Below are 72,089 nucleotides of genomic sequence, written 5' to 3' on the forward strand. Positions count from 1 at the left end.
GTATTGGAATGGATGACCTTAGAGGAAGTCTCGTTTTTCACCTCTGCGAGCATTACCTAGATCCAATAAGTGCTAAGTGTTCCATTTATTCTCATGATAGATAAATTCATGTGTGAATCACTAATGAAACATAGATCAATAAACTTGAGTCACAAATATACAGAGATAATAATATCACAAGTTTATACATGTTAAAACCCATTTTTATTTTTTAACTTAAATTTTTTATTAAATTTTCATTAGTAGAGTTGCACTCATTGTTAAAAGTCCTACATATCAATTTAAAAATGTGTTAAGTTTCACCATCACTACGAAAGAAGCAAAAGATACACATGAAACCTGTGTAAATTGCATTTATTGTTGTATCTGTGGAAGAATCCTTGCAAAGAGTATTAAGGTATTTATGCACAAAACTCCCCAATATCAGACTTCAAAACATCCTGGTATCTAGGTGAGCATCACCTAGATCCAATGAGTGCTAAGTGTTTCATTTATTCTCATGAGAGATGGATTCATGTTGAAACACTACTCATGAAACATGAGTTGATGAGTTTGACTCAAAATCACAGTGTTAAATCCTGATAGCAATATGACAATTTGACATGGTTTAGAAATTATCTCCATTTATTACCTAATTTTTTCTAACCCTCTTTGAAGAACAGACATAAAGGCAACCCAAATTGCCAACCTAGGGTTTTCTCGCTTTTGGCAGAGCAGACTTCAATCCGTCACAGAGAAGGTGTTAGAATTTAAGGGATTAGAGCGAAATGTTAAATGTTTTACGCATACAGCTCAACACTGGAAAAGAGCGGAAAAATCCGTGGAGGAAATGGAGGATTCAAATGGAAAAACCATTGCCTCCATATATACGCAACAGTTGCAAGAGTGCATTGGCTCAAAATCTTTATCAAAAGGTAAGATAATTCATTCCCATATGATCAGAACTGGATTCAGAGCTGGCATATTTTTAAATAATCGGTTAATTGACATGTATTCTAAATGTGTGAGTGTTGTGGATGCACAACAAATGTTTGACAAAATGAATTTTCGAGACGTTTCTTCATGGAACAATATGATTGCGGGCTATGTGAAGAATGGGAATATTGAGGATGCACGCCAACTGTTTGATTACGGAGACGGGGTTTCATGGAATGCAATGATTGCAGGGTATACTCAACATGGGTGGGAAAAGGAGGCACTCACGGTCTTTGGGAAAATGCGAAGTGAAAGCGTTAAGCCGAGCGAGTTCACCTTTGGCAGCATTCTTCAGGCTTGTGCTAACTTACAAGTTGTTGAACACGGCAGGCAGATTCATGCCCATGCCGTCAAATTTGGATTTCAGGGCGAAGTCTTTACGGCTAGTTCTGTTGTCGACATGTACTCTAAATGTAAGAAAACAGGGGATGCACGAATAATGTTTGACAAAATGCCTGAACGAAATCTGGTTTCATGGAATGCGATGATTTCAGGATATTCCCAAAATGGTTGCAGTGAAGAAACTTTAAAGTTGTTTAGACAAATGTATTGTGCAGAGATGAGACCTGATCGTTCCACTTTTGCCTGTGTACTCAGTGCATGTGCTTGTTTAAGTGCACTTGAACTTGGGAAGCAAGTACATAGTTACATTTGCAAATATGGACTTGAGAATAATGTGTTTGTGAGTAGTGCTCTTGTTGACATTTATGCAAAATGTGGGAGTGTAGACAATGCACGCCAAGTTTTTGACAAAATGACTTTGCGAAGTACGGTATCCTGGAGTTCAATGATCTTAGGCTATGCCCAAAATGGGCGTGCAAAAGATTCAATTGAAGTCTTTGAAAAAATGCTTAGATCAGGCACAAAACCAGACCAGGTAACATTTATTGGTGTATTGACTGCATGTAGTCATGCAGGCCTTATTGAGGAAGGCCGCTATTACTTTAATTCTATGTCTAAAAATCACAATATTACGCTAGATTTGGAGCACTATGCTTGTATGGTTGATCTTTTTGGCCGAGCTGGTTATCTGGATGAGGCGGAAGCCTTCATCAATAACATGCCATTTGAACCTGATGCAGCTATATGGGGGGCATTGCTGGGTGCCTGCAGGATTCATGGGAATGCGAAAATAGGTGAAAGAGCAGCGAATCACCTTTTTGAGTTGGAACCACACAATGCTGGACCCTATATACTTCTCTCTCATATGTACGCTGAAGCTGAAAGTTGGGACAATGTTGCAAAAGTGAGGAAATTGATGAAGGAGAGAGGACTTAAAAAGGAACCAGGGTGCAGTTGGACTGAGATCCAAAACAGAGTTCATTCATTTATGGCAGATGATCTATCGCATCCACAGGCAAATGAGATATATCAGATATTGGAGACACTGATTGGTCAGATGGAGGTTCTAGGGTATGTGTCTCCCAAAAACACTGTGCTGAAAGACAATGACAATGCGTATCAATGGAAACATATCTACCATAGTGAGAAGCTAGCTATTGCTTTTGGGCTTAAAAATAGACCTCCTGGGACACCTATTCGAGTTGTGAAGAATCTTAGAGTGTGTGATGACTGCCATGTTGTTACAAAGTTCATTTCCCAAACTGTGGGACGCGAAATTGTATTAAGGGATGTCAGTCGATTTCATCATTTTAAAAATGGAAAGTGTTCTTGTGGGGATTACTGGTGACAGAATACTATGCAGTTAAGTAACTCTGACAAGGAAAAAAATTAGTAAAATATGATTCACATTAGATGCTTCGTGAAGAGTTGTCATTCTATGACACTTTCTTTCAATTGTCAAACATAGACATCAACTGTGTATATTGGATGAGCTAATTCTTCCTGCATACAACTTTTAACATTTCAAGGAAAATGGTAAAGATTGAAACACTACGCACTTTCCCCTTGCTTATGCTGTACAAGGCATGTAATTCAGAGTGCTACTTTCTTTTTACTGCTTGAGGGGGTTGTGACAGTGCATATGATGACTTACTGGAATCATCTTCAATTCTCTTACAGTCATGTTATTCTGTAACCAGTTTCTTTCACAAGTATTGCTCATCCATGACTGAAGACTTTATGTTGTTCTGTCCCAGATCAATGTTCCCCGAAGATGTCTGTGACATCCCACCATGGAGGGAAAGAAAACATGTAAATAAAATGACAGCCAATGCAAATTTAATGAAGCAGGGAGCTACGTTATGGGTCTGCTGGGCAGGCATTAATGGGAGTATGGTACAAAGCATGAGTATCACGTGAAGTTATGGGACTCCACAACCTTTACCAGCTTTCCTCTAGGTTACCCAATAATGAGAGGTTTGAGAAGGTTATGGACGATTACAAAAGGTTAAGGCTGTATAGATTCCTGAATTTAGAGAGGAGAGGGCGCCCAGATGAAGAGGGCATCAATGACCATTATCAACAGGGTAAAGGGATTGCAGATATGGAATGTGATGAATGCAGAACTAATGGTCTAGAAAGAGGAGAGCGTGGATAAAAAAAGTGGAGGAAATGCAAATGAAGGCATGAGAAAGAGAAAGAAAAACACAGAGAGATTGCCTAGGAGAGAAAAGGTGACTTGGAAGCAGCTTTGGAGCGGGAGAAACAAAGGAAACAGCGTTAACAGAGCGAGTGGATAAATAAAGGACTTGAAGGAATGCATCTGCGATTCCTCAAAGAAATGTGATATCATAGGATGCCATGATTGTAGGATATGCACAATCCGATTTGTTGAATAGGCTAAGAAATGTTAAAGAAGTGCAATTGGTGGGTTGTGGACTGTGAAGCCAGACTTGATGATCACTGCCCGACTTGGCTGTCTGTATTACCATGAGATCTTTTGAACGGGAAATTGACATCTCTGGAAGCATAAAGGGTAGATGATGTTCATAAGGCAAAGGGAGATGGAGAATTGAGGTGATTGTCTTGGGAGAGAGTAAAAAACCAGGAGTCAGAAACCGGAGAAGAAATACTATTCTATTTATTTCTTCCTTGCTCCACTATTATCATTTTCTTCCTCTGCCAAGCTTTAGGTTTCATCATGTGGGATACTGAAGAAGTAAAAGAGTCTTTGAGAGGGAATGCAAGCAATCCAGCTCCAGTAAGATATAAATAACTCTCTATATTTAATGTTGTCTAATTTTTCACCACAGTATGTTTTAATAGTGGATTGTTATGATATATATTCAAGCTATTTTTCTACAGAGTTACTTTTCTTATATACAATACATGTAGAGGCAGTATAAAATTCTTAAATGAAATTAGTAAATTTATTTATACTTATGGGAATTGGCAACATTGTTTTTGTGGTTCTTGATTTGGTCACATCGCTCAAAAAACTATCAAGTGGTCTCATCTTTGTTTTGAATTCTGGCATGATTACTTTTTCATTTATTTATGTAGAAAAATAGGACTCATTTTAAACTCAAAATATGGGGAAGAGATTGATTGAAATCCAACTGCCAAAAAATCTTATTGTGATTTATGTAGTCTTCTACGCATATAGTACTTGAGTTCTAGAGGACTAAGCTGATGGCATTCTGTACCCGAAACAAATTAAATTATCGATATAAATCACATTTCATTCTATTAGTTAAAAGAAGATATATGGATTGCACCCTATAATCAACTAGATGTAGATATGCGACTTCCCTAAACATGTATGAGAACAAAGCCTTAAGAGATGTTTGGATTCAAGGATGAAGTTTTACCGAGATAATATTGAGATTGTCATTGCATTTCATTCTTTGATTGTACATTTCAACAATGCTTAATCAAAAGCTTGAGTTACATAGAAGATAGATTGTGATAAAATCTATTATAGGTTATTATTATTTATGGATGGCATTAGGAAGCTTGCATGTGGTGATTTTGGTTACATAAACAATTATTTAAATATCGTCATGCGTTCATAAGTACAGATGGCTAGAATGAGACTTGAGTAAAGTTATAGCCATCATAAAATCCACAAGACCTTGATTATGGGTAAGTGCACCAAGTTGTGGTGCCAAAAAGGTGACACATTTTTAATTTTTTTTTCAATTTTCAATAGCGCGTATGCTGGGTAACCCGAGCCATAGCCCGTACGCACTTTTAAAAAAGAAAAAATATTATAAATGGCCTACATACCTGCAACCCATTCATTTTCATTTGTTTTTCCTACTTCTCCTTGTAGCAACGCGTACGCAAATTGCAACAAACCAAACTTTTCACCACTCGCCTTGCAAATATGCCTCCTCACCATCGAAGTTCAAGATCACGAGCACGTATGTTATCTAAATTCTTTTTTGCATTGTTTGACACGTTTTTTATATTGTTTTGTAGGTTTTTTATATTGTGTTGTAGGTTTTTTACAAATTTTCTTTAGATTTGTTTATTTATTTAGATTTCAATTGATTTCTTATCAAGAAATGTCAATAATGAACCGACAATTCTCCAAGAAGCTCAAAACCCTCAAGAAAATCAAAACCAAAACCCTCCACAAAAAGAACAACAAATTCCGTAGCCTGAACCAATTGCAAGACCTCCTCCTAGCACACAAGAAAATATAATAAATGAAATAAAAAGAGGCAAAACTGAATCAAGACTCATTGGTCAGTTGAAAGAATGTGGACAAACCAATCCAATGAAAGCTCAATTGGCATCATCCCTCGAATCCATTAAGACCCACATAGCTTCTGTTAGTGGTCAGTTAGATGTTTGGCAGGTTAAGAGAGATGAACAAAAAATATATTATGCAAATAAATTGTCATATCAAGATGTTAAAAAAAAAAAAATACCAAAAGGTAGAATATGTGCATTATTTAGAAAACCCGGTGAACAAAATATTGTTAGAGAGGGTACTAAACGGTTCCCCATCCATTGGTGCATACATGATGTTAGTAGAAATAATTTTTGGGATAGATGGTGGATGGTTTTTGATGCCCCTCCTTGCAACAATCACGAGCCCATTTATTTTTTAAAGAAATTGTATTGTGAGTTTGTCCTTAGGGAGATCTCCAATTATTTTAATATATTAGACTCCTAGGATAGAGGTGGGGGGTCATCATTTGAGAGGTCGGGGGCACGTTGTGACCCTAATGTAGTTAGGGCACCTATGGTCAAATCATAGGGTGAGCATGTGACTATTCCTTCAGTTGTGAAGGAACATGTAGAGGCCAGTGCTCTAAGGACCATTAATGCTTTGACACAGACCCTCATTTATTGCACGAGTCCATTAGTTGAGGGGGAGCCTTCTGTGCATCATAGTCACATGTGCACATCATGCGGATCCTTATGCATGTTTGACACTCATGCTGGAGATGGTGCGGATGATGGGCTCGTCACTGATCAGTTCCTGAGTGAGACATTTGGCATTGACACTCATGTAAATTACAATTATAATTTACTAATTTGATCACATTTCATATGTATAGTGAATGATTAATTAATTAGCATCTATTGACATTGTTCAAAATTCAGGGTCAGAGTGTTGGCAAGCCTAGTAGCGATCCCTCCACCCCATTTTTTGTCCTGTCCACGAGTCCAGAGGTATATATCGATTTAATCATTTAAATTAATACATATATTTATTAAGTAATCATATTAAGGATTGACAAAAAAAAAATGCATGTGCATCAGTTCTTTATAGGTTCGTCGACATTCGCTACAAACTCCGAACCTAGACACGACACAAGCTTTGTAGAGGTACATTTGTTTCATGTTAATTTAATTCATTTGATTATATTTGTTTCATGTTTCATGTTATATTTAACGTGTATTGTATGACATGCAACTCTTGAGATCAGAGACTCCTCTTCATCTCCAGTAGTCCGTTGATCATGGAGTGGCTGCAACTATGGCTAGTTCACAGCCATTGATTGAGGTATGAGAATTTTCTTGTTTTTATTTGTTGTTTATAATAGTTAGTATCGAAATTTCTAATGTTATTTATAAGTGATTATATTGATTCAATTGTTTTAGGGTCTTGTCACACCTGATCGTCCACGAGCCTTCGAGGTGAATTTGTAGAGCGACTATATGATGGCGGTAAGAGAATAATTAATTTTATGTGTACATATATTTGATTTCAATGTATAATAATTTTTCATTCATTTCTACTTTGTTTGTATCAACTCGAGTTAGAGAAGAGCCTCAATACGAGGACAAACAAGCGTGTGAGGAGGACCCCATCATCGCCACCGTCTCCCTCCACACGACAACTAAAGCCCTCTAGAGATTTGTTTCTTTCCCCTCGTGGGAAGAAGATATAGTTGATAGACATGTACATGTATAGGCATCAACAGACATATATGTTGAATTTTATGTCAATGGACATATTTGATATACATTTGATGTATATATGACATTTTATATTTGATGTATGACATTTATTTGATGCATGACATTATTAGATTTATGACATTATTGGTTATTATTTTATATTATATGTTTGTTCATGTATGACATTAAATTAGATATGTTCGTGTATGACATTAAATTAGATATGTTCATGTATGACATTAAATTCAATACCTAATCAATTCAAAACTTTGATAGAATATTGATTAACAATAAACTTTATCACTGTTTAAGCATAAGTTTATCATTTCCAATATGTCATCATCATATGATTTATGATCTTGTTCATGTTTAAAGTTCTCCTTCTCTGTCATTTGTTTATCAAGTTTAATTCAATACTTAATCAGTTTGAATTTTTTATACAATATTGATCAGCAATATAACTTTATCAGTGTTAAAATAGCTATTTTATCCCCTTGCTTATGTTTGAACTTGGTGTGGGGCCTTGTGTTATCTCCTAGCTTAGAGGAGTGGGGTAGTAAGGTTCCATGGTTGGGTGGAAAGTCTTTTATCCATTGAGTATTTTTCTAGAGTTTTTCAAGAGCCTTGGATGATCTTTCTTCACACATTCCAATTTTGCATCTTTTTTTGTGTGTGACTAGATGTTGCAACATCATATTTTTGTATCATGACTATGATATAATACTTGTGTATCCATTTTTTATAGAGATCATGTTGGAGGAGAAAAATGTTAGAACTATATGAAGACATGATATATAATGATTACTTGCTCCTTGTAATATGTATATGTACACATGCTTAGTTGCAATAAAGACGAATGGGTATATCAATATGATTGTCCTTGGTATACTTATGTGATTTTTACACTATCTAATTGTAATAATGGATTCAATTATTTATAATCAAATCTTGTTCATATATTTAGGATGGTTTTTACTTATGGGAACTTATGTATGCGTTTCTAGTAGTGATGTTTGGGAACCTATAAGAACTTGGTTGTTGAGTTAATATAGAATATTCATATATTTAATCAATGAGATACATCAAAATATTTAATGTTAGAAGAATTGAAAATGAAATGTATGTGCTTCAATTTTGTGTTAAAAATAGAATAAAATTTATTCCACTTTTACCCTTATTAGTTATGTGATCTCTTAGGTTCCCTACTAGGGGGATACAAGGAATAATTACTCTCTAGATTTCTTAGATTACTGGATGGATTTCTTGTAATATTGTGGTTATTGAAATTGAGACTAGTGATGCCTTTGATTCTTTAGGTGTAGATAGGACACAAAACTTACAAGCAAGTTAAATTTACTACTAGTCTATTTTACTTTTTAAATAACTCACATATATATATATATATATATATATATATATATATATATATATATATATATATATATATATATATAGCCAAAAATTTATCATTTGCAATTTCTGTCATTGTCATATTGATTTATGAGCTTCTTGTTCATGTTTAAAGCTTGCCTTCTATGTTATGCATCTAAGCATTTATCATAAATTATTATTACAAACATGTAACAAATCTGAAATTGAAAACAATACATTACATTAATTCCAAGGTTTAGTTATGATGTAGAGCTTAATAGGATTCTCAAGGTTTCATTAATTCCAAATGTCAGGTCTGCCACCATAGAATACTAATTGTAATGGGCACTCACATGTATTCCAATGCATATATTTCCTTATATGCACAATTGGTCAATGTTGTACCTTATAGAAGATATAATTTTACAAGTAGAATGATGCAGAGGTTAGGGTACAATAAGCACAATGCTGATGTCAATCCAACAAGACATATTATACACCCAAACTTCTACACCTTGACACAACAATAAAACTAAGGGATCATCATTAATCCATACAACTTTACACTAGCAAACTTGGCTTCACACCCATGAATGGTGGATTCTCACAAATAAGGTTGATCAGCATGTTAAGGGGTTCATCCCAACACTAAAACCAAGGAACCATGGCCAAACAACAAACACAAATTTCATAATTTTGTCCTTATAATGTAGCATCTAGGCTACTAGCCCTTCCAAAGACAAATTAGGCAACAAGTACCATATCTTCTAAAAGACCTCAAGAACTAATTAGCATTCCAAGTACTCTTTATTGAGTTTGTTATATCCCCAAAAGGGCAAGTGTTGAAGCCATTTACATGCCTTCCAAAACTAGACTGTTATATAGGCCTAATTGCCCCAATTAGATCACCTTAACAAAGGAAGTACCAAAAATCTAGTGAGAAAGACCAAACCAATGCATCCAATGATTAGGTTAGGGCAAGGGAAGGCAGATTCCAAAGTTTCACTTACTAGTTCAAACCCCGAGGCATGCAAATTAGCAAATTCCATAATGCAGCAGAGTTGTCACATGGTAATGCCAACTCATTTGTGCAAATTTTGTAAAGTAGATCAAATGCATAAGATAATCTTGTCAAAACTTAAGAGACAAGGAAACAATCAAACCCCAATAGACTTGAGTCCTTATCAATCCAAAATCATGACAAGATGAACACCATTAACAAAACAAAAAACAAAAAGAGGTATGATTTCCTTAGTAATATTTGTGTGTTTCAATATGAACTAGACAAAGGATATAATTGAATGGTTTATGAGGTTTGTTTGGCATGCTAGTCAATCCTATTAAAAAATGCTTTGCTTCTTCTCATAGATTTTCCTATTTGTGTATGTGTGCGCCTCATAAATCAATCAATCTATCACCATGGAGATTGGATATCTATGTATATGCTAGGATAGATCAAATGGTCTAGCAAATTGTGTTATTGATAAGTAGGCTTAGGTCTTTTTTCACAAGTCAAATTGTGATAGTACTAATGGAATTCAAGTGTGTAATTTTTTAGTCAATCTCATTATCCTATATTTCATGAGTAGTGGGACACAAGAACCCATATCTCATGAGAGTGAATAAAACACTTAGCACTCATTGGATCTAGGTGATTCTCATAGAGTTGAGGTACATGGACTTCCTAAGATGTCACCCACCCCAATACTACTCTCACTTGAGCACACTTAACTATAAAGTTTCCTCTATGGTTAACCCACTCTTCTTACAACACAATTTGCAAAACCTTCACCAAGTGTTGTGCCTTATGAACCATTCATTAGAATTGCCCTTAAGAAAATTGATTGATAAGTAGGAGACATTTCTACAAGAAGTCAAATTGTGATATTGCTATCAAAATTCAACTGTGTAGTATTTGAGACAAATTCATTGACCCATGTTTCATGAGTAGTGGTTTACACCAACTAATCTCTCATGATAATGAATAGAACACTTAACACTCATTGAATCTAATTGATGCTTAGAGAGGTGAAGTACCAATACTTCTTGGGAGGTCACCCATCCTAGTACTACTCCAACTCAAGTGCACTTAACTAGAAATTTCCCCCCATGGTTAAAACCACTCTTCTTGCAACTCCATTTGTAAAAGCTTCATCAAGTGTTGTGCCTTATGAACCACTCATTAGTAATCCCCTTAAGCTTGTTAATTGATAAGTAACATATATATTCCACAACATGTCAAATTTTGATATTTCTATCAAGATTCAACTATGTTATTTTTGAGTCAAATTCATTGACCCATGTTGCATGAGTAGTGGTCTACATGAACCCATCTCTCATGAGAATGAATAGAACACTTAGGACTCATTGGATTCCTACTTATCAATTAACAGTCGCTAATCCAAACAATACACTACACCATCCCGTTAGCTCCTAGAAGCCATAATCTGTATGCCACACGCTAGCGATCGTCACAACACAAACCAAACGAATTGCAAATCCCAAATCATGCACTATTCCAAGTCTTCTACCATGCTTTATGCTATGAGATATGCCTCGTCAAAGATCACAACTCTATGGCATTTAGTGACCCTTAGGGACGTTCTGGTTTGGCGTGCTCGAGAATGTTCAAGTGCTAAACGAGATGGGAGGAGGCTGGGGATAGGGTTTACCTGGCCACCTAGAGATAACAGAGCAGAAAATTTGATCCCATGATGAAAGGTGAGAGAGATTTGGTAGTTGGCAACTTTGTACTGACCAACACTACAAGTTTCAGCATCACCCGAGATGGCATCGCAAAATCAAAATAGAGTATGATCTCTAAAAAGTGAGAGAGGTTATTGTAGGTCTCCGCAACACGATCCTATAGGAATTGGAATCACATCCATACCTCGCACGAGCTCTAAGATATGCCCTGTCAAAGATCACAGCTCTATGGCATTTAGTGATCCTTAGGGACGTTCTAGTTTGGCATGCCTGAGAACATTCGAGCACTGAACGAGACAAGACAAGGTTGGAGATAGGGTTTTCCCAGCCACCCAAAGCTAATAGAGAAGACAGTTTGATCCCATGACAAAAGGTGAGAGAGATTTGGTAGCTAGCAACTTTGTACTAGCCAACACTACAAGTTTTAGCATCACCCAAGATGGCATCGCAAAATCAAAATAGAGTATGATCTCTCAAAAGTGAGAGAGGTTATTGTAGGTCTCTACAACACGGTCCTATAGGAACTAGAATCACATCCATACCTCACATGAACTCTAAGATATGCCTCGCCAAAGATTGCAACCCTATGGCATTTAGTGACCCTTAGAGACGTTTCGGTTTGGCATGCTCAAGAATGTTCGATCGCTGAACGGGATGGGATGAGGTTGGGGATAGGGTTTACCTAGCCACCTGGAGCTAATAGAGAAAACAGTTTGATCCCATGACGAAAGGTGAGGGAGATTTGGCAGTTGGCAACTTTGTACTGGCCAACACTACAAGTTTAGCATCACCTGAGATGGCATCACAAAATCAAAATGGAGTATGATCTCCAAAAAGTGAGAGAATTTATTGTAGGTCTCTGCAACACAGTCCTATAGGAACTAGAATCACATCCATACCTCACACGAGCTCTGAGATATGCCTCGTCAAATATCGCAACCCTATGGCATTTAGTGACCTTAGGGACGTTCTGGTTCAGCGTGCCTGAGAACGTTCGAGCACTCAATAGGACGGGATGAGGTTAGGGTCAGGGTTTACCTGGCCACCTGGAGCTAACGAAATAGACAGTTTGATCCCATAACCCTTTTTCTACTAAGTTGCAAATTTGAGCAACTTTTACAACTTTCAACAATGCAACTTTGCACAAAAGTGAAATTTTTACATTTTTCACTTGATTCCAATTCTATGACTTGGGAAAGGTTCAACAACAGTAAAATAACTTATTTCCAAATACTCAGCTCTTCACCAATTCCCAAACTCCTACAAAGTTGTCAGCATTTTTGCAATTTTGCTTTGACAACTTTTGCAATTTTTTGCAATTTTTCACATCTTAACTCCTAGATGCCTAAAACTTACCCTAATGACCCTAAGGACCTTTATAACTTTCTAAGAAACCCAACCACTCTTAGAAATCCCCAATCACAAGGAAAACCTATCACAAAGACAACTAATCACTAGTTGCTCTTAAGGGTATCACAAGGCTTATTTGACACAAAAGCTCACAAATATAAATAACAACCAAGGGTGACTTCCAAGCATTAAAAGGGTCTATTTAGTTCCAAACTAACATGAATCTAACATTAGATTCAAACTATGCAACTTTCATTGGCTAGTTGCTTCACAAACTCAAGACTAGGCTTGTAGCTTTGAACATGGAAAATCACAAACATCTCCTCACAACCCAAAGAAAAGAATCACTGATTTGGATACCCTTTTCAGTTTTATACAACATACTAAAGCCTTAGGATCTCAAGAGAAGTATGAAGCAACTAAGTTTTTTAAAGCTCACTTAGGAATGTAGGCAATTAGGCATCCATCAACAAAGGAAGTACCCTACCCCTTGAGAAAAACTTCAATCCAAAAATTGGAACATGAGGGGGATCATGTAAGATGATCACATACCAATTTTCAAGCTTTGAAACCTTTTGTATAGCAATTTTTGGAAGATGTTGCTACAAATTTCTAGCATGCACATGGATCTTGCATGCTTAGGGCATCAAGTTTTTCTCTCCAGCCTCATTCTTTTGAACTAAAACCAAAAGGAACATAAAAAACATTGTCTTACCTCAGATTCTGCCAAGGGTCATTAATTTCCCATGGTGGAATCTCAAGATATGAGGGAAAATAGATGAAACCCTAGGTAATGGCACAAAATGGGTACGACAGTTAGTAAAATGGGAATATCTTGAGTTGTAGAGAAAATTAGAACCTCATTCCAAGTGCAATAGAAATAAGATTCACAAAGCTATCCAACCATACTAGATATTTGTAATTATATGTGATCAACTCGACCAATGAGCTAGTGTTTTTCATGAGTTTGAGTATAATAATATATCTTTTGTTATGATTGAGTTCAATATTTTAGTGTTCTTGTTGATTAGTGTTGAAAATTATTAGTGTTAGTGTTGATAAGTGGTTGTGACCATTGGAGGACATCTATTTAAGGTTTCTGAAAGAGGAGAAACCCATTTTACAGATGGGTGAACAACAAACATTGAATAAAACTTAGAATTTTTGCCTTTTTCTCTGTTGTTTCAATACTATACAACCTATATAGATTGGTAGGAGTGAAATTTTGGTATGATTGAATGGAGGATTGAGTTAGTTTTCCATTGCATTTGGTTTGAATTCTTTATCTTATCTACAACAAAAGTTACATAAGTGTTTGTAGAGGTTGGTACAATTTACCCTAAATCTGGAGGTTTCTTCAAGATGGCCTCCTAACTTGCAATTCCACTGTGGGATTTCAATGCCACTTTGGGGAATGCAAGTTAGTAGAGGGTACTTCAAGATGGTAGAGATTCAAAACTGTAGGTGTAGCTTACCTATTTTTACCAACAAGCCCTAGACTGAACATTGCTATATGTCTAGTCTAGATTTGGAGAAGACAGAAGGTTCAGGCTTCCAAACTGATTGATTTGACCAAGGTGAAGGGTGTAGGAGGATTAATTAGATGTGAAGAAGAGTTCCAAGGGGTGGAGTTAGGTCTGTGAACCCATTTACTCATACTTCCTTTGTAACCCAGCCTAATCTGGCCAATTAGGTATGTGACTCAAAGTGGGTGTTAGTTGGTGCTAGAATAGAGTTAGAGTTTGATCTTTTGGAATCTCTAAGAGGTGGTTAAAGGGTGTCTAAAGAGGTGAAAAGATAGTGTGGCCCTTTGCAAAGTTTGGGATTTTGACCGAGAAAGCTAGGATTAGCCCTATTAGAAATGTTGATAACAATTATGCAAATCAATTGTTGGGGGTTTGAGAACTTCAAAGTTGGGTGTTTTTGAGAGATTAGGTCCATAGAAACCTTTTCTATCAAGAAAGTTGAGTTCTAAACCTATCTAGGGAGAGTTTTCCTTTTTAGGCCTATTGGAGAAGGGGAGTCCCTAAGAAGTTGTGATTGATCTAAGTCAGTTGAGAACCCTAGTGGTGTAGGGAACCTAAGGCTCTTAAGAATGAATTCAAGGTGTTTAGTAGGTTAGAATCATTAGGAAAGAAGCTTGATCCATACTTGTAATAAAAGACTCAATTGTAAGGTACAATGGCACATTGGTGTGGTTATAAGCCAAGTGACCATTTGTAACCAAGGAGTCATAATAGGTGTGATTTTGAGTATTTTCATATTTTTAGGATGTTTTAGGTGGATTTGAGTCATTAAGACACCTTTGGATTAAAGGTTTGTAAACAAGTGCAAAAGTGCAAGAAAGTTGCAAAATGCAAAGAGTTGCTAAAGAGCATTTTTTGCATTTTTTGTTCTTAAACTAAAAAAAGGAAGTTGTATGATCTTCCAACCATCGAAATGGAAGTTTTAACCATTGGAAGGCACTTATTTAAGGTCTCTACATGTGGGGAAGGTCATTGTATGGACGAGTGGACAACATTTGGTGAATAAAACTCAAAATTTCTACCTTTTTTTACTGTTTTTTCAATTTTGTATAGCCTGTATGGATTGGGAGTGGCATAAGTTGTATATATTTGGATAGAGGTTTGAGTCAATATTTCATTGAATTTTTTTTGAAGTGTTTATCTTATCTAGAACAGAAGTTATAGCAGATTTTGTGAAGGTTACCCGGATTTACCCTAAATCTAAGGGTTCCAGCAAGATGGCCTCCTAACTTGCAAACCCATTGTGGGATTTCAATGCCACTTTGTGGAATGAAAGTTAGGAGAGGGGTCTTTAATATGGAAAATTTTTATGGTTGTAGGAGTAGGGCACCTATTTTTACTAGCAAGCCCTAGACTGAATATAGTCTTATGTCTAGTATAGTTTTGAAGGAAAAAGAAGGATCATACTCCCAAGTTGATTGATTTGACCTAGGTGAAGGGTGTAGAAGGAAAAATTAAAGGTGCAGAAGATATCCAAGGGGTTGAACCAAATATTTGAACCCATTTGTTTATGTTTTCCTTGTAACCCAACCTAAACTGGCCATTTAGGACTATGACACAAAGTGGGCATAACTTGATGTTGGAGCAGAGTTTGTGATTGATCTTTTGGAATCTCTTAGGAGTGGTTGAAGGGTGTTTAGTGATGTAAAAACATTGGATGGTCCTTTGTATGGTTTGGGATTTTGACCATTGAAACTAGGAATTGTCCTAATAAGAAGTGTTGGTAATAGTTTTTGCGATTTGATTGTTGAGTGTGAGAAACTTCAAAGTTGGGGTTTTCTTTTTGGTTTGAGTCTATAAAAAACCATTTCCATCAGAAAAGTTGAGTGTTGGAACCATTTAAGAAGTATTTGTCATTTTAAGCCTATTGGTGATAGGGAGTCCCTAAGTGTTGTGGTTGGTCCAAGTTGTTTGAGCACCCTAGATTTGAGGGTTGGGCTTGTGAAGTGGAGTCCACTTAGAGGTAGAGTCTACCTATGTTAGAGGTCCAGTGGATCAGTCATTAACCTTTGAAGAAGGCCTAGTTATTTTTTGGAGGTTGAAATCAAGTTAAGGTGCTGATTGGAGTTTGGAAGGGTAGTTTGGTGCTTTTTCTACATACTCTACACTAATAAACATTGAGGATTTTGGTGTCTCACCCTTTATCACTGGTGCTTCAACTTTATTAGCCCTCTTCTTTGGTGACCTACAAATGAAGAATTAGCACAGTTTATGTAGAGAGTGAATGATATAGTTTGTTCAATTATAAGTAGAGATGACACCTTAAGTGATGCAGAGGTCAGTGGTCAACCAATGATTTGATGTAGAAACAACTAACTATCCCTTTGCTTTGAAATAATGGTCTTATATCTTCCTCAAGTGTAACTAAAATAATGACCCAACCCACTCAATCTTTTATCAGATTATAATCATTCAAAAGGCTTAACCCATTGAACTCCACACCTTTGGATCCACAAGACTAACTCCACTTCCAAACTTCTTCAAGCAAGCAAGTTATCCAAGTTTCCAAAAACACCTACAAACTCCATATGACTCAAAATAACTCCAAATATGCAAAGGCCTTAACCAAGGGTTAAATAAGACTTTTATGAGTTATATAATGTGTATTCAATTGGATTTAACCATCCACTTGGCTAGACCCAACTCCCAATGCATAATTCTTCCAAGGTGTCTTAAGAGACCTAATTGACAAATTAGTAGCTCTCCAGCAACACAAAAGTCATCATGGGGCATTCCACAAGGATCCTGCACTACACCACCTTCCTAAAGGATTCATGAGCAAGATAATAAGGTTTTAGGATGTTAGGAATAATTTCATGATGTTATAAGCTGATGCAAAGGTCAGGGTATGTTAAGCACAATGTTGGTTTCAATCCAAAAGGACAGACATACACCCAAAACTTCTACACCGTAACACAAAGGCAATACTAATGGATCAATGCTAATCCATATAACTTGACACTTAGCAACTTGACTCAACATCCAAGAGTGGTGGATTCTCACCAATAAGGTTAATCAACATGTTTAAAGGGTTCACCATGACACTAATACCAAGGAACCATGGCCAAACAACAACCAAAACTCAGATTTCTTAACTTTGTCCAGATAATGCAGCATTTTAGGCTACTAGCCCTTCCAAAGAAAAAATGTGCAACAAATACAATATCTTCCAAAGGACCTTAGGAACTAATTGGCATTTCAAATATCCTTTATGGAATTTGTTAAATCCCCAAAAGGACAAGTGCTGACACCAATTACAAGCCTTCCAAAATTGGATTGTTCTTGTCATGTCACTAATTTGGGTAATATAAGTAAATTATTATGAATAAATAAATATATTATTTCTTAATATATTAAAAGAAATATTGATATATTATTTATAGTATAATATATTATTAAACAATAAATAATAATATATTATTGATATAATAATAATACATTACTAAGGTAATGAGGTAATATTAAAGGTCAATCATTATTAATAAATAAAATAAGAATAATAATGTTATTAATAAATTATGCACACTATTATTAAATAAATATTGAATATATAAATATTAATAGTAGTGAATCAAGCACTATTATATAATATTGATATATAATTATTATTATGATAGTATAAAAATATATAAATAAATGATTAATGATATTAGATTATGAAATGGAATTAAAGATGTTATATTTCAGTAGTTAGTTGAAGTATATTACTTTCATATCTATTTGAAATTAGATTCTAGCTCTGATCTTTTTAGTTAAGAAAATTCATTTTTTACAATTTGATCTTGCACTACATTGATTTGATATGCAATGTTGTCAACATAGATGCATCTATCTATGGCATGCCATCATATACCTATGCGTAACGTATTTATCTTACATACATACATACATACATGATGGATGCATATTCACATCATACATGGATACATCCATCTTGATATGATTGCATCATCATCATAACAATATCATAGCATCAACCTTTATTACTACATCTAGCCTTAAACATAATAGCTTGCATCATGCTTGCATTTGGATATCATTTGAACATTATTGGCTGATCCAACTTGTATTGCTAATGCATACTAAGATGATATGTGTCTTCAGGCTAGGTAACATAATTAACGTTAATTATCACAAGACTCAGCCAATATATGAATTGGGTTCAATAGATTAATTAAATTAATTGCCATTTGTCATAATGAGACATGTAATCAGGTTTGGCAGAAATATTGTTCTTAATCACTTATTATTATGTTGACTACAATAATCATAGATGATTATCATGATGAATCAAAATAAATTATATTATTTGTTATGAAGGGTGGCAACTATTGCATTTCACCCTTTCATGATAGATGGAGAATATAAATATAAGTCTCATGACACAAATAGAAGGCATATATTTTTGCCTTGTGGAGCACTGGATTGAGCAGACTTGATAGTGAAAACAACTGAACATGCAAGTTATTCATTTCTATATTTGAGATGGTATCATTAGAAGCATATTCTCCCAAGTAAAGATCAATGAAAACCTTTTTATCTGAGAGTCAATGTATACAAGAAAAAAATATAAGCCACAACCTATATCTATATAGTTATACATAATTCTTCAGCTTGTATATGCAGTGTGGATAACATATTGTATGTTAGAGGCAGCCAATCAGAGAGAAATATTATAAAAGGGATACAAATTAAAGAAAGGTTGCACATAAACAATGACCCCCAAAAAGGGTTCATTACAAGTGGTATCAGAGCAGGTTTTCCTGCCAGCCTATGATGTTTCATGAGTAATGAATTTACAATTCTAAAGTTTAATAAAAAATTAGAACAATAAATCCTACCATTCATCGACATTAGAACAATAAACCCTACCATTCATTGACAATTTGATGACGCAATTCTGTCATCATATGGATGTTCCCAGGAGTTGTCCTTCCACGTTGAAGATGAAATATGAAATACTTATAATTATCTTTATGTTTTTTTTGAAGGCACATTAAGAAGTTTTGTTTTGAGTTTTCTATAATATTTAATTTAAATCTTAGTGAGATGTATAAAATTCTTGAAACAAAGGGAGAGTAAAGTAATCTGGGTTGCCTACCTAAATATTCTAGTCAATACCATTCTATTCTTAACGAAAGATCAAGATTACCGATTGACAAAAACATACAACAAACTGGAACCATTATCTGGGCCAACTATTCACTGTAATATGGGAAATATGAATTTTGAATTTTTACAAATGCAAATTAAATTCATTCTTAATTCTTCCTCTGCACATTCACGCTGAAGCATATGTGGAAGCAATCAAGGTTAGTCATTGTATCCAAACAAAAAAAAAAGTGATTGTGAGTTACTATTATGAGTCAGAATTATGGGTGAACCCACAATAATGGGTTCCACTTTAGTGGGACGAAGAAACTTGAAAAAGTTGACAATTTTTTGCATCTCTATTTGCCACATATTCGTGCGAACACATTAGACATGTTCGCGCAAACACATTAGACATGTTTGCGCGAACATGTACCTAGCGCATGTTCGCGTGAACATGTCAAGCTATGTTTGCGCGAACACGCGCTAGGTACATGTTTGCGCGAACGTATAGTGAGCCGATTTTTGACGCTTAAAAATGTTTTTTCCACTTTTCCAACCTCATTTTTACGGCGAGTACTGTTGATTGAGCATTCGGGCAAACGTGTGGCTTGAGCAACTTCTGTCAATGTCATCTTCTTATTTTCGTTCTCCTCTTCATTATTGGGTATGTCAAAATAATATTAATTTAATATTTTCAACGTTTTTAAAGTATTTTTTTATATTATCAAAGTATATTTTAATGTTTTGAATGCATTTTTTTTTTGTGTTTTTAAAACATATTTGAATGTTATTTACATTTTTAATAGTTTTGAAAACATATTTGAATGTTATTTACGTTTTTAATAGTTTTGAAAACATATCTAAATGTTAATTTAATATTTTTATTGTTTATTTATATTAATTTAGAAAACAGAAAAATATTATATAGAAAACATTAGAAAACATTAGAAAAAATAGTAAAAAATATATAATATAAAATTTAGGAAAAGCATTAGAAAACAAATTTAGAAAAAACATTACGAAAACATTAGAGAATTTATAATTTAATATAAAATTTATAAAAAAAATTATAAAAAACATTACAAAATTTATTATTATTTTTATTTTATTTTTTATCGATAAACGGCCAAGGCCTTGGATCATATAATAAATAAAGGAATAAAAGATACATAGAGTCTCTCCGTTCAAATGGGCACTGGTAGGAAAGAACAGAGAAGAAAACCTCCAGTCTTGCCTGGGACTCATGTCTTATCTTATTACATTACCCTAGGGGCATACCCTGGTTCTCAAAGCTACATGAGTTAACAAATTACATAAGCTTACATATGGGCATTCCCATGGAAATTTGACTCAGCAGCTTCCTTTCAACTAAATGTAAAGAATCTGAAATAAGATACCTATCAAGAAATTCTTTCTTCAAGACATAAAAATTGTTAGTAGCCTAATGAATTACTCTTACAAAATCCAATCCAAATATATATATTCCTTATAAGACCAGAAAAATTAATAAACTGACAAATTGTTACATCTAATTTGGACCATAAATCAATTTAAACCTAAAATTAAACCTATAGTAATGCTAAGTTGGGGATATTCAACTAAAGAACACATAATATAACGAAATAAACAAAGGCCATAACTTATCTAAAAAACAATACTGAGAGTCAACAATATCTAAAATGCCTATCCCATAGATATGATAATTCAATCTATATTACGATTCATAACCAAGGCATCATAGATTTTACATGCTGAATTTCCCAACTGATAAAAAGAATTCAATATCTGGACCTAAGAGAGATCTTACTACATATCCCCTGTTATGTGAAATTAGGATTAACCATTTAAAGACCCGAAATATCTATACTGACCGAGAAAGAAGTCCAAGAATTCATAATATTTAGGCTAAAATTGTAAAACATCTGAATGACTATGTACTTTATTCTAGGTATGAATGGGGAAAACAACTAAATCTTGACTAAGAAAGCATAGACATACTGAATAAATTTAGAAACATACCCTAGATTTTCGTTCAATCAAATGAGCCCAATTGCATAATTTATTAAAGGAAACAATATCATCATTTGACAAAATAGTCACCAGCAATGCCAAAATTTAATCAACAGTCACAAAAATCTAAAATCGTAACCTAAAAAAAAGGCGTATCTAAAATGTTTATCCCATAGATCTGTTAATTCATTCTAACTTGCGAATCATAAACAAGGCATCATAAATTCTACATGCTGAATTTCTGGACTGATAAAAAGAAGATCTTACTAGAGATCCCATGTTCTGTGAAATAAGGATTAACCATTTAAAGACCCAAAAAATCTATACAGACTGAGAAAGAAGCCCAAGAATTCATAATATTAAGACTAAAAATGCAAACCATCCAAATGACTATGAACTTTATTCTAGACATGAATAGATAACTTTATAATCTTTGACCCTACAACCCCACACTGATTTCAACTTAGAAATAAGGATCTCTAAATTGGGGGAGGAATAAATAGGAGGTAGTCCATTCCATGAATCTTCCCAGAACAAAGCTTTTTTCCCAACCCCAACATCCCAAGAAAGAAATTTACTAATAATACCCCGACAATTTGATATGAAATCCCAACATTCTGACCCTTTCGGTAACCTTTCCATCTTGAACAATGCATCCGGATCCGATGGATCTAGGTATTTAAAATATAGAATTTTGGCCCATTTGTGTTCATTTTCTTGATATAATCTCCACACAAGTTTAGCTCCCAAAGCCTCGTTCTGCCATTGTGGCTTCTTTATTCCTAAACCCCCACATTCCTTGGGTTTGCATAAGTTATCCCATTTAATAAGAGCAAGTTTCTTGTCGTGTTCCTTATCCTTCCACAAGAAATTTCTAAGTTTGGTCTCAAATTTCTTGGACATCCAGTTAGTAAGGGGAAGACATGCCATGGGAAAAATTGGAGTAGCTAAAAGGACTGCTTGAATCTTGGTAATCTTCCCAGCCTTAGAGAGCCACTTATTTTTCCAACTCTCAATCCTCTTATCCACCTTTTCGATCGTGTCCATCCAAATTTTGGTGTACTTTGATTTCTTTTCTAGGGCGATGCCTAGATATTTGCAAGGGAACTTTCCTTTTTTGTATCCCATAATTCCACATATTCTATTTTCCATTTCAAGAGATGTATTTAAGAGGAAAATATCCAATTTTTCTTTATTAACCTTCTGGCCTCAAGTATCCATATATTGCTGAATTATGCTTTTAAACCCTTTGGCCTCTTGAATGGAACTCTTACCAGATAGAATGGTATCATCTGCATACTGTTGGTGTGTAATATTAGGAAAATTCTTGGTGACAGCAATACCAACGATCTTTCTTTCTTGATAAGAATAGGAGACTGCTCTCCCAAAGGCTTCAGCCATTAGAATAAAGAGGGAGGGAGATAGTGGGTCTCCCTGCCTAATAGCCCTAGATATCTCAAAAAATCCCTTAGGCATCCCATTTATGAGAACTGAAATGTTCGGAGTAGAAATGAACTTAAATATTAGATTTACCCATTGATGAGAAAAACCAAATGCTTCTAAAACTTTATAGAGAAAATGCCAGTCAACCATATCGTAAGCCTTCTGTATGTCTAACTTCATAAACATACAAGCTTCTTTATCTATGGTAGCAGAGTGAATAACTCCCTGAATTATGAGTATGCCATCCAAAATTGATCTTCCTGAGACAAAACCTCTCTGCTCTTCTAAGATCAATTTTGGCATGATTACCTTGAGTCTATTAGCTATGAATTTTGAAAATATTTTGTAAATAGTGTTGCATAGAGCAATAGGGTAGAAGTCTCTAGGATGTTCTGGACAATCCTTTTTAGGGATAAGTGTAAAGAAAGAATAGTTGATTTTAGCTAACAGAGATCCACCATTCCTTGAGGCTTCAATTTCTTTCCATAAGTCTTCCCCAAGTATATCCCAACATTTTTGAAAAAAGAAGGCTTGAAACCCATCAGGGCTTGGGGATTTATCTGGGCTCATATTAAAGACTATTGATCTGACCTCTTCCAAAGATATTGGTCTGTTTAGATTTTTATTATCTTTTGCAGAGACTAATTTTGGGATAAATTTGAGCATTCGGGACTGTGCCTCCCTATCAGACCCTTCATAATTATTCAGTAGATTATTAAAATGAGATACTATCGTGTCTGCTATTTCTAGTGGATTTTCTGTATGTTAACCCTATGGAGTCGAGATGCTAGTAATTTTCTTGAAAGCTCGGTTCTGGATTGTAGAATTGTGAAAAAACTTAGTGTTCCGATCTCCCTCATCCAACTATTTCTCTCTGGATTTTTGTCTCCAGTAGGTTTCTTCTTTGGATAAAATATCTTCCTGTTTCATAAGGAGTTCTTTTTCTAAGATATATTTCTCATAATTCATACCAAATTTTATGATTTCCTGATTCAAGTTTTCCAATTTTTCTTCAATTTCCATTTTTTCTTTAAAAATATTGTTGAAGTGTTCTCTGTTCCACCTCAAAATATTTTCTTTCAGCAATTTAAGTTTGGAAATGAAAATGAACATTTTTGACCCAACAAAATTTGCTTGAGTCCACCATGTTTTAATCAATTCAAGAAATCACAGATCTTGAAACCACATCTTTTCACACTTAAAAGGATTTCTGGGAGGTTTAGATGGTTCTGAAATCTCCAAACAAACAGGGAAATGATCCAATCTTGCGAAGGGCATAATGGAGGATTGAAAATCCTTATTATTGGAGAAAATATTACCTCCCATGAAGAATCTATCTAATTTCTCCGCGATATAATCATTATCCTTTCTTCTATTATTCCATGTAAATATGCCGTTATTTGATGGAATTTCTACTAAACTGAGTTTGTCTATCCATAATTTGAATTCTATAGACGAAAGCGACAGATGTTGAATTCCTCCTACTTTCTCATCTAAGCTTAGAATCGTATTAAAATCTCCTCCTAATATAATCAGGCTTTCTTTGTGCTTAATAATAACTAAACTTAATTCATCCCAAACTATTTTTTCCCCTATTATACTGTTAGGACCATACACATTTATAAGAATGAATTTTATATCTGATTTTATGCTCTGTATATTCAAACACAACCAGTTTTTATTATTTATTAGATAAGTTAGATTTACTTTCCTAGGGTTCAAAATAATTCCTAAGCCTCTCGAGGCACCTATTGCCTCAATAAAGATTGAATCCCATAACCCTAACATCTTACTAAGTTTAGCGCCTTCTCCTTTATTAGGTTTGGTTTCTTGAATTAATATTATATCTGATTTAAAAAATTTTAAGTATTTTTTAAATAACCTTTTTTTGCTAGGGGCATTAAGTCCCCTAGCATTCCAAGATGTTATCCTCATTTTTCCTTAGGAAGGCTCTTCCCCTTCCTCATGATAAGCAGCTCATCAATTTTCCTCTGTTCTCTGGCTAGACCTTCAGTTTCACATAATTCCTTCAATGATCTCCTACCTCTTTTTCCTTTAAGCTTGCCATAATTTGGAGAAATTAAACCTTCCTGATTCGTTTTATACCAAGGTCTTGCTGAAATATATCCAGTTCTTGATCTGATGATGCAGATCCTTTCTCTAATCCTACAAACTCCTCCATTTGCAATTCCTTGCAGATCTGAAGCCCGAGACTGTCCTCCTCAAGTTTTTTATTTTCTATTTCTATCAACTCTTCAAAGTTTGTCCTGTTATTTTTCTGATTTCCTTTTGGTATACTTCCACTCTATTTGTCCCGTTTCCTTACACTGTCCTCCATCTGGATCTCTATGATATCCCATTGGACATCCTCAGCTGTATAATCTTTTCCTACCAATTTGGTTATTATTTTTTGTAACAGCTCCTCTTTTTGAGAGATAGTGCTCTTATCTAGGTTCTCAAAGTCAAAGACCTGAATGAGCTCCTCTATTAACTGTTCCAAACCGTTATCTTCAATCTCTAACAAATCAGTATCTTGTGTAAATTCTAGATCCTCATTAAAAAAATTCTGAAGGACTTTTACAATTGGGACTTCTGGACTCTTGCCATCAATCCAAATTTGTCACTCTACTGGGCTGAAAGGCGAGAGAGGATGCCCATCCGGAGTTTGCCAAAATTTTGAACCTCTTCTAGTTCCATCAAATATCGGAGTGGTTAATTCTACTTCAGGGAGTATATCCATATTCAAATGTTGAGGTTCCTGTGGTTCTGATCTTGAAACTGCTATTTCCAACCTATCCTTGGGTGAAGAGAAAAGCATATTATTTTCTGCTTCATCTATATCTTGATAATTCACTATATCTGTAGTTCTATTTTGTATCTCTCCTTGTCGTGCCTTTTCCTTATTCTCTTCAAGCTCCTTCTGATACCTGTGTGCCGAGGAACCCTCTAGAGTTTTTGTTTCCCAATGAGTCTCTACTTTTTCATCTACCATAAAACTGCTTCCTTTATGCTCTACAGGAACCTCATGTATTTCTGTGTCTTGTTCTAGATCTTGATTTATGACTGTTGTGGGCATTGTTACACTCCTTTTAGGGTCATCTTTGTCTCTGTTAACAAACTATTTTGATGAGGGACTGGACTTACAATTCTCCTTGTCATGTTCCACTGTAGCTTTTTTCTTTTTTCTACTCTGTCTTTTAGAATGACTATCATCCAACCCCAGGTTTGTATCCTTTTGAGGAATAGCAACTATAACTAATTTAAGTCTTCTTTTATTAGGTAAAACCTTGTCTGATGCTTCATCAATTGTCCTTTCTTTCTGATTGACCTAACTTTGGAATCATGTTGGAGAGATCTGATCTTCCCGCCTTTTACTCTTTATTGCCTTCAACCAAGAAAATTGACTGCTGATATCTGAGGTAAGGGGGATAATCTTGGGCATGATTTTATGAAATTCATCAAATCTTAAAATATCAACTATTCTCTTTTTATATGTTTGATACTTTATATCATAAGATGCTTTATTAGTTATAAATTTTTGGTTAAATTCTGGTGGATGATTGATCTTCACATTGATTAACACCTTGACATTGTTATAGCAGTAGAAAGAAGCATCAATACCACTAACCTCTCCTACCTCCGATCTTATGGCTTTAATAATATCTTCATGACAAAGCTCCAGAGGGAGGGATGGTAGGACAAACCAAGAAGGCAACTTGCAGTCTAAATTTTCTATTCTAAAATTGTGTGACCAATCTATGAATTTAACACAGTGACCATTAAAAATAAATTCAGACCATAATAAAAATTTATTTTTGATGGACACATCTAAACATATTAAAAAAAGTACATTTTTTGAGAAAGTGAATATACTTACCTGGTTCTTGCAGGACTCCTCCAGCCAATCGAGTAACAGAGGGAAATCATCCTGTGGCCCATTCCAAATAGCAAAGATACCTCTCTTTATGCATTCGTCCCATGAAGATTCAATAGCTTCATTTGAAATTTTGACCGGTTTATCTTTCATGAAATGCGGAGATGACCTAGGAGATGGGCTAGGGTTCACAGAGTGATGTGGATCATGGATTCTCTGATGGGGCAGGATGTATGAACTTCGGGAAGAAGATTTGGGCTAAAACCCTCCTATTTGTGGTGAAACCAATTGATATAGATCTGGAACCATAGCCTTGTATTTTTCCATGTGAGCATATTTCGTTAAATTGAAAGTACGGATCTGATTATCCAGTTGATCTACCATAAAAATTTGGAATTTCATATTTTGGTGTACCTCAAAGCGGATTTGAGAGTTCTGCAAGGGGGGGAGATTTTGGACATACAACTCATGATCTTTATTTCCCTTGCTACATCGTTGGCTGCGAGGTTCCTCTGCATCGTAAAAAATATCGAATCTGTTTGCTATGTTTATGGAGTATCTCTTGTCATATGTGCTTTGTGGTTTCTTCTATTGCCAAATCGGCCTGAGGCCGCTTGTATCTATATGTTTTTGTAGGGCTTTCCTTCGAGACTTCGCAGGTCGGAAAGGGTTTGGTTTTCTCGCAAATGCAGAGCAGAGTGCCATTTTTTTAATTAGAAAATTTATAATTTAATATAAAATTTAGAAAATAAATTTATAAAAAATAGTTTTAAAAATTAGAAAATTTTTAAAAAACATTAAAATAAATTCAAAAATTTAGAAAAAACATTGAAATAAATCAGAAAATTTAGAAAAAAATATTGCAAAAACATTACAAAATTTAGAAAACAAATTTAGAAAAAAACATTACAAAAATATTAGAGAATTTATAATTTAATATAAAATTTTTTTAAAAAAATTTAAAAATATTAAAAAATAAATTTAAAAAAATTAGAAAAAAAATTAGAAAATTTATAATTTAATATAAAATTTAGAAAACAATTTTAAAAAAAATTGCAAAAACATTAGAAAATTTAGAATTTAATATAAAATTTAGAAAATAAATTTAGAAAAAACATTACAAAAACATTAGAAAATTTATAATTTAATATAAATTTAGAAAAAAATTAGAAAAACGTTTTTAGAAAACAAATTTAAAAACATATTAGAAAAATATTAGAAAATTTATAGTAATATAAAATTTAGAAAATAAATTTAGAAAAACATTAGAAAAAATATTTTAAAAAAAATTAGAAAAAATATTTTTTAAAAAAATTAGAAAAACATTACAAAATTTTAGAAAACAAATTTTAAAAAACATTAAAATATGTGTGTGTGTGTGTGTGTGTGTGTGTGTGTGTGTGTGTTAATGTGTGTGTGTTAATGTTAAATCTATATATGTCAAATTCACTTTAATGTCTTAATCTTAGAAGTTTAATTAAATGACATATCTTAAGGGTCTAAATCCTGAATTGTACATGTAAAAATATAGATTAAAATGTATAATTTTTTATTTTGAACATAAGATGTACATGTATATTTGTTCATGGTTAAAAGTAGATGTATGTACATATTTTTAATAAATTCACATTTTTATATGTATAATTTGTGTATATGTTAACTATTGATCTTAATTTATCTTATAACTAACTGTAATTATGCTGAGATGCATTCTATAGAATCACAACACAAATACCCAACACAAGAATATGCCAAAAAAGATTCTCCGTCAATAAAAAAGAATTGAGAGCGGTTACAAACTTCCAAATTAAATATTAAAAAAGAATTCTCGAAATAATAGCTGGCCAAAATAATAGGAAGCCAAATGGAGGCCGGAATGATAGGCCTGAAATAATAGGGCCCAAAAAAGTAGGGCTCGAAAAAGTAGGACCCAAAAAAATAGGGACAAAAAGATAGGGCCCGAAAAAACAGGGGCAAACTAATTTTAATATGATTTTTTTTGTTAAATATAATTTTGCATGCACATTCATGCTTATTTTTTTGGGGGAGTGGAGAAATTTGAAACAAATTCGTGGAATGTGAAGAGATGTCTGTTGGGGGATATGAGGAGCCTCTCAAAAATTATAAAACCAAGGCTCCTCATTTCATTTTCATTTTATGTTTTTGCAGGAAGGAAGAGGTGGAGGTTATTGGAGGATTAGATTGGAGTTTTTGAATAGGAGTAGATTGAAGTTTTGGAGTAACATTTTTACAGGTGAGATTTCTATTTTTTATTTACATTTTCATTTAGATTTAGATGTAGATGTAAATTGAAATTCAAAATTAGTTACAATATTCTACTTTGATTTAGATTTCAATTTTAATTAATTTCATTTAGATTTAGAATTCTGTTCATAACTATTTAGGCTTACATTTAATAGTTTACTCTCTTGCATGTTTGATTTAGATTTAGATTTGTATTCAAAATCTATTTGATTTATATATTTTATAATACTTTTCATTTACATATTTTAAAAGTGCATGTTTCAAATTAGTTTTAGATTTGCATATATCAAAATAGTTTTGATTTGCATGTTTTAGATTTGAATGTTTCACAATAGTTTTACATTTGCATGTTTCTAAGTATTTATATTTTCATGTTTCAAAGAATAATTTTATCATTAATCTGGATGAGAACGCCACCATATCAATACAATTTATATTCTATTAAAGTTAATGATTTATTTAAAGTAGATAAATCATATATTTAGTATATATTTTATCATTATTGAATTATAAAATAAAATAAAATTCTTGAAATATTAGCTAGCCAAAATAATATTAAGCCAAATGGATGCCAAAATAATAGGACTTGAAAAAATAAGGCCAAAAAAATAGAACCCAAGAAAATAGGGTTGAAATAACTTAATTAAATTTTTTAATATAAAACATCTTCTTTTTGTTAAATATATTTTTGCATGCACATCCATGCTTATTTTTTGTGAGGACTGGGGGAATTTGAAACAAATTCATGGAATGTCAAAAGACATCTATTGGGGGATATGAGGGTTCTCTCATAAATTATAAAACAAATGTTCCTCATTTCATTTTCATTTTGTGTTTTTGCAGGGAGAAAGAGATGGAGATTATTGGAGCAATTAGAGTTTTTGAACAGGAGTAGATTAAAGTTCCATATAGCTTAGCCTTGTATGTTTGATTTAGATTTAGGATTCAAAAACTATTTGATTTAGATATTTGATAATACATTTCTTTTGCAGATTTTTAATGTGCATGTTTCAATTTAGTTTTACATTTCCATGTTTTACATTAGTTTTAGATTTGCATATTTCAAAATACTTTTGGTTTCCATGTTTTAGATTTGTATGTTTCATAATAGTTTTATATTTGCATGTTTCATAATTAAATTTAATCGTTGATGTGGACAAGAAGGTCACCTTATCAATAAAATTTGTATTTTATTAAAGTTAGTGATTAATTTAAAATAAATGAATCATATATTTAGTTTATATTTTGTCATTATTTAATTAGATTATATATAGATTTTTATTAATATTTATGTTTGTAATGTTTGAAAAGTGGAAGACAATGCCACCATATTTCAAACATTACAATCTAACTATTTCATTTGAAATAGTTTTGATTTTGATTTATGTTATTTTGAACATTATTCATTTGAAAGAATTTATGTTAACTATTAATACTTTTTCGTTATGATTATTTCCATATGTTGATTTTTGTTTATAAGTTTGCAGGTTACTATTTGAGTTATGGATACCTCGAATAGAGAATCAAACATTATTGGATACTAGAGCCTAACTACTTCAATGATCTCAAATGATTTTTTCGAGATTTAGTTTGACAAATGCCTGCAAATAATTAAAGAGGCGCACACAACTATAATTAAGGTTGTAGAGAAGCAATATTTCCAATTGACTATGTTGAGGAAATGGAAGAAATGCATATGGAAGATGCATAAAAAATTCTGTTTGACACATCTACAAAAGTGGATGGGTTTCCCTCAATGATGAAAGAAGTATTTCACAATAATTGTTCAAATAAGGGTCACAAAAGAATCCTAATCATTGAAGAATGTGACATGTATTTACACCATCACAGATATATTTTTTGTATATAGTTCATTCATGTCTCCGGTTTCAAATTTTTACTTCTAATTAGTTGTATTGGCAATTCTATTTCCCCATTGTTCAATGTAACTTTCATGGAGAAGAGAACAAGACATAATAAATTTATTGTTGTATGAAAAATTTCTTCAATGAATGTGGCTACCAAATATATTAATTAAGAAAGAAAATCATAAGTCTAAAAAGATTCCTTAATAATAGGGAGATTTATTGATTGCAATTCTTAATCATTGCAATAAAAATTGCATTAGCATTATTAAAATTCAACAATATATAATGTTCTCACATCATCATGGAGAAATAATTTTCATAAAATTGACTCTTATATATTCTTTCACACTTTTAACATCATCTGAATTGTTGTGTTGGGACTTATAACTTCCCTTTCATGAATGAATTTTTCCACTATTCGAGTCATTTGTATAACATATATCCCAAATTTGACCATAGTTGTACTCCAAATACTCCAACACTGCACCTAAATCTCATACTTCCCTTAACCCTGTCCCTTATTTTAGTGTAACATTTAACCACTTATTAACCCTAACTATAACACCGAGTGTCATATAAATAAAATTGTAAACCTTGGATCCTAACTTTAACTCTTACTCTATATATGATTGTACTAATCATTTAGTAAATTATATACCTTAGTCTAACCCTATATGTACAAGTAACTAGAAATAATATTATATTTTTTTATAAGTGATAATATGTATATACACACACCCAGAGAGAGAGAGAGAGAGAGAGAGAGAGAGAGAGAGAGAGAGAGAGAGAGAGAGAGAGAGAGAGAGAGAGAGAGAGCATATCTGTAGACAAGAAGGAGCTTATATTATGTTTCTTATAGAGGCATGTTTTATGTAGAGAGAGAGAAAAAGAGATAATGAGGTGTATCTAGAGAGCAAGCACACACACACACACACACACACACACACACACACACACACACATAGAGAGAGAGAGAGAGAGAGAGAGAGAGAGAGAGAGAGAGAGAGAGAGAGAGAGAGAGAGAGAGAGATTAGGGGTGTATCTAGAGAGCATAAAGGGAGAGAGAGATTAGGAGGAGTATCTAGAAAGTAGGGTGGGAGAGATAAGTGGGTGTATCTAGAGATTAGAGAGACAGATTAGGGGGGCATTGCTAGAGACTATAGAGAGAGAGGGTATATTTAGATAGTAGGGGGAGATATTAATGGGTGTAGTTAGAGAGAGAGAGGGGGAGAGAGGGGGGATAGAGAGAGGGGGGAGGGATTACATTATTAAAAAGGTTAATAACTTGTATCACAATAGCACTAATCATGGGCACTATAATAGAACTAACTCACATTAAAATTTAACCTGTTAGTTATCCTAACACCAAGGTAAAGTGTAATAATAGCACTAACATCAGCTATAATATGATTAGTAACTCAAAAATTATCTTCACCGCAATAATAACACAAACCCTAACTCTAACTCTAACTCTCACTAGATAATTCTAATTTTAACCCTAACCCTAACCCTAACCCTAACTCTAACTCTAACTCTATCTCTAACTTTAATTCTCCCCCTAACCCTAACCTTAACCCTTTATAATCCTAAATCTAGTGCTAATTCTAACCCTAATTCTAATTCTAATTTTAACCCATATTCTAACTCTAACTCCAACTCTAACTCCAACTCTATCTCTAACCCTAACCCTACCCCTACCCCTAATTCTAACCCTAACTCTAACTCTAACTCTAACCCTAACTATAATTATAACTCTAATTCTAATTGTAACCCTAACACTAACCCTAACTCTAACCCTAATCCTATCCATAATCCTAATCCTAACACTATATATAATGCTAATCCTAATCCTAACACTATATGTAACTCTAACTCTAATCCTAACCCTAATTCTAATCATAAACCCAATCCTAATTCTAACCCTAACTCTAGCTCTAAACCTAAATCTAACCCTAACTCTAGCCCTAACCCTAAATCAAACCCTAACCCCAACTCTATCTCCAACTTTAACTCTAACTCTAATTCCAACCCTAACCCTAGCCTCAATTCTAGCCCCAATTCTAACCCTAACACTAACACTAACACTGACACTAAAACTAACACTAATTATAACCCTAACGCTAATTCTAACCCTAACTCTAACCATAACCCTTATGTTAACCATAATCCTAGCCCTAATTCTAACCCTACCTCTAACTCCAACTCTTGTTCTAATTCTAATTCTAACTCTAACTCTAGCTCAAATCCTACCTCTAAATCTAACCCTAACCCTAACCCTAATTCTAACCCTAACTTTATTTGTTACCCTAATTCTAGCCCTGACCCTAATTGTTACCCTTACCTTAACTCTAGCTCTAACTCAATCTGTAACCCTAATTATATTTGTAACCCTAATTCTAATCCTAACCCTAATTCTAACTCTAACTCTAATTGTAACTCTAATATTAGCCCTAATACTAACCTGAACCTATATAACCCTAACTCTAACCCTAATTCTAACCCTAACCCCAATACTAGTTCTAACCCTAACCTAATTCTAACCTTAACTATAACTCTATTCCTAACTCTAACCCTAACTATAACTTTAACTTTGATTCTTACCCTAACCTTAACCCTAACCCTAATTCTAATCCTAACCCTAATTCTAACCCTGATTCTTACCCTAAATCTAACTCTAACTCTAACTCTAACCCTGACTCCAACTCTAACTTTATCCCTAATTCTAACCCTACCCCTAATTCTAACCCTAACTCTAACTCTGACTCTTTTTGTAACCCTAACCCCAATATTAACCCTAACCCCAACTTTGACTATAAATCTACCCCTAATCCTAACCCTAACACTATATATAATGCTAACTCTAACACTGGCCCTAATTCTAATCCTAATCCTAGCCCTAACTCTTACCCTAACCCTAAATCTAATCAGGTAACTTTAACCCTAACCCTAATCTAACTCTAATCACAACTCTATCTCTAACTTTACCTCTAACTCTAACTTGAACCCTAACTCTAACTCTTATACTAACACTAACACTAATACTACCTCTAATTTTAACTCTTACTCTAATTGTAACCCTAACCCTAACTCTAACACTAATTCTAATCCTAACCTTAATTCTAACCCTAAATATAACCCTAACTCTAACTCCAACCCTTATTCTAACTCTAATTCTAACTCTATCTCTAACCCTAACCCTAACTCTTATTCTAACCCTAACACTAACCCTAACTATATTTGTAACCCTAATTCTAACCCTCACCCTAATTCTTACACTTACCCTAACCCTAACTCTATCTCTAATAATAACTATATTTCTAACCCTAATTCTAATCCTAACCCTAATCCCAACTCTAATTCTAATTTTAGACCTAACCCTAACCCTAACTCTAACTCTAACCTTGACTATAATTCTAACCCTGACCCTAACTCTAGCTCTAATTGTAAACCTAACCCTAACAAGAACCCTAACACTAATTCAAACCCTATCCCTTACCCTAATTTTCATCCTAATGCTAACCCTAACTCTAACTCTAACCCTAACCCTAACCTTAACACTAACCCTAACCTTAATTCTAACCTTAACCCTAACCTTAACTCTAACTCTAACCGTAACTCTAACCTTAACACTAACCTCAACCATAAACATTAATTTGTCCCTAACTCTAACCCTAAATCTAACTCTACCATAATTGGACTCTAACCATAACCCTAACACTAACTTTAATCTTGGCTCAAAACTTTTCCCTAGCCATAACTCTAGAACCTTAACCCTTACTCAAGCCCTAACCCTAACCCTAACCCTAACCCCGACGCTACTATAACCCTAACCTTAACCATAACCATAAGTCTGACCCTAACCTTAACCATGAGCATAGCTCTAACCCTAAACTTAACCATAAACATAACTCTATTCCTAACTCTAACCCTAAATCTAACTCTACCATAACTAGACTCTAACCCTAACCCTAACCCTAACTTTAATCCTAACTAAAACCCTAACCCTAATCATAAATCTAACCTTAACCCTGACTCAAACCCTAACCCTATCCCTACAATAACCCTAACTCGAGCCCTATAATAACCCTAACCCTAACCCTAACCCTAACCATAACTCTAACCCTAACCTTAACCATGAGCATAACTCTAACCCTAAATCTAACTCTACCATAATTGGACTCTAACCCTAACCCTAAGCCTTACTTTAATCCCGACTAAAACCCTAACGTTGACTCTAACCTTAACCTTGACTCAAACCCTAATCCTAGCCTTACTATAACACTAACCCTAACCATAACCATAACTCTAACCCTAACCTTAACTATGGCCATAACTTTAACCCTAACCTTAACCATAAACATAACTCTAATCCGAACCTTAACCATAACCATAACTCTAACCCTAACCTTAACCATAAACATAACTCTAACCCAAACCTTAACCATAACTCTAAAAATAATCATAACCGTAACTCAAACCCTAACCCTAACTCCAGCCCTAACCCTAATGCTAACCCTAACCCTTATTCTATCCCTAAGGTTAACATTAACTATAATGGTAACTTTGTCCCTAACCATATATCTATGTTTGACTATAACATTTTACATTATAATATGTCAAAAAGAAAATTACTTTTTTAAAACCATAATCCTACCCCTAACTCTAACCCTAAATATAACCCTAACTATAAATCTAACTCTACCATAATTAGACTCTAATCCTAACCCTAATCCTTAGTTTAACCTTCACTAAAATCATAACCTAACCCTAACTCTAACCTTAACCCTGACTCAAAACTCTAACTCTAACCTTAACCCTTACTTTAATCTAGACGAAAAAGAAGCCCTAACCCTAACCCTAACCTTAACCTCGACTCAAACCCTTATCTTAACCTTAACCCTTATGTAACTCTATATACAACCCTAGACGAAAAAGAAGCCCTAACCCTAACCCTAACCTTAACCTCGACTCAAACCCTTACCTTAACCTTAACCCTTATGTAACTCTATATACAACCCTAACTCTAAATATAAACCTAACCTTAACCATAACCTAAAACTAACCCTTTCTCTACCCCTTTCTCTAACTCTAACCATAAATCTAATTTTAACCCTAACCCTAAACCTAATTTTAACCCTAATTATAACCCTGATTTCAACTCTAACTCTAGCCCTTATTCGAGCTCCAATTCTAACTCTACCTCTAACTCAAACCTTAACTCTAATTCTAATACTAACCCTAACTATATTTTTAACCTAAACCCTTATTCTTACCCTCGCCCTTACCTTTGTATATGAGCAATGTTAGTATGCTAATAGGAACCAAATTTAAATAAAGCTTCTACAAACTAAACAAAATTCATAAACTTCAAGATAGACTAAGATGAGCTCTCAATTGAGAATATGAGCCATTAATAGACTCTCTCAATAAGAAGCTCTCTTTTTGAGTGGCTTTGTCTAAATAAATAGGATGTATGCTCAAGCTTATGCTTCAAAAAGGGCTTCAAATGGAGTTGGAATTTGGGTGTGAGTGTATGGTTTTGATGTAAAATGGCTTCTCAAAATGGCATTATGGCTTTACTTTCTAGATTGTGTTGTTTTGCAAAGGGGAAGGATCCAATTTATAGGCAAGAGGCTTGAGGGTTTGAGGGCTAAGATGCAAGGATGGGAAAAAGCTCATGGAGGGCTCAGATTGCATGAGAGGAGAGCACATGGATTGTGCTTCCTTACAGCCAATCAGGGAGTGACACATGTCATAAGGTGAGAGGATGGAGAAAAGGGGAAGGATGAGTCAACAAAGGAGGCTCAAGGGATAAAATCTTCATAAAGACCCTCATAATGGCTTCTAAGGGCAATAAAAGGGCTTGGAAGAGTCATTTATGGCCTAGTGGGCTTCATAAAGTTTTATGGTTGGGATATTTTGAAGGAGACGAGAGGAATTTCAACTTGGGCTTGATTAGGAAGGTTTTAAGCTTGCTTAGGATTGTGCAAATGATTAGAGGATGGATTAGGATGGTTTAGGATTAGCTTAGGGATAGGCAAGTGGATGACATTTAATGAGGGTGGGTGAAGGAGGAGATATTTGTTAACTTTGGCTTGGGCTAGTAAGTCTTAACCCATGTTTAGGGAATGTGACAAGGTTAAGAGGGGATTAGGATTAGGTTTAAAGACATCTTCTAGAAGAGTCTAGACTTTGGATGAGGAGAAATACTTTCTAGAATAGTCTAGAACTTCCTAGGATGAGGATGAAGACTTTCTAGAAGAGTCTATAACTTCTTAGGATGAGGATGAATTAGATTTTTAGGAAATAAATAAAGTTTTATTTATTTCAAGGGTTTGGGTTGAGGAGATATTTATTAAAACTTTTTAAATAAACATGAGGCTTAATATTTAATCTTAATTAAATATTTTGAGTTGGGATTAGGGGTAGGAAATGATGGGATTAGCCTTTAATCAAAATTAAAGAAGGATTAGAAGATTTTGGAAGAGGTTAGTGGTCTTAAGGAAATTGGCCAAGTTTTGGGCAAAAAATATTTTTTCATTTATTTTGGGTTTTTTAGTCAATTTATTAATTAAATAATTAATAAATAAGGAAATAATGTTTAAATAAGATTTAAACATTTTTGGGAGGGATTCCTTAATTAAATATTTTTAATTAAGATAAAGGGATTTAATGGCATAAAAATAAATAAATTAAATAATTAATTAATAAATGATGATGTCATTAGGAATTTTTGAGAAAATAAAAATACTTTATTTTCTAAAAGTTTTTAGGTGTCTACATTTTGCCCCTCTTTGATGTGATGCTGCCAGTGGCATGGCATCAAAGATAAGAAAATAAGATGCCCAAGGCTAGAGTAGAACAGGAGAGAATGGACTACAAGAGGCCCCCTCAAGAAGGTGGTGGGGAGAGAAAGCGAGGCTCGATGACTTCTTGAAAAGTACAAGAATCGAAGATGAGCAAGAAGACTCAGATTGGCTTAAGAGAAGAGGTTTAGTTAGCTCAAACTCTCACTATGGGAGAATGATAAAGGGAGAATCAGAGGCACAAGAGGAAGCAAGCTTAAGATCTCAAGGATTGCAAAGGATGAAGGAGAGGAGCGCTATAAAAGGAATCCAGGATGGGGAGATGGATGAGGGGATTAAAAAGTTGATGCAATAGGATTTCAAAGAGTCAGATTGGTGGAAGATGGGTTTCAGAGATCCCTAGGACTAGGATTATGGATCTCGAAAGATGAGGCTTCGTGGATTGATTTGGATTGGTGGATCCCTAAGACTAGGATTGTGGATCCCTAAAGCTAAAGGTGAGGAGTGATTCAAAGAGATACTGATGCATAAGCTGCAGTAGGAGAGACAGATGCTGGATATGGATGGGGGATAATGGAGATGAAGGAAAACTATTGAAGTTTTTTGAGCGGGGGGATACTTCAAAGAGAAGTACCACCATGTAGTTGAGCACTAGATTTGCTATAGGACTGTTAGTTAATTGCCAAGGTTACGAAGAACATGAAGCCCTTTTCACCAACTGTCCAGAGGACTGACGGATTGACTCAAAACAAACAAACAAGGATTGCCCCAGCATCACACATGAATCTCGAAAGAATCAAAGTGGAACTGACACTAGGTAACCCACAAGCAAAAAAGAAAAACAAACAAAAGACTTGATCAAGACCTTACGCCCAGATTGCCCCATTCACAGTATACCATAATATGGAAGATCATGGCAACTTTGAGGAGAGAACAAAAATATTGTTTGGAAAAGATACTTCAAGACCCAAAAGGGAAGATTCCAAATCAAAAGAAAGTGAAAATCCAAAAGAGAAACATTTTCCAACGAGATGGTTAGGACGAGGTACTAACGGACCAAGATCAGACATGAGGAAAGCTATATCCTACAAGGATCTATCGGAGAGCACCTAACCTGGTGGATCTGGACGAGTGATGCATCTGGAAAGCTGAACTAAGAAGGATAAGACTTTGGTGACATGAGATCTAGCTAAAGGATGCATTGGGACAGCTAACCAAGGGTTGTGCAATGTGTGCAAGATGTTGAACAAGGACGATCGGACACGAAAACTGGATAGATACAATGGTACTAAGCTAAAGAGGATGTACAAGCTGATGGACCAAGATATGTTACAAATGTACAAGGTTGTTCATGTTTGGGTTTTGTGAGATGGAAATGTTTGTGAAGTTTGGGATGTCTGCAATAGTTGATAGGCAGATAGGTAGATGGTTTGCGAAAAGCTTAAGTGCAAATGGGATTCTTTGTGTGCATGTGATAGGATACAAGCTAGGATACAAGATTTGGCATATAATACAAGCTAGAATATGGTACAAGCTTTGGACAAGATTTGGATATACAAGCTATGATACAAGGGATGATACAAAATTTACAAGCTAAGGTACAAGATTTACAAGTTTTACAGGAGGTATTTACAAGATCCATTAGATTTTGGATATTTGGTTGGAACACCAAGGGAACAAGCAGGTGTTTTATGGGATGTTGGTTAAATGGATGAGGGATAGGATAGTGATAGATAATGGATTAGTCTTAGTACACAAGGCACCTGAATCAACAAGTTTTCATGAAGGTACCTATCCAAGGCGCTTGAATTGCAAAGTTTTCACCATTGGATGCTTATTTCTCTTTACTACTTTTTTTTTTGTAATTTTCAAAAGCTGTGTATACCAAGGATCTTCAAGCATAGAACTTCTTGAGATGAATGATGTTAGTAGGATCATTCAAGAGTTCTCCTTCTGGTGTAGATAGATGATAGGCTCCAGAGCCAAAGGAGGCAGTGACAACATAAGGACCAAGCCATGTAGGTTCAAACTTGCCTTTCTTTTCTCGATCTGCTTGGACTTTCATGTTTTCTTTGAGGACCATGTCACCCGATTGAAAGTGTCGTGGGAGAACCTTCTTATTGAAATTCCTTTTGAGATGAGTTTGGTAGACTATGAGATGATCATAGGCTTGTTTTCACTTCTCATCTAAGAGATCTAGCTGGGTGAGCCGAGCTACTCTGTATTCTTCATTTGATATTTTCCCTTGCAAAGATATGCGCAAGGAGGGAAGTTCAACCTCTATGGGTAGTACCGCTTTGTCACCATAGATTAGGGAGTATGGAGTTGTGCATGTGGATGTATGGAAGGAAGTTCGATAGGCCCATAGGGCTGGATTTATTTTTAGATGCCAATCACGATCAGAATCATTAACAACTTTCTTTAGGATTTTGAGGAGGGTTTTGTTAGTTGCCTCTGCCTGGCCGTCACCTTGTGGGAAATATGGGCTAGAAAAGTGATGATGGATGGGGAGGGAAGTGCATAATTCTTCCATGTTGAGATTTTCAAAGTTACCTCCGTGGTCTATGAAGATGGTGGATGGGATGTCGAAGCGGCAAACAATGTGGTATAAGATGAACTTGGAGACCTGAACTCCTGTAGTTGAGACGAGGGGGACTGCTTCCACCCACTTAGTGAAATAGTCTGTAACTATTATTATCCATTTATGTCCATCAGATGAGAGGGGTGTGATAGTTCTAACTAGATCAAGGCCCCAACAAGCGAAAGGCCAAGGTGGTGCAATAGGCTGTAGATCCTGTGCTGGAGCGTGTACAAGATCTGCATGCTGCTGACATGGGAGACACTTTCTGACAAAGTCACACGAGTCTTCTTCAATCATAGGCCAATAGTAGCCTACTCTAAGGATTTTTCGTGCTAGGACAATACCACTCGTGTGGGCACCGCAAAGTCCAGAGTGTACTTCTTTTAACACCATCGCAGCCTCATTTTGGTCTAAACATTGAGAGAGAGTATCGTGATAACCCTGACGATATATGGTATTGGCTATGATAACATAGCGGGAGGATTTTTGGATGAGGTTCTGGCATTGGGTATGTGTGAGGTGAGGGGATATGATACCATCATTAAGGTAAGCATGAATCTCATGGTACCAAGGGGATTGGGGACCAACCAAGATACAAACACGATTTGAATCCTCATTCGCATAGGCAGGTGTGAGGAGCTGCTCCACTAAAAACTCATACTGTGTAGCCGCTTGGGGAATTTCCAAGAGCGAGCCTATAATAGCCATAGCATCTACTACTTTGTTATTTATTCGAGGCACTTGTGTAAACTGAAGCCTTGTAAAATGCTGGGTTAGCTGATCAACTAGCTCTTTGTAGGGTAATAGGTTTTCATCTTTGGTTTGATATTCATTTAGGTCTTGCTTGATGATGAGCTGAGAATCGCCAAAGATTTGTACCTCAGCAATGTTCCATTCTGCAGCTATCTTTAATCTTGCTATGAGGGCCTCATATTAAGCTATATTGTTGGTGCTAGGGAATTGTAGCTTGAAGGCTTTTGGAATGTAATCTCCTTGAGGTGTGACCAATAATATTCCTGCCCCTGATCCATGAGATGTGTATGAGCCATCAAAATAAAGTTTCCATGGGGGCTATTCTTCAATTAGACAGATATGCTCATCTGGAAATTTTGTGATCAACGGATAAGCATCTATTAGAGGTGCATCAGCTAGGTGATCTACTATAGCTTGCCCTTTGATTGCCTTTCTGTCCATATACTGGATGTCAAATTCGCTAAGGAGCATAACCCATTTGGCCAAATGGCCTGTAAGTGCTATTTTGGAGAGCATATACTTGAGAGGGTCAATCTTGGAGACTAGTTGGATGGTATGACTTAGCATGTAGTGGTGAAGCTTTTGAGTTGAGAAAACAACTAACAAACAAGCTTTTTCCATAGGAGTGTAATTGAGTTCATAACCAACTAGGGTTCTACTAATGTAGTAGATGACTCTTTCTCTGTTGTAGTCATCGAGCTATGCTAGAAGTGCCCCTAGAGCAATAGGTGTTGCTGATATGTACAGAATCAAGGGACGACTAGGAACTAGTGCAACCAAGATAGGGGGATTGATGAGATACTGCTTGAGATGGTCAAAGCTGTGCTGACATAAAGGATCCCACTTGAAGTTCTCATCCTTCTTCAGTAAATGTGAAAATGGTGTACACTTATCTACAAGTTGGGAGATGAAGCACCGAAAAAATTGAAGCTTTCCCTGGAGAGAACAAAGCTATCACAGTGTCTGGGGAGGAGGCATGTCTAAGATAGCCTTGACCTTCTTGGGGTTGATCTTTATACCTCGTTTAGACACTATAAAGCCTAGAAGCTTGCCAGATGTGACCCCAAAGACACACTTCTTGGGATTCAGCATGAGATGATATTTGGCTAACCTATCAAAGACTTTCTCTAGGTCAACAAGATGATCCATGAAGGTATGAGATTTGACCAAGATATCTTCCACATAATCGTCCAAAATGCTATGGATGAGATCATGAAAAATGGCTATCATAGCTCTTTGATAGATAGCCCCAACATTCTTTAGACCAAAAGGCATCATGTTGTAACAAAAGGTTCCCCAAGGGGTAGTAAATGCTGTCTTATGTTGATCCTCTTATGCAATCTTGATTTGATTATACCCAAAAAATCCATCCATGAGGGACAAAATTTCATGTCCAGCTATAAGATCTACAATCATATCTATGTTGGGCAAGGGAAAATCATCTTTTGGACAAGCTTTGTTAAGATCTCTGAAATCAGTGCAGATTCTGATGTCACCAAAGGGTTTAGTGACGGGGACCATGTTGGAGATCCACTCTGAGTAGTCGATAGGTCAAATAACCTTAACAACTAACATTCTTTCTAATTCAACTTTGACCAGTAATGCCACCTTGGGGTGCATTTTTCTAAGCTTTTGTCCGACAGGCTTGATCTTTGGATTGACTGCAAGATGATGAATTACAAGCTTTGGATCAAGTCCTGGCATGTCCTGATATGACCATGCAAATCGGCCAATGTTCTCTCTTAAGACCTCAAATAGGAGATCAGCTTGGTCTTGTGATAGGGATGTAGCAATGTGAACAAGTCTAGGGATCTCTGAAGAACCAATCTTGAGGAGGCAATGCTAAATCTTCATGTTCTGCTTGTGGCTCTGGATTTTCTTGCTGAGGGGTTCTCTTCACTGCCATAGCTAGTCTCAGATTCACCTTAGTTCCATTTTTGGGTGTATCGGAACTAGGTTGGGGATTTTCTCCAAAATACCCCTTGGGATCTAGCTTGTAGATATCGGCAGAATCTGGCTTTGTTTGCTTATGAGGAGTTTCAGCTCCCATGAATCTCAGAAGCACTTTCTCTAATGTGAACTCATCAATGTGTATGATGCTTGGTTGGTCCCAATCTATGAGTTGTGGATGGGCGAGTGGTAGGTCAATGAGGTGGATGGATAGTTCTTGGAGAATAGAGTCTCCAAGGGAGATTCAGTCTAGGATATTATCGTAGGCTCTTTTTTCAACTTCCTCAAGAATGTCTTCGATTTCGACAAGGTCACGGTGAATGTTCAAAAAAGTATGACCATCCGTATTGGTGCCCCCAGTTGTGGGTATGCCAAAGCCAAGAACTAACTTCAATTCCCACTTGTGTGCATCGATGGGGCACTGCATGCCTCTTTCTTCTTGTCCTAGACCACCACCTTGATAGTTCCATTTATCAGTGATGAGCTTATGTTCTTGGGGATACTTTTGGCTAAAGTGATCAAGGTATGCTTGATTTCTTTGAGGTGCATCCTTATGTAACCAATTGTTGATATCTGGAGTGAGCTCCTCATGAAGAGGGATTTTTGAGGATACAAAGGTTGTTGGGCCAAACTGTTTGTATCGAGGAGGTGGAATCTCCTTAGCTTTGTGATATGTCAATCGTCCATGGGCATGTGGATCAAGTGGGAGTGGCCCGACAACAAATGCATCTGACAGACTATACTCTCCACAGCCTTTGTTATTGATCTTCATGGTAGACAGGGTAGAGGCGAGGATGGTTTCTGGGTCATTACAAGTGTGGGATGAGCTGGCAATGGATGTGCTGATATCAATTCTAGGGCAATGGTTTGTATATGAAGCTTCAACTGCATTGCAGTAAGCAAAGGGTTCTGGATCGGCATGGATGGTTACCTCAGTGCCTTGATGTGGAAATTTGACACACTAATGGTAAGTGGATGGAATGACTTTCATGGCATGAATCCATGGGCAACCGAGGAGGATGTTAAATGGTAGGTTTAGATCAATAACATGGCAGAGTGTCTCTTGGATGACTAGCCCAACCTTGATCGGTAGCAAAATAGTTCCTTCTATGGTTCTTTCCAAGTTGTCATAAGCTTTGATGGTGATAACCTCACTGATGATATTTGCCTCAGTATACCCAACTTGTTTTATAAATTTTAGGGTGCAAATATTCAAGGCTGACCCATTATCTATCATTACTCTTTTCATAGAAAAGTTGGATACAATGATGGCTATGCGAAGCGGAAGGGTGTGATCTAGCTCGACCATAGGTATGTCGATGGGTTTGAATGATAGGGCGCATGAGGAGGATAGGTGTCTAATGAGATTACACAAATTAGTAGCGTTGATATCTGAAGGGACACAGGATTTATGAGAGCACTATCAAAGATGTTTTTGTACACAGGACTAGTGCGGAGAAGGTCTAAAATGGAGATTTAGGCTGGCATGTTCCCAAGGTGTTCCAAGATATTATACTAGCTTTTTGATGGAGATTATAGTGCTGGTGAAACTGGTGGGCCTGCAATGTTAAATCTTGCTCTTTGAGTGGTGACTGCACACTCATTGCTTGGTCCTTGGATATTGATAACATTGACAAAAGGCTCTTTCTTGGATATAAAACCTATAAGGCTACCATAGTCTATAGAGGATGAAGTGTGGTCATTGTTCTTCCCATGCTGTTGGTTTGGCTGGCAGTTGTTGGTGTTGTTGTTGTTGGCTTGGATAGGTGCTTTTCCAAGATTTTGGTTGTTGTGTGGAGGAAAAGCATTTTGATAGATCTATAAGCCTGCATTGGGAGAGGTTTGGGCACCAACGGTGATTTCTTTGCAATCAATGAGGTCCTGCACATAATCGTTCAGTTTCATGCATCTGAGGGTAGTGTGACCTTTTACCCTATGAAATTTGTAGTACTCATTATCTTTGTACCATGCAGCTTTAGATTGGCTTGGGTCAATTTACTGGGTAGGAGGAAATTTGATGAGATTTTCCTTGACTAATTTCTCAAAAATGACATCCAATGGCTCACCAAGGGGTGTATAGTTTCTAGGTGTAGGTTGGAATCTGGGCTTTTGTCCTGCAGCTACATTGATGGCATTAGCTTGATTGCTAGACCCGTGAAAGTTGGATCTTGGATTGTGGTTTTGATAGCTTTGGTGGTTCTACTATTGGTAGTTGATAGCTTGTTGATTTTTTGGTTGATATGGTGGGTTGGACTGGTTTTGAGAAGGACCAACAATATTCACATGTCTCGTGTCAGTGACACCATCTGTTGCAATGTGCTTGTTTTTTTTCCAATACCTAGACTTGTCATTGGAATGTGATTGATTTTGGTTGGCTTCCTTGTAAATCTTGACCACACCATCTTTAATGAGTCCTTGTTCAAGGATCATTCCTTTCTCTTTGATGCCTTTGTAGGTCTGTAAATAGTTCATGTTCATGTGGTGAGCCAAGCTAGGATGGGCATTATCAATAAGCATTTTCACCAAATGGCGCTCTGGCAAGGTGCAAGATATGCGGGTGGTAAGGGTTTGCCATCTTTGTAGATATTCAGGAAGGCTTTCTCCACCTTTTTGCTTAGTGTGGAAAAGATCAACTACTGATAGCTCTGTTTCAACAAGATGGGCATATTGGGCTACAAATGCCTTAGATAATTCAGCAAACTTTTTAATTGTACCATATGGTATTCTATAAAACCATTCAAGAGCTGGTCCAGCCAAGCTTTTGGGAAAGAGACGCAAGAGGAAGACATCATCGTATGCCACTTCTTGGTAGTGCATGTAAAATTCTTTGATATGTGTGATAGGGTCTCCTTTTCCTCTAAATTTGTCAAATTTGGGTGTCTCAAAATGCTTGAGAAATGGTGTCATGGTAATGGCTCTGTCAAATGGGTAAGGACACACATTCTCAAACTTGAAAGTTTTTGGATCATTTCCCTCTTGGATGTTCTTTAAAGCTATTTTCATGGCTTCCCATTCTGAATTAATGGGTGACATCTGGGGTGCCCCCAATGTAGGAGTGCCCTGAGGTAGGTATGTGCTAGATGGGGCAATGGAATATGGATGGCTTTGAGGTATGGGATGGTAGGGATTGTACATGTCTTGGGCAACTGAATGGTGGATGATGGGTTGTTGAGGTGGAGGTGGCACATATTGCTGCATATGTTGTGAGGCTTGCTGATGATATTGGATTTGAGGTTGGGATTGAGGAACATGAGCTGGCTGTGGGATAAATGGATTTCTTTTTGGAGGTAAGGTATAAGATGGGTGTGAAGCTTGGGGAAAGGATCAGGGAGCTTGTGGAACTTGACTTTGGATTTGAGGAGTTTGACCAATATATGTGGGTTGTGCCCCTATTTGGGAGGGTTTTTGCATGGAAAAAGAGGCCAAGTAATTGGTGGTTGGTGCTGGTGGATTTCCTCCTAGAAGTGGCATAGAAAAATAGTTGGTCATAGGAGGTAATGGATTGGTTTGTGGTGGAGGTGGTGGGAATTGAAAGCTTGGGAATGGAACTAATGGGGTTTGATAGCTTGGTGGCTGGATTTGAAAGCTTGGTAAAGTGGTGGCAGGAGCTTGGGTCACTTGAGAGCTTGGCAGAACATTGGTAGTAGCTTGTGGGGTGTGATAGCTTTGTGGAGTGAAGGTAGTAGCTTGTGGATTTGTGGCTGATGGCACTGAGCTCCAAGGACCTAGTGGAAATGATGGAATTGTGTTCTGAGTAGAGGTAAACAGGCTGGGGGTGATAAAAGGTTGATTACTTGGCCCCATGGGTGGCATCCCAGTTGTATATTGTTGTGGTTGGCCAAAGATGCTAGCACTGATTTGGGAGATGGGTGGATTTGGAAGGCTGGGTTAGGGGGCAGCAACAACAATAGTAAAGGGAGTAAATGATGAGGTGTTTTGGGCAAAGTGGGTTTGGGATGAAGTGGTATGGACCAATGGTGAAGTGGTGGTGGCTGGATTGGCTTGTGGAAGGGAGATTTCAACTTGAGTGGAGGCTGGTATGTTTGGGTCTATTGGATCATATGGGGTGGGTTGAGTCTCTTCTTTTGGCACATATTGAGGATAATTCGAATCATAAGAGCCTATGGGTGGTGGGAGTTGCTCAAACAAGTGGTGAGATGGGTCTGATAAGGGGGGAGGTCTTCCAAAGTTGAAGGCTCCAATGTTGTCCCTTCGAAAGTTAGCCATGATTGTTTCCTTGTTTTTGTCTATAATGGCGCTCACCAATATTGCATTTCCTGGTTGGTTCAAGAAAGCTTCAATGTCTGTAGGTGATGGTATAGCATTCTCTGGGCTAAAGGATGGTTGAGTGCTCAAGGGGAGCGATGCTATTCGATCCAAATGATAGGGCTCCATTGTTTCCTTCTTCTTGCCTAAGCGAGTGACGGGTGGCATGAAAATGCAGAATGTTTCCTAGGGATGAGATGCAACAATGCTGATGGAGGCAAAAGAGGAAGGCTTTTCTATGCAAATGATTTCCTAGGTTGAGGCAAAGCTATATGACAAAACCTAAGGAGGATTGGGTTGAGGATTCTAACTTCAAAGATATGTTGCCAAATTATGAAAGGTCTGCTTTCCTATGTGCAAGCTTGGTGGTGATTGTGTCAACTTAAGGATAGACTGATGATTCTTTAGGAAGAACACAAGATTGACCACTTGTGGATCCCAACCTTTAGCTCAAGGTGATGAGGGATAACAAGTGACAAAGCTAAATTACCCTAGACAAATCTTTGTCAAAGGGATAACCTGGGTGAGATTGGTGGATTTGGAAGATGTTAGGAATGGCAAACTTTTGGCAAGGTGACAACAATTTTGAAGGCTTGGATGTGAGGTTTTGATTGATGGCTAGATGGTTTGGTTCTAAATGAGATGAATGAGCTAAAATTCTTTAAGGGGATGACTAAGGATGGCTAGCTTACCTACAAAGATGACTCTAATGCAAAAGTGAAGCTTATGCAAGAAGATGTGGAGAAACAAGGGGGTCTAATCATAGAAATCATGCCTAGTTGGTTAAATTGGATGGTGCGATCTAACTAGGCATCTTGAAGGGCTTTGTCAGTAGCTTTGTCCTCTTCTTTGTGGATTTTGGAAATTTGAGGGCTTGGTGTTAGTTCCTTTCTCTTGGCTGAAAGTTCTTGGTATGCCTGAGATGGCCTGAGTTTTACTTTGTGAAACTTCTGTTTGGTTTTGGGTTGCTCTGACATCAATTCCTGAATCTTCTTAGCTTTGAGAGATCTTGGTTGTTTTTCTTCAACTTGTTCAACTTCTAGAATAGGCAGTGACTATGCTAAGTGTGCCCTAAGCTAGGATTGACCAAGTTGGGCAAACATGCATTCAATAAGTAAAAGACCAAGCAATAGATAGAAACAACCAGATAGAAGTTTTGATTCCCAGAATGTGATACTTGCGACAAGGAGTGTGTATGTTTTACAAATGTTTCAATCAGTCACTTCAAACACATTAACATCTTAGATGGTTGTCTATAAGGCTGACAGTTGGTTGAGCTAGGGAGTCCTCGATATACCCAAGGTACGTGAGGCCCAAATCCGTAGATAAAGCCAAAAAGATGTCACACAGCCGAGAGGAGTGGTAACCCACTTTTCCTCTTTCACTTCTCAAGGGTATAAAGTTCCTTGAGGCTTAGCCTGAGTGAAAAAATCTTGATCCCAAGAGAGGTGTCTTTCGATTCACCTCCTGGTTCTTATACTTTTCCAAAATGCTGGAGTTGAGGTCGTCCAAGGGGTGATGAAATCGCCAATCAGGCCTCCTAAAAAGAAACAAGGTTTTGGATCCTAATCTTATGCACCCAAGATTGCCTCAAAAGATGACAAGGGGAGAGAAGACTTGGATGACCTTGGGCTAAAAAAAATGCCTATTCTTTTACCAACTGACTCTTATGTGTGCTGATCTAGACCTTGCAAGCACTCATGGTTAAGAGACAATGTTCAATTCCAACTTTAAAATGCACCAACAAAGAAAAATTGAGCGAAGAATGAATACAAGAAGAAGAGTTAGGGTCAACAAAAAAGTAAACATGCACGCCCAGAGGCCCTCTACGTCAAGTACCGATTAATTTTCTTTAAGGCATTCAAGAGTTGGTGTGATTTTGTTTTTAAGCCCAAAACAAAGATGTGTGAGATTCAATTTCAAGTGCACGCCCGGAGGCCCTCCACATCAATAGTTTTTCAATTTTAGTGCCCAAACTTGAAGTGTGATAGATTTAGTCTAGAGTTTTGGTCATTTAAGAATTTTGATAAAGTTAAAGCAAACATTCAAAGACCAAGTGAGTGAGTTAGATTGTGGAAGATTTAACACCTTTTTCAAGTAGACCCATCCCCATAGATGGCGTTGAGATTGCAACCAATGGTTGAATTGATGGGTGATTAGAAAAGAGGTGAGTCCAAGGAACTACTCAAATTGATTTTTGCAAATTTGTATTTAACTTAACGAAGTTTCTTAAATATCCAAAAATCAAACTTTGCCTAAATTGCAAGTGGAAAAGAGATTTGTTTTGTTCAATTTTAAAAGCTCCAAATGAAGTGTTTGATATTGCAATGGTTAATTGATCCTTTGCATTCAAGATTGGATTTGTTGTTTTAATCATGCATTCAAAGAAAATTTGATTTTAATCTATGGCATTCAAGAGTGTGTTTAGCAACATGCATTCAAAGACGAGTGATTAAACATTCAAGTTTTTTCCTTTGAGCATTCAAGATTGAGATTTTGTGTGTTGTTTTAAGAACTATGAAGTGCTTTTTTTTAACCTTAGATCATTCAAGATTGTTTTGGACTCAAAAGTGAAAATGACTCTTTGGACTTTGGTTTTCATTCAAGATCTTGTGTTCTAGTTTGCATATTTTAAGCCCAAAAAATGATATTCCTAGATTGTTTTGATGCATGAAAAACCTAAGAAACATTCAAGATTTTGCAACAAGATATTTGTTTGGAACAAATAACAAAGCTTTTAGGACAATTTTTGGCAACCATTTATGACTCTTAGTTTTCATGAGATTTTTAAAAGAACTTTAAAATATTTGCAAATGAGGTTCATTTTATCCTTGATTGATGCTTTGAGTTTGATTTAGATTTTAGTGTGCACTTAGTGTTGATTTTGAACCTTTTGAAATGGAAACTTGAAGTTCTTTTTAAATTTCCAAAAATGAAGTGCTCCTAACTTTGCATGAATGCATCTAAAACCTTGATGTTGCAAGGATGCAAATGATTGGATTGGTTTAGTTTCACTTGTTAAAAGATTTTTTCTTTTTTGCAAATTTTTAATTTTTAATGGATTTAAGTATGATTTGGGGGTTCATTTTAAGCACTAAAAAGAAGTGTGTATGATTTTGCTTCCTTAAAAAAAATGGCCAAGATCTCCCACAAGAAGAAGAAGAAGAAGTAGATGGAATAAGAAGAATATAGATAAGAAGAGGAAGAAGAATTCCAAGTGCTTTGTCCACCTATAAGCTTGAAAAATCTGCAAATACTATGAGATAGACTATGAGTTCCTTTGTCTTCTTCATGCTCATGTGGACCTACAAAACGAATTTATACAATCCTACCAATCACAAAAATAAGCAAAATTAGCCAAAATTAGCAAATGACATAAAAAACTTGACTAAAAAAGCTAATGAAGATGACCCATGCGGGGTCCCACCGGGCGTGCCAAAATGTATATGAGCAATGTTAGTATGCTAATAGAAACCATATTTAAATAAAGCTTCTACAAATTAAACAAAATTCATAAACTTCAAGATAGACTAAGATGAGCTCTCAATTGAGAATATGAGCCATTAATAGACTCTCTCAATAAGAAGCTCTCTTGTTGAGTGGCTTTGTCTAAATAAATAGGATGTATGCTCAAGCTTATGCTTCAAAAAAGGCTTCAAATGGAGTTGGAATTTGGGTGTGAGTGTATGGTTTTGATGTAAAATGGCTTCTCAAAATGGCATTATGGCTTTACTTTCTAGATTGTGTTGTTTTGCAAAGGGGAAGGATCCAATTTATAGGCAAGAGGCTTGAGGGTTTGAGGGCTAAGATGCAAGGATGGGAAAAAGCTCATGGAGGGCTCAGATTGCATGAGAGGAGAGCACATGGATTGTGCTTCCTTACAGCTAATCAAGGAGTGACACATGTCACAGGGTGAGAGGATGGAGGAAAGGTGAAGAATGAGTCAACAAAGGAGGCTCAAGGGATAAAATCTTTATAAAGACCCTCATAATGGCTTCTAAGAGCAATAAAATGGCTTGGAAGAGTCATTTATGGCCTAATGGGCTTCATAAAGTTTTATGGTTGGGATATTTTGAAGGATATGAGAGGAATTTTGACTTGGGCTTGATTAGGAAGGTTTTAAGCTTGCTTAGGATTGTGCAAATGATTAGAGGATGGATTAGGATGGTTTAGGATTAGCTTAGGGATAGGCAAGTGGATGGCATTTAATGAGGGTGGGTGAAGGAGGAGATATTTGTTAACTTTGGCTTGGGTTAGTAAGTCTTAACACATGTTTAGGGAATGTGACAAGGTTAGGAGGGGATTAGGATTAGGTTTAAAGACATCTTCTAGAAGAGTCTAGACTTTGGATGAGGATAAAGACTTTCTAGAATAGTCTAGAACTTCCTAGGATGAGGATGAAGACTTTCTAGAAGAGTCTAGAACATCTTAGGATGAGGATGAATGAGATTTTTAGGAAATAAATAAAGTTTTATTTATTTCAAGGGTTTGGGTTGAGGAGATATTTATTAAAACTTTTTAAATAAACATGAGGATTAATATTTAATCTTAATTAAATATTTTGAGTTGGGATTAGGGGTAGAAAATGATGGGATTAGCCTTTAATCAAAATTAAAGAAGGATTAGAAGATTTTGGAAGAGGTTAGTGGTCTTAAGGAAATTGTTCATGTTTTGGGCAAAATTTTTTTATTTATTTATTTTGGGTTTTTTGGTCAATTTATTAATTAAATAATTAATAAATAAGGAAATAATGTTTAAATAAGATTTAAATATTTTTGGGAGGGATTCCTTAATTAAATATTTTTAATTAAGATAAAGGGATTTAATGGCATAAAAATAAATAAATTAATTAAATAATTAATTAATTAATAAATGATGATGTCATCAAAATTTTTTCAAAAAATAAAAATACTTTATTTTCTAAAGGTTTTTAGGTGTCTACAACCTTAACCCTAACCCTAACTCTAATTCTAACCCTAACTATATTTGTAACCCTAATTCTAACCCTAATCCTAACATTAACTCTAACTCTAATTCTAAACCTAACCCTAACTATAACCCTAACAAAATTTGTAATCCTAAAAATAACCCTAGCCATAACCCTAATGCTAATCCTGACTCTAATTGTAACTCTATTTCTGACCGTAACTCTAACCCTATCCATAACTCAAACCCTAACAATAGCCCCAACCCTAACACTAACCCTAACCCTAACTATAACTCTACTCTTCAATATAAAATTTTACGTAACAATATGCTTAAAATAAAACTGAATTAAAGTGATGCAAATAAACACCATATATAGAATTAAAAAATAAAATATTCAAGAATAATTTTATAGTAAGTTTACACTATTACATTTTTATAGTAAGTTTATACAATTGTATTTAAAAAGAAATAAATAATTTAGCACTAACCTTAAAAAAATAGAAAAAAATTTAAAAACACTTTTCCTATTGCGCCGTGATTGCCACTAGCTTATATATACCTCTATATATATTATGCCGAGAGTAATCGTTCTTGAGGCACCTCTTTTCATTTTCATAAATCCCAACTGTGATTAAAATAACCTTGGGATTAAATGAAAATAGGCGCCTCGAGAATGATTGCTCTTGGCATAATATATATAGAGGTATATATAAGCTAGTTAACTATATTTAATAACACGTCTTAAGGGGAGATCCTAAATTATACATAAGAATGTAGATTAAAATGTATATTTTATTTCATAAATGTACATGTAAATATGTTCATGTGGAAGATATAGATGTACATACATATGTTTTCAATATTGATGTTTAAATGTACATGTGTTATTATTTTTAATGTCTTAATAATTAGAAGTATATAATTCACTATATAATTCAATGACATGTCTTAAGGGGAGATTCTAAATTATACATATATGAGAATGTAGATTAATTTGCATATCTAGGTATATATATAACATACATGTACATCCAAACCCTAACCCTAACCTAACCAAATCCTAACCCTAATCATTATCAAAACCCTAACCCTAACCTTGATCTTAAAATTTAATTTCTAAACCCAATATTATAAATGATAATAAATACCCTAAATCATAATCTTGAACCAAATCATAAACTTCATATGCTAAGTTCCCTTATCCTAAATTCTTAACCATGGACTTTAATATTAACCCCTAAATTTAATACTAGAAATTATTTAAGTTTGTGTAAACCCTGACAGTGTCATAAGGTCTTAAATCTTACCCTAAAATTGAGCCTAATTACATTAAAACCCTATTTGAAAACCTAATTGAAGCCTAACTTACATAAAATTAAAACAAGTTGACCCTAATCCTAAATTGTTAAAAATTACATTTGAGATACATGCACATAAATTTAAACACATGTACATACATGAAGTATGACCCTTATTTTAAATGATATATATGTAATCCAACTTGAAACCTAAACTTCGAAACATTATCATTTAAGAGTAATATAAATAATTTATTAGGTACCCTTTAATTGAATTCTCTAATAATACCCCCCAAAGTATAATAAAATCTTAGAACAAAAAATTAACTCTAACCATAACCAAACTCTCAACTTTAAAGTCATCTTATACTTATATGCAAATTAATCTAGGTCTGGATGTGTTACAAATTATCTAGGTCCATGATGTGTGATGTATGTTTAATTACATGTGTATAATTTTTAATGTTAAAAATAAAAAATTATGTACAACAGGCAATTAAGCTCTTCATACATTTCTATAGATATGGCTTCACACGATATGCTTGATGCGGCTTCTGGTGCGACACCTGATGTAGTTCCTATTGCGGCTCCTACTATGGCACAAGTTGATGTGGTTCCTATTGCAACACCTGATGAAGTTCCTAATATGGCTCCTCATGCAACTCATGGTGGGGCTCGTGCTATAGCTTCTGGTGGGGCTCCTCGTGTACCTCAATGTAGGGCTTGTCGTGCAACTCATGCTCCAGCTCCTAGTGCGGCTCATGTTCCAAGTCAGGCTGCACCTGTAGCTCCTGCTAGAGGTCCTGCTGCACCACCTCCATGCATCGATATCGATGCATTATTTTCATTTTTAGAGCATGAGGTTGCTAGACTGCAGCAGTCTATATTGACCTCTGATGATGGTCTTTATAGAGACATATGTACTATGATATGTAGGAGTTTACAGGATTTGCCAGCTAGGTTTAGAGGTCACCATTCATTTACTCTTTCCATATTAGCTTCCATATCTAGGGAGCTTAGGGCTGAGGTTTCAGGAGATGCATCACTCGATGACGTCAAGACGGTAGCCCCCAAAGATGCCATCTAGAGAGACTTATTTCTAGCTTATGAGGGGACATAGGGTAGGGTGAGAGGCTACAGAGTCACATGATGTAGAGACCCTATTATTGCTAGCATGATCTATCCACATTTTTTAGCTGCATATGGTCATTATCCTAATAATGACCAAATACCCCTTTATTTTGCACAGTAGTTGTACGCTGAGTTCTGTATAGGGCTCAACGTAAACTACTTGGATATTCTTGATTATTGCGGACAAGGGCGTGGTTGGATTGCAGATCGTGACCAGTATCACAGTGTAGATCATCTACCACTTGTAGATCTTAGACAATTTGTTGGACCGAGGATGCCTCCTGTGATTCCTACACATGCGCCTATTACAGATAGAGTCATCATTGCTTCCCAGAGGGAAGCAATTGACACTATTGGACACATTGCATCTGCGGCGGCTAGTATCACATCAGATTCTATTGGTCGTTATCTTCATAGTCGACATCCTTGTCCACTTGGATGACCATCTTCATAGGCATCTAGTAGCACTTCAGGTGCCTCCTCTGATGATGCATATAGAGCTGCTGGGCTACCACTGCTAGGTGATATTCATGGTCTTTCAGGACAGAAGACACATATGGATATGGCACTGTATTTTTTGGAGGATATGTTGCACTTTATTAGCTATATTTATGATACAAGAGGATTCTAGTACACGCAGTGATGGATGTTGTTAGATAGCATCAGAGCCTCGACATAGTTCCACAGACACAGGCTGCCACACTAGTGACAGATGATACACCTATGCGTAGCTCACAACATTCAGTACCAGACTCACGACACTCTACAGATGACTCAAGCATACGAGTTGGAGATGTCCATATCATAGCTGAGGGCCTTGATGATTTTGGTGAGCAGTTGCGAGGCCTATCTGAGATTGATACTAGTTTGAACCTAGGTATTTCATCATACATGGACCTGTTATTCGGACCTGGCAACACTGATTCTACACCAAATGTACCCAGCTAGTTACACAACCCACTTCACTTAGATTTACTAGCAATTGGACATGTAGTTTCAAGCTCAGGTGCATCAGTAGATGATATGATGAAGTCTACTGATCATCCTCCACCTCCGGAGACCCAAGTACATATATAATTTATTTTTATTTTTAAATATATATGAAATTAAAAAATATGTTCATTTATTGAAAAATTTAGTTCAGATATATATGTAGATATTTAATTTAATCTTTAACTCGTAATAAATCACGTAGGCATAGGTCGTTGAGCACATGGTTACACATACTGTTGGTTTAGGGCATCATATACATGAGAGAGATGATTCTATTGAGGCACCTGGTAGTGCTCAGGTACTTGAGTTTTAAATAGTTTGTTTAAAGTTACTTAAATATTTTGAAAGCTAGACATAAATATATATATATATATATATATATATATATATATATATATATATATATATATATATATATATATATATATATATATATATATATATATATATATATATATATATATATGCAAATTTGTATTTAATTTGAATGTATATGTATATGATGCACGTATGTATATATATGTTTTAAAGATAGAACTATAACACATGTATGTTTATATGTGTATATATTTGCAAGGCTTGGTTGATGTGCCTCGACGAGAGGATATACAGGAGACTCGATCAGAGGGTCATTCTGTTCGTATGCGTCTTGAGGGGTCCTTCTAGTAGTAGATCAGATTTATATATTTTTTGATGCATATATATTGGAGGTCCAGTTTACATGTACACGTGTATTTCAGTTCCTTGATGACATGCATGTACTTTCACTATTTATTTGATTATTGAGTATTTCAGTGTTAGATACCATCACATGTACGTATATATGACTTTTAATATTTTGCTACATACGTATATTTATTCGAGATTTACAGTTTGCATTTCAGATACATAGAGATATATTAGATCTATAGATGTTTATTCTTGAGACGTGTATATGTGTACATATGTGTATTTTTTTGTATTATAGCTATAGAACATAATCTTGAGACACGTGTGTACATGTATATCAATTACCAATTAGTAAGAAGTTAGAAAGATACATATTTCTTACCAATTACTAACCTACTAAAGATAAATATTAGTTTTATGTGGATAAAAATATGTTAATTAGGTAAGCCAATACATTATTTTAGAGAAATTTTACAAAATATAATATTAAAAAAAATATTAATTTAAACTTTAAGAGTACATGACCGTAGATGTAATAAAGTAACATTAAAATATATAATTTTTTAATAAACTGACCTAAATGATAACTATGAACTTATAATCTTACAATTTTAAAAATACATACTTTAATTTTCACTTATGAAATTCAATCTAGTTTGAAAACAAGTTGATAAATGAATTTAAATTATTAAATTCATCCATGGTACAATTAATTTAAATTATTAAATTATATAATTTTTTAATAAACTAAATTTGATAATCAATTACTAACCTGCTAAAGATAAATATTAGTTTTATGTGGATAAAAATATGTTAATTAGGTAAGCCAATACATTATTTTAGAGAAGTTTTACAAAATATAATATTAAAAAAATATATTAATTTAAACTAATTTAAACTTTAAGAGTACATGACCGTAGATGTAATAAAGTAACATTAAAATATATATTTTTTTTAATAAAGTGACCTAAATGATAGCTATAAACTTATAATCTTACAATTTTAAAAACACATACTTTAATTTTCACTTATGAAATTCAATCTAGTTTGAAAACAAGTTGATAAATGAATTTAAATTATTAAATTCATCCATGGTACAATTAATTTAAATTATTAAATTATATAATTTTTTAATAAACTAAATTTGATAATTAAGAACTTATGATTGTACAATTAAAAACACATTTAATTCAAGATGAAATTCAATAGTTTGAAAAAAAAAGTTGATATTTAAGAATTGTAACATTGATAATGAAATTGTGTAAGTTCGAAATTGTAACATAGATAATGAAAGTGTTGTGAAGTATGAAAAATACATAGAGGGTATGCAAGACAAGCAAGCAATGTTTGAACTATGTGATGCAATCCCTAATTTGTGTCCCACGGAACTAATTGGTTTTGGAGTTCCTGGGAAACCTATTGGCCAATGTTCAAAGGAAATCAATGTGTTCATGCAAGGGCCACATTTCTTCTACTATGAGAATGATGCTTTTGCATCGAAGGATATTTGGAAGACAATATCCAAACAATTTAATTGTGTTGAACTAGAGTTTGTGGACTCAATGTTCTTTTCAACTTCCATAAGAGCAAGAGGGTATGTGCATAACCTTCCAATAGAAGAGCAATTTCAAGCAGAACCTTTCCCCCCATGACTATTTAGGAAGCACTTCCAAAAATAAAAAAGTATTGGCCTTCATGGGATCAGACGACAAAAAAAATTCCATAGACTCAAGACGATGTGGCACTGTCCTTATTGATCAATTGAGAGTTATGATTCAGAATGCACAAGGGCAACTGCAAGATAGTGCCAAGAAATATATACTTCAAAAGTTTGAAGAGTGGAATTTGGTATGGGTGGGGCCAAGTGACCTCGTCCCTCTAGAGCTCCATGAGATAGAGCTTATATTAAAATTTGATAGAGATCACACTCGTGGAACTTCTTGTCCGATTGACCGCTTGTGTTGTTTGGGTAATTCATTCCAAATAGATATAGTTGCATATCATTTATCAGTCTTGAAATCATTATATCCTGATGGCGTCAAAGTACTTTCTCTATTTTTTGGTATTGGTGGAGCAGAAATTGCTCTTCATTGATTTGGAATACATTTAAGTTGTGTTGTATCTATTTTAAATTTTAAGTTTCCTCGCATTGTGATGGAAGTGAGAGAAATAATGCACTCAAAAGCCTCAGCTAATAATTTTTCCTGATCAATGTGTAGGCTCATTTTTTTTGTAAATAACTCAACATTAATAGACTACTTGAAAAATTATCAAGGATTTTAACCAGAATAGAATGTTCTCTACTGATTTTAAATTGTCAAATCAAAAGATTACATACCCTAACTAAGAATACCATTTTTTTTTTCGTTTTCAAATTAATTTTATAAAAGTCTACAATCAAAAAATACTTTTTTTTTTAATGAGAGTTCAATTTTCAATCGTCCAACAAATTTCTTTGAACTGACTCTAAAGTGGTTTGTCGTGGAAGCTTATCGTAATAATAATATTTCTAATCTTCTTTAACGGATGGTTTTTAATTATAACTTTTGGAGGACCTCCGTGGGCTTAGAAAGTATGCGTTTTATTTTACAATGATACAAAATCACCATATTTATTGTTTGCAACTACTTGAATTTCCATGGAACTTTTTAAGGTGGAGTATTATTAAATTCATCCATGGTACAATTAATTTAAATTATTAAATTATATAATTTTTAATAAATTAATGAAAATTAAGAACTTATGATCGTACAATTAATCTAAACACATTTAATTCAAGATGAAATTCAATAGTTTGAAAAGAAGTTGATATTTAAGAATTATAACATAGATAATTCAATAGTTTAAATTCATCCATAGTACAATTAATATTATAGTTTTTAAATAAACTAATGATAACTGAAACTCAGATATTCAGATTAAAAACACAATTTCACAAAAGTTGATATTCACAATTTGACCATAGTACAACTGAAAACTCATTTCACCAAAATTGATATTCAGATTATTATAAAATAAATCTCAAAGGTCTAATCAACCATGTTGTACACTTATAACATGCAATATTTTTTCATGACCTTCACTGTCTAGTCTCCACTTGCGACGTACACGCTTAAGTTTGACTGGATGCAGGCAAAACCCTGTAGCAACGACCATGTGGCTGTATTGTAAAACTTTGTTGTCAGGTTGATAATCAACAAAGTGTATTCCATGTTGGACTATTTTCTCTTGCTTCAAATATGTTCCCTCTATCACAACAGAACCTGTACCACAAATTTAAGTGTTTTAAAATTTGATAGATATGAAGTTACCTAGATATATTTATTTATTTAAATATATATATGTGCATGTACATGTATATGTATAATTTACCTATGGGGAACAACATTGCATCACTTTCTTTAGGGTCATATAACTTTGTCCTCTCTACAGTACATCGCAATAAATAATAACTGACACATTCATGATTTCTAGGCTTAGCAATCACTGCAAAGACATCTCCTGCATAACAAGTATACATGAATGCATGTGTACAATATATATAAGACAGTTGAAATCGATAATTAAATAAACAGTTGAGATTAATTTTTATGATACTCACCCATTTTTACCAATCCATAGATATGATTATAATCATCAGAAATCAATGGAATATCATCAAAATTTTCATCTTCTTTATCAAATGTATCGGTAACATCAAGTGGTACCGAAATCCATGCACCTGTATATCCATGTGTCTGATTGATGCATTCTTCATAGTTTTCATCAATGCAACTGTCACAAAAACATGAGTATTCTCTTGTCTTCAATGTCCAATTGCAATTATCTGTACTCATGACTGAATGTAAGGAACATGTCTTTTCTATCCTCTTACAACCATGCATGTTTTTTCTATTGACACCTGAAAGTTCGTTAAATTGAAAATATAGAAAAATTAAATTTAAGCTTTAACGAATTCAAAAATAAAACTTAACAATAAAATTTTATAATTTAATTGTGCATAAAAGTTAAACAGACGTACACATCCATACCTATTATCTCCTAGAAGACTCTATATGGTGTCTGTAGACTCATTGTTGATGATGTCCCAACCTCATTTAATGAAAAATGAGTCTTACACCATTCAACAACATCATGTGCATCATTTACACGAACTCCTTGATAATTCATTTGATACTTTCGCAAAGCACGTTTGATGCAAGCTCCAACACCATCATGTTCACCTTTTCCATGGCCACTCTCAAAGAAATTCCATATGTGTTTTCTATTCCCATTACAATGATATCTACACAATGCATAAAATGGTCTAGATGATTTAAACTACATGGCACATCCATCCGACCAAACATAATGTTTATCAACATTTATGTTTCTTTATTTCAAATAAGAAAAGAACATATTGAAGCAATGTTCTACATAGTGAATGTTGTGTTCTTTATCATCACTTATATAAAAATGATATTCCTTTATAATTACTCGTGCTTGAATTGTACTCTGAACACCATCCAAATCTAACTATGCATGTCTATAAAAAACATGTACCATAATAGTGACCTGCTTATTAAAGTAATAATTTGATTGAATTGCTTTCTGATGAACAAATGAATAGTTCTCTGCAAAATCAATAACTGATACAATTGTTCCAAGTGGAAAATTATCTCTCAGAGTTTGAAACTGTTGTGCTTGCCACTTTGCAAAAAATGCATGACAAATATAAGGTTGAATCAATTTCTTAAATCTATCCATAAATGTTAGAACATGCAACTCCTCTTCAACATATTCCAACCTTTTTGTTTCTTTCCCCAACTTTGTTTCATTCTTGACATACTTGCAACTTTTGCAATTCAATATTTTTGTTACATCAATATTTTTAGTTTTCAAAGGAAATAGAGCCAATTCACCACATGTTTCACATAATCTTTTGATGCAATTGATTTTACCAGTTGGATCATCTATGTTGTCACACAAAATGGATGATATAAACTCACTTCTCCTACTAGGAGGAGCAGCATGAAAACCATATGTGTCTTCTATAAACTTTTGAAATACCTGATAGTGGAGATCAAACTCAATATGATGACGACAACAACAAGTTTCAAACACTTTATTTGACCTCACAAAGTATGGCTTCAATTTTTCAAACAATGTTTGCCCAACTTTTACATTAGGATGTTCATTACAAAATGACACATATAACTCATGGTGTGTTGTGTCCAACCAATGTTTTGTATGATGTTCATATTGACCAGGTGCAATCTTATGCTTGATAACATCTCTACTATTTGATGAAGGATGAGTGTTATCAATCCAAAATGATATGACTAATTTTTTTAATAACTCTTCAATTCTATTAGAATGAGGTGCTCTACACATGATTGCCCAGTTGCCCTCCATAGTACTATCATCCACAATTAATCTTCTCTTAACATATTTTCTCATTGTTTTCCTACTAAAACCCATTTCAGATGAAATTGAAGATATTTGTCTATTTTGAGACATATTTTTACTTACAACAGACATCAACATCACTTTTCTTGCCAGAGACTTATCTTTAGTCCGAGAGTGCTTTCCTATGTTTCTCAAACCTTGTTTAACATTTTCAATCAATTGACTTGCTATGGAAATTATCTCCTACTTATTAATTGATGAGCTTAAGGAGCTTTCTAATGAATGGTTCACAAGGCACAACACTCGGTGAAGGTTTTGCAAATGGGGTTGCAAGTTTTGGGTTTAACCATGGAGGAAACTTCGTAGTTAAGCGCGCTTAGGCTAGAGTAGTACTGGGATGGGTGACCTACCAAGAAGTCCTGGTGCTTCACCCTTGTGAGCATCACCTAGATCCAATGAGTGCTAAGTGTTCCATTTATTCTCATGAGAGATGGATTCATGTTGAATCACTACTCATGAAACATGGGTCAATGACTTTGACTCAAAAATCACATAGTTAAATCCTGATAGCAATATCATAATTTGACTTGCTATGGAAATTATCTTCTACTTATTAATTTTCAATCAAATTAGTTTGCATTCTATAAAATTTTCTCTTCTTTGATATTGTGTTTACACCTAACAATTTCAATGCCTCTTGAAACTTTTTTTGTGTAAGCAAAAGTGAAAGCAAGTGAGCTTGTTCAAGTGTTTCAGTATTATCAAATTGAGTCATAATTTCTCTTATCTTCTTCTTCATTGACCTTCTCTTAGATAAACTTAATGGTTGAACACTAGCTGCAAGTTTTCTCAATTTATCTACATCCATTTTAAGTAAATGATCTAAATTCTTATGAGAAATACCATACTTTATAGATTGGACAATATTTAAGAGTTCATCCATACCAGTTCCTACACTTGATCTTGACCCTTCTCTGATTTTTGTTACTAGAATTTCTACAGGGACCGATCTTGAGCCTTCTCCAACATCCATTATTTGAGATTCAATAGGGAAAGATTCTGACCCTTCTCCGACTTCTGTTATTTGAACCTCTATAGGGACTGATCTTGAACCTTCTTCAACATTCATTGTTTGAGATTTCGTAGGGAGTGTTCCTAATCTCTCTCCAATACGCACTACTTCTACTTCTGTTGAGCCTTCTTCAACATTTCTTTCACCTTGTTTAATTCAATAATAACATGCCACAGTCTTCTGAATATTTCTTTGTTCTGCTTCATCAGATCTTTTTCTTGCATATTTGTTTTGCCTTCCTTTCTTGTTTCCCATTATAAAATAAATAATAATAATAATTTATCCCTTGCCTCAAGATAAATTTTGTGCAATAACTAGATAAAAAAACCACTGTATAGATTTGTCTGTCACTGTTGCTACTTTTAAATTGTTTGACAGAAATCAATAGAATGTAGTCATCTGCAACAAACCATAAATATTCTTCATTATAATATGACTAAAATCTGTGAGTCACAAACATTCTTCAAGAATAAACATTATAATAAATATTCCTCAAGAATAAATTGCTGCATAAAAGACAATGGCATCGGCTATCAAAAGAAGCAAATATAATGTTAGAAATCCCCTCTTTTGTTTGTAGCTCTCATGTCCTTCTTTCTTCTCCAAATGATGTAGCTAAAAATGATGTGAGTCCTAAAATCAAGTCTTAACGTCCTTTTGGGATATTTAGGAATTGGTGGTATCTTTTCAAACAAGGGATTAACATTGATGTGTTCAAATGTACCTTAGATGATTTCGATGGTTGATTCTTGATGACACCTTATAGGTGTCATTATTGCATTTGATAACTCCAAAGGTTGTGTCCTAGTGAGTGCTAGCATGATACCTCAGAATGTAGATGCAGTGGAGGGAAACTTGAATGAACTTTATGCCTCTCAAGTGCATACCTAGACTACCAACTGCACACTTAAAGTGTGCAGTTGATAAAAAAAGGTTGTAGTTGGTAAAATAGAGTTGAGTGTTTTGAATAATTTAGAGTGTTTCCTAAGGTCTTGGAATGCAATGCAAGGTGTGGAAGTGCAGATTAGGGTTCTTGAACTTAGAATGAAACACCTAATTACCAAGTGCACCCTAAAACTACCAACTTCACCCATGAAGTGTGCAATTGGTAAAATAGGGTTGCAGTTGGTAAAAGAGGTCAAAACTTGATAATTAAGATGTGGGTATGCAAGATATGAGTTTTTTTGAGATTTTCAAATGTTTAGAGATGTTCTGCAATCTGAGGAAATGTTAAATGACATAGGGTTTTGATATGCAAAGTGCAAATGTCCTAGGGATGTTATGCAAGTGCAAATGCAAGGTGTCATTTTGAAGGTATGTAAGATGAAGAATATGATATGTAAAATGAAAGTTAGAGTTATGTTTTGGACTTGGTAAAGATGCTAAGCGTAGGTGTACGCAAAGTGGGCTATGCAAGGGATGGTTTCCTAGGGTTGATAATGATGTTTAGGCAATGTAAAATGAGGATAGGTGATCAAGAAGACAAGTTGATTGATGGACAATTTGATAGGGTTTGATAGTGAAAATGATCCTAGGGTTTGCACAATGCAATATGAGGGGGATATACCACTAGGGTAAGTCAAAAATGACATTTAGAAATATGATTATGCTAATGATAGAGGTACACATAAGGTTTTTTAAACTTAGGTGAAATCTTGACAAGGTTTTGCAAGTTTCCAAGGTGTAAATTTGAATGTTAGCTTTTATCTTGATTATGTTTTACACACACACACACAAGACACATTAAGACAAGAATAGCTATTGTTAAAAGTGAACAATCACACCACAACCTAGGCTTTAGGACTATATCCACTGAATTCCTACTTGAACCAAAGTTCAACCGCGCTTATCTAGAGTAGACAACTTAGGAACTTGGCACCGCAGGCTCCCCCTTACAGTGCACTCACTTCTCGGGGCTACCAAGATCCGCGTCTCAAGGGGCATGACTTCCTAAGGGATTTTTGTCTCTACTAAGGACCGCAAGAATGTAGGATGTCTTCACGGGCATGGGTGACCCCTTGAGCTAGTGGATAGAAAGGATTTTGGCCACTAAAACATGGTTTTTAGTAAGGGAATTCCATTCAACAAGTGAGTGATAAAATTTCTCAGAAGGTCTCCCAACCCCAAGAACTGGGGTTTGACGCACCATAAAGGTACTGGAGGAGAGCTATCACTCAGCAATACCCCTGACACGGCTTTCACCGTAATCGAGTTTTATATAGCGGCTAGAATGTTGACCTGGCTTTTGGCCCATTACCACTCTGAGGTTGTCCCCTGGCATACCCAATATCGAGTATCTTGGTCCAAGGTAGGCCTCCTATAAAAGTTACATGGATTTCTCTTACACCCAAGATCCACGAATGGCAAGGGGAGAGGATACATCCAATGCAACTCTTAGGGATTTAAACACTGTAGACACACTAGACAAAAAATAAAAAGTTCATTTTAAGCACCAAATGAAGTGTTATTTAATCTAATAAATCCACACACAATGGTCTTCGACAACATCCTGCAAAATAAGCATTAGTTGTTTGTTACGATCATGTCTTTATTCCACGATTGCCACATGCTGCAAGGAGACCACTAGTAACACAATAAGAATATACATTTTTTAACACCATTAATATGTTACTAATTTTTAATTTAACTTCAATGCATCCGTCAAACAACTTCACTAATGAAAGAAATAAATAAATAATTTAAATGTACAATATTTTTACCAAATTGATGTTTTCGATTTTGCAAATGAAATTCATGGCAAAGACAAACAATGCACATCATCAAGTTGATGGAAAATAGTTATAAAAATGGCAAATAAAAAGACAAATGGCAACTTTTTTTATTTTTTTGGGTGTTCACACGAACACGTTGAATTACACATGTTCGAGCGAACATGTGTCTAAACTTTTTTGATGGCTGCAAAATTTTATGGCACATGTTCGCGTGAATGCCATGTTCGCACGAACATACAAAATTACAAAAAATTTCACCTATTTTTCAGATATATATATTTTTTTGCTCTTTTGACTTCCATAATTGCAGGAGAATGATCTCCTACTATAAAATTAAAAAATGTCAAAATGTCCTGCTCAGAGCAAGCTTTCCAACGACTATAATTTTAATACATAATTTAATCATTAAGACTTTCAAATATGAGTTTAACTCATTATAGGTTCATTACCGATTGAACATCAACCGACTTTGACACCTTGGGAAAATTAGTAAACTAGGTCAAATTTTTTTTGAAAAATATGGAGGAACTGGCTTATTGAGATACCTTTCTATTCAAAAAAAAAAAAATGGTTTATTATAAATTGAATTCAAATTATCTGTGTCAAATAGAACGTATGTTTGAATTATGGTTCATGTCACTTCAAAACTTCATAAACTATAAAATATTCAACGAAAATGAATCAAACCAAATGCATCCTGTAGATATTGATGTTACAAATCTAATGTCAAAAGAATTAATTCATTATCATTTTTAGAAAAAAAGTTATGTGTGTCAAATAGACTGTCACTTTTTAAAATATTGAATTTTATTATGTACCACTTTTCGGAGGAGATAAAAAAATTGACATAAATAATTTTTGTTTTAGATTAAAAAATATGGTTACAAAGTAGGAACAAAGTACTCAAAATCACTAGTTTATGTCATCTTGAAATTATTTATAGTTTTGAAGATATAGTCACTTGACCGTGACGTTTTTTTGCAAAAATATTGATTTCAATGTCAAAATTGGTCAAAAAGTGGAACCCATTATTGTGGGATCAATATATTTGTAGCTGCAATTGCTAAACTTTCCTTTTCCCCGATAAAGAAGCATGCTATATCTATAAAAACCTCTAGCTCCTCCTCACTAAGTGTAAACAAGATGTGATCTAGAATTTTTTTAGCATCAACGGGCAATATAATGGAGACATTTCAGTAACCTTTTCAGTTGCAAGAAAAGTAAAGCTGTGTTTAAATTTAAGCCTTCTACTCATAACTGGTCAAAAGCAACAGAGAAAAATAGAGGCATTTATTCATCGACAAAATACTTTGGATCGCATTGAATCACGATTATAATCAAATACATATAGTATGGATGTAAGACAAAATTCTATATCAAGAGAGATAATTAAATGTTGCTCTTGAAATGACACCTTAAATGAATCATCATTAATGTCAATGGAAAATGATTATAAACATTTAATATTTACTTAAAACCCCAATCAGATTGTGCACCATCATCTCTACAAATGAATGGATATTTGGAGGGAGATTAAGCAAATAAGGTTGGAACAAAAAGTGAAGAAGATATATTTAGTACATATATAAATTGAGTAAAAATTGGAACAATAATAGTATAATGGGATAGATTAATTGTGGAGATTATGAGGAAGGTGCTGGTAATCAATAAAGCATATGAACATATTTTTAATCTAGGCAAAGACTCAACACAAATACAGTAAGTGCTTCCACTAAAGGAATGGATAATATAAATGATTACTGGCTTTGCAAAGGCATTTGAATCAGATAACAAGGACCATTCATAGAAGGTAAGTAAGTATGTTATATTAATACCATCATGCCTATAATGATCTATTAACATATTTTGTATTGCAAATGGTGAACACTCAAATACCTATGATCCATGGCTATATTGGAGAGTTATGTAGAATGTTAATTAGTTATCATAATGGAATTAATTAATAGAAAATTGTTTTCAATTACGATATTAATGTTGAAAGAAATGAAGGATTAAATAAAAGTTTATTGATGTGAAAATGAGTATATATTATCTTTTGAGTATTATCTATTCATTATAGTCTCTCTTATTCTTTATTTTCTATTAGAATTATGTCCCTTGATCTTTTCTTTGAGAATGTTCTTGCAGCAAAAAGGAAGGAAAAGCTTTATGTGAAACCCTAAAATTGTAAGTGATATGACCAAAGGTTGAATAATTAGAAATTAATGATTTTTGAATTTACCATAAGACTCTCATGGTGATTTGATCTAAGGTGGTGAGACAAATGATATTGAATGATGAAAGAGGTAAGTATATATTTCCATTTTAAGATTGTTTTATTTATATGGAAATAATGAAATACAGAAAAATAAAAATAAAAAATTTCATAATGCAATAAGAACTATTAGGAAAAGTTTATTTTTCAAAATAATTGTACCGAAGGAGAACCCCTTTGAGCAATTTACATCCTCATCTTCTGATGGTTGCATGGTCATCATTTCATCAATTGATAATCCAAAGTCTTCGATAGTTAAATATATTTTAATATGAATGTAGCTTATCCAAGTAGACAATTTATTTCTTAGTAAGAACCAAGGATACATTGCAATGAGCTACACAAATTCTACAATGCATCATAAATATGGGATCGTGTATGACCAGATTTTAGTAAGTACCAAGTGAAGTATTAACACCATGGGGATATATGAAATAAGGTACAATGACCTATCATAGTTTAGTGACTATTGGTTTTACACCTGACATTACAAAAGAGTAAATACATGTCCATAAAGCAGTGTATATCCCAAAAAAGGAAGAATTTAACCAATTCTGATAGAAGGGAAAGACATGTGATTAGATAGTACATAGGGGTCTATTTATCATCCACATTATGATCTCTTAAGATAGGGAGTTGGTGGAGGGAGAGGCAGAGTAAATTCGAGCACCTGACGAATATCCTCTAGGGAATTGCTTGTAACTTGTTTCACGCACCCTCTACACCCTCAATCTACCATCTCAAAATGATCATAATAAGGAGAGAGAAATATTCCTATTCATTAGATTAACACTCATTTTCTCATCCACATTATTATCTCTTAAGATAGGGAGTTGGTGGAGGGAGAGGCGGAGTAAATTTGAGCACCTGACGGATATCCTCCAGGGAACCGCTTGTAGCTTGTTTCACGCACCCTCTGCACTGTCAATCTACCATCTCAACATGATCATAATAAGGAGAGAGAAAGATTCCTATTCATTAGATTAATACTCATTTTCTCATCCACACTATGATCTTTTAAGATACGGAGTTGGTGGAGGGAGAGGCGGAGTAAATTCGAGCACCTGATGGATATCCTCTAGGGAACCGCTTGTAGCTTGTTTCACGCACCCTCTGCACCGTCAATCTACCATCTCAAAATGATCGTAATAAGGAGAAAAAAAGTTGTTTGTGTACTAAAGAATAAATCTTCCAAATGAACTAAGTAAATTAAATTTAACACTCATCTTCTCATCCACATTATGATATCCTAAGGTAGGGAGTTGGTGGAGGGAGAGGCGGAGTAAATTCGGGCACATGATGGATATCCTCCAGGGAATCATTGTAGCCTATTTCATGCACCCTTTGCACCATCAATCTACCATCTTATGATAATCGTAATGAAGAGAGAGAAATATTCCTTTCAAATGATTATGTAAATGAGAAAAGGAATCACCACAAGACTCATCTTTCTTGGAGCTATTATAGACTAATAATTATTTGTGTTTGCAGGATCCATGATCAAAAGGAGTATTGGGGAAGTATATTTTTCATTCCTTTTACTCTACTTCATTTTGAAAATCAACAAGGAGTGTATGATGTGTCTACATCGTGTATGCTTTGTGCCTTCATGCATCATGTATACTTCATGTCTTCATGCATTAATGTGTCTTCTTCATGTATACTTTGTGTCTGCAAACACTCAGATATTTACTTCATGCATTATGAAATTAACTACATGCATACCTTATGTATTCTTTCATTCTAGTGTATAACTTGTATATTGAATTCCCAATAAAGGTTTAGTATAAACAATCATTGCTTGAGGACAAGCAATTTGAGGAAGGGCAGACTGTCATGTCCCCTAATTTGGGTAATATAAGTAAATTATTATGAATAAATAAATAAATTATTTCTTAATATATTAAAAGAAATATTGATCTATTATTTATGGTATAATATATTATTAAACGATAAATAATAATATATTATTGATATAATAATAATACATTACTAAGGTAATGAGGTAATATTAAAGGTCAAATCATTATTAATAAATAAAATAATAATAATAATAATGTTATTATCATATAGTATGATATTAGATTATAATTATAATGTGATAATATTATTAAAATATAATAAATAAAAGATTGATAATATTAGTAAGAATATCAATTGTACACATAATAATAACAATAATATTATTATGCACACTATTATTAAATAAATATTGAATATATAAATATTAATAGTAGTGCATCAAGCACTATTATATAATATTGATATATAATTATTATTATGATAGTATAAAAATATATAAATAAACAATTAATGATATTAGATTATGAAATGGAATTAAAGATGTTATATTTCAGTAGTTAGTTGAAGTATATTACTTTCATATCTATTTGAAATTAGATTCTAGCTCTGATCTTTTTAGTTAAGAAAATTCATTTTTTACAATTTGATCTTGCACTACATTGATTTGATATGCAATGTTGTCAACATAGATGCATCTATCTGTGGCATGCCATCATATACCTATGTGTAATGTATTTATCTTACATACATACATACATGATGGATGCATATTCACATCATATATGGATACATCCATCTTGATATGATTGCATCATCATCATAACCATATCATAGCATCAACCTTTATTACTGCATCTAGCCTTAAACATAATAGCTTGCATCGTGCTTGCATTTGGATATCATTTGAACATTATTGACTGATCCAACTTGTATTGGTAATGCATACTAAGATGATATGTGTCTTCAGACTAGATAACATAATTAATGTTAACTATCACAAGACTCGGCCAATATATGAAACCGATTTATAGAAATACCCAAGTTGTTAAGTGTTCACACAATAGGGTCAAATTGCAAGAAATAAGTAAAAATGCTAAAATCAAACTTGGAAAAGGCCTAGAAGACTTTAGAACCATTTGTTTTGATAGGGAAGACCTTATGAAAAAATAGTAGCCCTCCAACAACACAAAAGTCATCATGGGGCATTCCGCAAGGATCCTGCACTACACCACCTTCCTAAAGGATTCATGAGCAAGACAATAAGGTTTTAGGATGTTAGGAATAATTTCATGATGTTGTAAGCCCATTTGTAAAGGCTTGAGGCTCATTTGGTAATTCTATAAACTATGAGTCCCCAAGGCCTGTAGGGCATTAAGTAATTAGGTAATAGGTGGAAACACCTTAGATGAGGTTAATAAGGGTCCTAGAATAGTTTAGAGGTCCTAGGTAGTCAATTCCAATAAAAAGTTGCTATGCAACTTTCAAGAGTTGCAAAACAATTTTTGCTTAAAAGTTGCATATTGCTAATGAAGGAGTTCTAATAAATCATTATAGCAAGTAAAGGCATCAAATGCTGAAAAAATAATAATGAACCTTTTGAACACCATTGCACTCTTTCAATGGTTTTTACCTCCTCTTATACCCAAGCAAGAGAGACTGTTGCTATAATAGATTCTAAAACAAAACCCACTAAAATCATCTATTTTTCAAACTTTGATGTTGGCCATAGCATGAAGGGGAATGCATAATCTTTGTTTCACTGAGAGATGTTTTCTATTCAAGCAAGAATTTTTTTATAGAGTTAATTCTGCATCTCTTGGATAGACTATCACACTTGAAGAAAATCCTAAAATTATTTCAACCTAAAACTGAATCATTCCTATTAAAAACTACCTCATCTCTACTGAAGATAATAAAAATAAACTAATTTTAAACAATAGTGAGAACTACCATTTACAACTACTAGTAATTTCTTCCATGTTGGTTGGCTTCAAGGCAAGGATATTGAAGCTTTGATCACTTATTTCTAACTTCCATAAATGTACTCTTAGGTCATCTACTAATTTACAAGTTTCACCATCATTGAACAATAAAAGATATAGTAAAGTATGAATGAGAATAAAAATTCATGATAAAAATCAGTTAACTCGAAATGGATAGAAACACAAGCTCAAAGAAAAATAGATTCTACGAGGAAAAGTTCATCATATTTATCCTAACTTATGTTCTTCTATCAAAGGAAACACTAAGCATGAATAATTTATTGATCCTTGTTACATCTATTTTTTAAAATTTGGTTAGATGTCTTTCATAAATATTGTGTAGGAATTGAATTCAAATACTAAAAATACAAGTATCATCAGATTGATGATTCAAATCAATTTCATTTGAAATTAAAAATGCAAAATAAGAATGCTAAGTTATTAATTCTAAAATTGAAGAATATCTATTTCCTTGTGCCCCCAAGTAGACCAGGATTTCTTTTTAGCTTGTTCACATTCCCATCCATTTCTCTGCATACAAAATGTTAGATTTATATAATACAAGGTTAATCATTGCCATTTCATGGTCTCAGGGCCCTTGATCCCATGAAATGGATCCTCTACATTAAAGAGATCAGTATAACTATTAGGTAAAAGTATTGAAAACTGCGACTATTGTGTGGATGTGCAAAACAGTGACTTTGATTTAGTTTTA

The 72,089-nt window shown here is 34.5% G+C and overlaps 1 pseudogene across 1 annotated transcript; it reads left to right on the top strand.

Moving 5' to 3' along the window:
- Positions 1-615: 615 nt before the first annotated feature.
- Positions 616-7,398, top strand: LOC149561522 (putative pentatricopeptide repeat-containing protein At1g68930 pseudogene; annotated as a pseudogene). Its single transcript, XR_016363824.1, has 6 exons — positions 616-4,078; positions 6,439-6,507; positions 6,598-6,663; positions 6,765-6,841; positions 6,940-7,005; positions 7,102-7,398. The product of XR_016363824.1 is annotated as a putative pentatricopeptide repeat-containing protein At1g68930 pseudogene (transcript).
- The last annotated feature ends 64,691 nt before the right edge of the window (positions 7,399-72,089 follow it).

Source organism: Cupressus sempervirens, chromosome 4, assembly GCF_028749045.1.
Source record: "Cupressus sempervirens isolate cs-2001-9-10 chromosome 4, ASM2874904v1, whole genome shotgun sequence".
Lineage (NCBI taxonomy): Eukaryota > Viridiplantae > Streptophyta > Pinopsida > Cupressales > Cupressaceae > Cupressus > Cupressus sempervirens.